The sequence below is a fragment of the Arvicanthis niloticus genome, chromosome 3 (assembly GCF_011762505.2).
Source record: "Arvicanthis niloticus isolate mArvNil1 chromosome 3, mArvNil1.pat.X, whole genome shotgun sequence".
NCBI lineage: Eukaryota > Metazoa > Chordata > Mammalia > Rodentia > Muridae > Arvicanthis > Arvicanthis niloticus.
This window is the reverse complement of record NC_047660.1, coordinates 121,975,784-122,047,872: the sequence shown is the minus strand read 5'-3', so window position 1 is coordinate 122,047,872 and position 72,089 is coordinate 121,975,784. Positions and strand designations below refer to the sequence as shown.

At 40.6% G+C, this 72,089-nt stretch overlaps 1 protein-coding gene across 2 annotated transcripts; it reads left to right on the top strand.

Moving 5' to 3' along the window:
* The first annotated feature begins 27,996 nt into the window (after window positions 1–27,996).
* Cd28 (CD28 molecule) lies at window positions 27,997–62,678 on the top strand. Of its 2 annotated transcripts, XR_013109517.1 has the most exons (5): window positions 27,997–28,130; window positions 46,649–47,005; window positions 49,054–49,169; window positions 53,597–54,191; window positions 60,957–62,678. XR_013109517.1 is itself a non-coding variant. In XM_034499019.2 (4 exons), exons 1-4 carry the CDS (start codon window positions 28,076–28,078, stop codon window positions 53,723–53,725), a joined length of 657 nt encoding a protein of 218 aa, XP_034354910.1. In that variant the 5' UTR covers window positions 27,997–28,075; the 3' UTR covers window positions 53,726–57,289. The 2 variants fall into 2 exon arrangements, 1 of the variants encoding a protein (XP_034354910.1); XM_034499019.2 differs by lacking the exon at window positions 60,957–62,678 and having other exon boundaries at window positions 53,597–57,289.
* The last annotated feature ends 9,411 nt before the right edge of the window (window positions 62,679–72,089 follow it).

Sequence of the window (72,089 nt, the reverse complement as noted above, 5' to 3'; positions counted from 1 at the left end):
TGTTCCCTGAGCTGTTTGTTTATAGCACTTGCATTGTACATTTATTTAATGAGGAATCAGATAAACCAGTGAATAGAAAAGAAATGGGATTGCAGTTTCAACAAAAACCATGTTGAATACTTTGTAAAGAGTCAGTATGGAGAATAGCCAAAATGTTTTATATGCATGTTCTCAGCCACACTGAGAACCACATTTGAAGTCAAATATGGTTAGAATTTTTGATTTAGATAAGCTTGAGGATTCACCAGAGGATTATAAAAGAAGCAGAGAAAATAGAAGGAATTAAATGTATATACATATATACATATACACACATTGTACATGTATACATGCACAAATGCACATATGCATGTATTCACATATGTACACATATAACACACACATATATATACATATATACACATATAAACATACATATATAAACACATATGTACATATATATACACATATATAAACATATATACATATATAAACACACATGTATGCATACATACATACATACATATATATGGTAGTTGAGTATAGTGATGGCTATTGGCCCTTAAGTTTCAGTAACAAGAAAACTGTTAAAGATGTGAGAACCAAAAAATATAAGCTTGGTTAACTGAAGAGCATTGGGGTAACAGTAATCTGAGACATGGAGGGTTGCAGCTATGGACTGGAATTCTTGAAATTAAGATTATGAAGGTGGTCCAGTTAATGAAAATGACAAAGGGGTCTGTTTGCTTATTGCTTTGAGATGCCAACTCAAGAGGGTTGACACAAAGTACATAAGAGATAAAACTTTTTAAAGGATATTAAAGTCATGAAGAATTGCCTCAGCAAAAATGTGCTGGCTAGTTTTATGTCAACTTCACACAAGCTAGTGTCATCTGAGAAGATAGAACCTCGGTTGAGAAAAACACCTTCATGAGATTGGGCTGTAGGCAAGCCTGTAGGGCATTTTCTTATTTAGTGATAGACAGAGGAGGGCACAATCCACCATGGGTATTGCCTCCTCTGGCACAGTGGTCCTAGGTTCTATATATATGGAAGCAGGTTGAGTAAGCCATAAAGAGCAAGCTAGCAAGCAGCACCCCTGATGGCCTCTGCATCAGCTCCTGCCTCCAGGTTCCTACCTGTTTGATTTCCTGGCCTGGTTGTCTTTGAAAATGATGAATTGTGATCTGGAAGAATAGGCAGAATAAACCCTTCCGTCTCTAAGTTGCCTTTAGTCATGGTGTTTTGTTACAGCAGTAGAACCCAAAGACAAAAGGGTTGGATGGAGACAATAGAATGGCTCAAAAAAAAATGCAGTTTACCAAGGGACAGAGCAGTGAGCAGCACAGTACTCTGAGGGCAGAGAATGTTCATTACATATGACCGTGATTGACAAGTGTGTGTGGGGGGACGGGTTGTGTTACACCTGACTGCGTGGGTCACAGCTGAGTATTGACACTGACAAGTCAGACTGGGGTAGAAGGACAGAACTGGGAACAGTGTTTCAGACTGTGGGTCACAGGGTGCACAACAGACAAACACTAGGAGGAAGCATGCTGTCCAGGAGTTCATGCTGTAGGGCAGCTGTAGGCTCTGAAGGTCTAGATGTTGAGCTGAGGGCGTTTTAATTATTTTGCCATTTACTATTTGTAGAGAAATAATTATCATTTGACTGCAGTCTTTAGAAATTTCTCCTTCCGGTCTGGGCCCAAGCACTGAGGAGATCCCAGGCCACAACTCTGCACCCAATCACAAAAACCAAGAGGAAGCAGGGCTCCCAGGAGCTCTAACCCGGGCAGTATCTTAGGTAAGGAGACTGCAACAACTGCCCCAAACAGGGAGTAACTGGGACCCACTGGGACCCAGAAATTTACTCCTGGCACGGAGCACTGGTTCCTTATCATCTGGGCCTGAGCACTGAGCAGATCTTGGGCCTCAGCTCTAACCCCAGTAGTAACGCCCACCCCACACAGTTCTGATACAACCAAGATAATAGGAAAGACAGGCTCCAGTCAGAGACAGGACAGGTAGCACTAAAGAGATCCATATGGTGAAAGGCAAGTGCAAGAACATAAGCATCAGCAACCCAGGGTACTTGGCATCATTAGAACCTACTTCTCCCAAACAAAAAAGTTCTGAATTCCCCACATCACCAGGAAAGCAAGATTCAGATTTAAAATCACTTCTAATAATGATGATAGAGGACTTTAAGAAGGACATAAATAACACTCTCAAAAAATTTGAGAACACAGGTAAACAGGTGGAAACACAAAAATCCCTTAAATAATTACAAGAGAACACAACCAAACAGATGAAGGAATTGAACAAAACCATGAAGGACATAAAAATGAAAGTAGAAACAATAAAGAAATCAAAAGGGAGACTACCCTGGAGATAGAAAACCTAGGAAAGAAATCAGGAATTATAGATGCAAACATCACCAACAGAATTCAAGAGACAGAAGAGAGAATCTCAGGTGCAGAAGATACCATAGAAAATATTGAGACAACTGTCAAAGAAAACGCAAAATGCAAAAAGTTCTTAACACAAAACATCCAGGAAATCCAGGACACAATGAGAAGACCAAACCTAAGGGTAATAGGTATAGAAGAGAGTGGAGATTCCCAACTTAAAGGGCTAACAAAATTATAGAAGAAAACTTCTCTAACCTAAAGAATGAGATGCCCATAAACATACAAGAAGCCTTCTGAGTGCTAAATAGACTAGACCAGAAAAGAAATACCCCCTGTTACATAATAATCAAACCACCAAATGCACAAAACAAAGAAAGAATATTAAATGCAGTAGGAGAAAAAGGCCAAGTAACATATAAAGGCAGGCCTATCAGAATTACACCAGACTTCTCACCAGATATTATAAAAGTGAAAAGATCCTGGACATATGTCATACAGACCCTAAGAGAACACAAATGCCAGCCCAGGATACTATACCCGGCAAAACTCTCAATTACCATAGATGGAGAAACCAAGATATTCCACGACAAAACCAAATTTACACAATATCTTTCCACAAACCCAGCACTATAAAAGATAATAGTGGGAAAGCTCCAAAAAAAAACCCAAGAACAGCAACAACAACGACAACAACAACAACAACAACAACAACAACAACAACAACAACAAAACAACCAGAAATTATACCCTAGAAAGAGCAAGAAAGTAATCCTCTTTCAACAAATCCAAAAAAAGATAGCCACACAAATAATTCCATTGCTAATAACAAAAATAACAGGAAGCAATGATCTCCTCTCCTTAGTATCTTTTAATATCAATGGACTCAATTCCCCAATAAAAAGACATAGGCTAATGGACTGGATACATAAACAGGACCCAGCATTTTGCTGCATACAGGAAACCCACCTCAGTGACAAAGACAGACACTACATTAGAGTAAAAGGCTGGAAAACAATTTTTCAAGCAAATGGTCCTAAGAAACAAGCTGGAGTAGCCATTCTAAAATCTCCAGCCTGAGAACACAAAGGGAGGGACTCATGGCTCCACCTGTATAGGTAGTTGAGGGTGGCCTTGTCAGGCATCAGTGGAAGTGGAGGGCCTTGGTCCCTGAAAGTTAGGATTCTCTAGTGTTGGGGAATTCGAGAGCAGGGAGGCAGGAATGGGAGGATGGTGGGAGCACACCCTCATAGTAATAGGAGGAGGGGGGATAGGGTAAGGGGTTATGGGGGGAAGGGGAGAGGAGACAACATTGAAAGGTAAATAAATAAAATATCCAATTTTAAAAAACAGATAATGGGTCTGGCAATTGTAGTTGAGCAGTTGAGACTTTTTGTCAACAATTTATTATGGGTATTACATATAATCCTCAAGGACAAGGTACTGTAGAAGAGGCCCTTGGAACTTTAAAAAGATTGGTGTGACATACTGTTGCTGAGACAAAGAATGATGCAGACCTGTGAGCTTGCTGAGTGCCCTGACAAGGGTGACTAGGGAGCTGTATTGGACATATGTTCCTGACCCACCTTTGCTTGACTATACCCCAGATGAGACAAGCCACTTTGCCTCAAGTTTTTAGACCTTGTGGGATAGAGAATCAAAAAGAGAAACTATGTCTCTTGTATTCTTCTTAAAGGTGACCAGCTATTAGGACTCAATCATGTACTGGTCTAGAAATCAATCCAATATGGGAAATAACAGTCTACTTTTGGAAGACTGGATCTGGACTTTGTCAGGAACATATTTGGAAGCTACCTGTAGCTTGCTATAATATTAGGATAGCAAGAGATAATGTTGGGACAGGATCTGGATTTCAAACAAGGGTTAGTGCATGTTTTAAGACTCTTTTAATTGTCAAGCTAAAATTGGTTTTGTCTCTTCTATAGCATTTGTTGTAAGTTGCATTGACTGTATAATTTCCAATTATGTTAGTGTGTTAAAACCTGGCATGTCCGTTATGGGGATCTATCAACCAGCTTTTGTCTCACTGCCCTGAGTATTGGAAAACCTTTTCTGAAAAAAGCTTAAAAGTGCTGGAAGAAGTGAGTTAGGATTTAAGCAGAAGCAAGAGGGTATCAGGCTTGATTATTGGTGGTATAACAGCTTTAATTCTATTAATAGCTAGCACCACTGCTTCTGCAATAGCATCGACAGAAGGAGTTAAGACAAGTATTTTTGTTAACCATCTAGCAAAAAAATGTTACTAATGTATTGGGTATACAAAAGGATTCATATAAGTATCTGGAACAGCAAATGATGCTCTATAACCCATTCAAATTATCTGAAGGAGGTTCAGAGTTCAAGAGTTAGGAGTCATCCCAAGTGTCATGACAAATATCATTGGAGTAGTGTCACTTGTGAAATTCACAATGATTGTCATTACAATTAGAAAAAAAGTTTAAAGACACCTGTAGGATATTGGGCATAATCCTAACACCTCTCTGGGTGTGTTAACTTTGCATAGTGAGATTATGAATTTAAAGAATGCTGCTCTGTAGACCTTTGATGCTGCAGATAATGCCAATAAAATTATCCATGGCTTGAGCTCAGTATTTCTGAATTGGACAAACCTCAGGAATGGCATATATAGCTTGATCAAGCTAGCCCTTCTTGTCCTGGGAATACTTTTATTTCTGCCCATCATGTTAAAGCTTATCTTTAACAACATCAACATGTTGACAGCCAAAGTACATGGCTTAAATCTGAAAATCGACCCCCCAGAGTTATTAAATTAACAGGCTGGCAAGCCAAGGACAGGTAAGATTCTGAACAGAGCCTTACCAACCTAAGGCAGAAATGCATTGCCTTTGGAAATGCATATTCCATGACAGGTAAGGAAGGCTTTTTTTGTCAGAACAACCTAAGACAGGCTCAGTCTTGTTAACGAAATAAAACAGGGTGAGAGGTGGAGAGTCTTTGGGGCTGCTTGGCAAGAAGCTAGAATGGGCCAAGGACAAGGAAATGTGCTGCTTGCCAGGAATATGACATTGGCCAAGGACAAGGAAGTAGGCTTCAAGCAGGAATCTGAGACTAGACTAGAACAAAGAAGTAATTTCAGGTAGGAGTCTAAATTGTAGGCTACAACAAAGAAGTAGTTTCAGGAAGGAATCTAAATATTATGCCAGAACAAAGAAGTAATTTCAGACAGGATTCTAAATTTTAGACTAGAACAAGGAAGTAGGCTTCAGACATGAAAATGACCTTGGGCTAGGATAGGGAAGTAGGCTCAAATACTTTGGTCATCCTGATAAGACTTTAGAAATAGTGATCATGGGAGTGTTCACTTAACTGGGTTTAATGCCCTGGTTTTTCTTTGACTATCTGTGTTTATTATATTGCTTGTTCCTCAACTATTTGTGTCTATTGTATTGCTAGACCCTCAACCTAGAACTGACCTAAATATATGCATATAATCAAGATGGTATAAAAGCATAAAGGAAGAAGGGGTATTGGATAGGGGGTTCTAGGGAGGGGAAATGGGGAAAGGGGATGACATCTGTATTGTAAATAAATACAGTATCCAATTAAAAAAAAAAGAAATTTCTCAGTGGGCTTATCTTTACTAATGCTTACCCTTCTAGCAAGAATTCGTTCTTGGAGTTTTAGGCTATGAGAAATTTGTGCCCACATTTGTAAATATGGACAGTCAAACACATTAAAATATGAAGGGGAAGATGAAACTTGATAGAAAGTCAGAAAAGAGAAACAGAGTTTGTATCTATATTCACTTAGAGGTGATATTCTCGGAAGCTCGTGCCTTGCAAACTTCAGATCTTTTATCTCTGTGTGTTGATCTGAGTGCTCTCTACATTAGACTGTTATGTCTTCAAATGTGCAAATCCTTCCCCATTGAGCTAAAAATAAACAGTTAATTCTGTCACTTCTTCCCTCTGACTTTCCACTGCCTACCATGTTTTGATTTGAGAAGAGATATAGAACCATCACAAGCAAGTGAATGTAGGGGTGGTTTGCTCAGGGTCTCTCTCTTTAAGCAGAACAACACTGAAAGTCAAGCTGTCTGCAGGCTGCTACAGCAAGGTGTAATGAAAAGAAGGATCATGTTGTTCTGGATGAGACAGTATTCACTGGCATCGGACGAGGAAGGGCTCATGTCTCCCTCTCTACTCGTCTTCTTGTTATATTTGACCACTTATTTCAGTTAGCGTTCTAGCAGCCAAACGAGTTTTCCACAAAAGACTTTATTTTTAACTTAAATTTTGTTTTTTTTTTTCTCCTATGACCTGATATATATATAAAACCATGGCTGGCTTGAAACTCATTGTATAGATGAGGTTGACCCTGAATTTACAATGATCCTACTGCCCCCTGCCCATGTAACATTAGTATAGGCACGAGCCAACCACGCTCATCATCCTTAAAGAGATTTTAACAAAGGGATACTTTCCAGAAGTGTGAAGTGAGTAAATAGAAGTAACAAGGGTATTGGAGGACCAAGGAGACTAGGAATGTTGGGAAGCTGCTACTGCCTTTAGACTTGGGGGAACAGTGGGGACAAATGAAGAGAACCCAACAAGAGCTATGTCTAGAGAGAGGGCCATACAACCAGAGCAAGAGCTATGTAGAGGTTTGTTGTAATCTCCAAACCTAGTCAGGTCAGGGCAAGGGTAGACATGACAAATGCTTAGGGTCATCCCCACAGTGTCTCCTGTAATTGATGGAATCCAAACAGAAGGCGAAAGGTTCAAGAGACTCCAGCTCATATTGTCCAAAGTGGTCAGAACAGGCCAAACTTGGTCTCTTCAATTCTTCAGTCCTTCCAGGGTGTGCCTTTCAGTTTCTTCCATATGCAACTCAGGAAACTCAGAAAAAATTAGAAATCTGAATTTATTTTTTCAAGACCAGGATTTTGATACATAGTTCAGGTTGGTTTTGAACTTGTGGTTCTCCTGCCTCAATCCCCTTGCTGCTGGGATTGCAGGTGTGTGCTACCATCTGGATGCAAAAATAATTCTCCTTCTCCCCCTCCCCCTCTCCCTCCTCTTCCCCTCTCTGCTCTCCCACCCCTCTTCTGTTTAGAGTTTTAGAGGCACAATGAATGGGACATGTTGAGAAACAACACACTGGATGACAGATGGAAGTCAAACTATCCTGCTAATGATCAGTTTAGGTTGCAGGGAAGAGCTCAGTATGAAGACCTATGAACCTGCCAGCAGGACCTTGAATTCATCTTTCCCAGTGAGACCCAGAGACAGCACCAAAGCTTGTGGGAGTGGTAGCTCTTGAAGGATAGCAGAGAATGTTTTCTCCTCCCAAACTTAAATGTTTTGGGGGAGGAAAAGTGTGGGCCTGCTCACTAAGATGAAGCTAGAAATGTAGGGCTTGGGTTGTACCCTGTGAAGGCATCTCTAGCCTGAGAGGAAGATGGCTGGAGCTGAGCCACACATGCCTGGTTATTCTTCTTTAGAGTACCCAGCAAAGAAGTCCCACTAGTACCTTGTAGCAGACAGCTGAGAACATTTTCTTTCCTGCAATCAGTTTCTCCTGCCTTTGGGAGTCAAGCACACTAGGGATGAGAATACACAGATGAGCGATTTTAATTTAAGTGAGAATATTAACAGTTACTGAAGATGTTCTTTAAGGGTGGGAGTGGTTCTCATTACGAGGTTTGCACAAGTGACACTCTAATGACCCATTGTTAACTGGGCTTTGGAGATGCTAAAACAGAAGCTTGGAGAAGTTAAGAGACTTGCTCAGAGCCGCACAAACTGGCTGGTGGCAGATCTTTGATCCAAATGTAGATACTTTGGCTGCAGAGCTAGTGTTTTTAACTCCTTTTCATGTCCTAGAGACATGGCCTGCGAACAAATAATTACAGTGTAATGAATGAGGTAAGTGCTGGGGGGGGCTGTATGGAGCCGAGGAAGGAGTGACTGAGCTGATTTGAGAGTCAACCATTTGTACAAATACCCTTGCCTTGCCGGCTGCTAGAAATGAGCACAGTAGAGTCGTTTTAGGACTTGTGTTATTATTACATAGGCATAACCTATGGATATGGAGGTCAACTCATGCTGTCCTGCTGCCTGGCTCATACATAACAACACTTAAAAATAATTTCTTCCTGACACCGTGGATCCCTTCCAAGAGTTTTGTTCCAGTTTTCGGATAAGGCAGAAACAGGAAAAGGATGTGCTAATGTTTCCGACCAGGGACCTAGGTTGGAGTTTGGAATAGGTTTGTAAATTAAAATATCGTTAAGGTTTTATGGCATGTATATGCACTATCTGTATTTATATGCCTTAATAAATGCGTTGCATTAAAAAAAAAAAAAAGCAACCCATAAACACCAGGTGTGTGACTGGCTAAATCTTCCCATTTCTGTGGTTATAGGTCTATATTGAGTAAAGGTTGTTTGTTAATATTTCTTACCTCAATTTTTTTTTTTTGCCACAACAGTAATAATTTAGTTGCAGTAGATCATGCTTTCTGCTAATATCACAGAAACAAATTTATGTCCTTGTCTCATGCCTCTAGGAAGAACTTGTTTCAGTGTGGTTTCCAGTACTGCTTTGTCTCTCAGAGATCTTTGAACTATTGAGCATTCGTATATTTGGCCCTTAAATTACTTGATATTCGAGTATCATTAGTTTATTTGGCCACAGTGGACACTCTAAGCAGGTGCTGTTCACTGCGGCCAAGTGCAGCCTATTTATGCCAGGATGTTAAGCACATCCTGTAGTCTGGTGTAAACACCAGGTGGGATTCTAATCCACTCTGCAGAGAGTCTTCTCCCCTTCCTCCTTAGTGAATGAAAACTAGTGGGAAGTCCTAGTCAGGACTTCTCTGTACCTTTAGAAGTCAGCAAGTTTCACTTTAAAATGACACAAGAAGGGAACTGGCCCAGTCACTCTCAAGCCTCCTCTGTATATAGTCTCTTTCTTGGTCTGACCCCAGAAGAAGTTCCAAGCGGACATGTAAGTCCTCTCTTGGACTAGTTTACCTTCGGTTGAGGTTTGGAGACGTTCTCTTTCCTTTCCCATGTTGAAGTTGCCTGGTAGTCACCGCCCTGGCTCATTATTGGGTGATTCTCCTATTATGTATAGGGAAAGGAAACAAGGTGACCCTCACAGCCATAGGGTCAATAACTGAATATTGTGGTCAAGGTAGACTCCAGGGGTGAGAGGAAGCTTGCTTACCCATCTGGCCAGGTGTTATCACACAGCTGTGCACAAGGACTGAGGCCCGATCTTTAGGACCTTTCACTCCTCAGTATGTCAGTGTATCCAGCTAGCACAGGAGATCTAATGAGCAGAGTGATCTGGGAGGGATGGGTCCTACAACAGCTTTGTAAGACAAGAGGTTACATCTTCTGATCAACGCATCCATCATTAAATGAAACCATCGGAAAACTGACGAATGTGGCAGACTCCTGGCTGTCTCCTAGCATTGATTTCCTTTTTGCTCATCGTTATAGAATTCTGAGCATGCAAATGGGAACGACCATGAAGCAATATTGGTCATGTGACTAAGCTTTGGTCAATAGGAAATAAACAGAAATACAGCAATTTCTGGGTTGTGACCTAAAAGAGAAGGGTGTAGCTACTTGATGGAAGGTACATGAGTTCCTGACTCTCCAGTTGGCATTTTGAGTCTTGAGCTGCTCAGTTGCAGACCATTGAATGAGGTAGGAAAACACACCATTGTCTTTAGCTCCTATCAATTTGGGTGTTTACCAGGTAGTCCCGAAAGTTTTTTTTTTTTTTCATTTCATGTATGTATGTATGTATGTATGTATGTATTTTCCTGATCACTGCCCCTGCCTCCTCCCAATCCCCCTTTACAGAGGACCTCCCCCAGACCCCTTCCCTTTTCCTCTGAGTGGGTGGAGGCCCCCTGGGTATCCCCCAACCCTGGCACATCAAGTCTCTGCAGAGCTAAGCATATCCTCTCCCACTGAGGCCAGAAAAGGCAGCCCAGTTAGGGAAACGGGATCCAAAGACAGGCATCAGATTTAGGAACAGTTCCCCCACCCTTGTCTCTAGTTGCCCAATAGGCTTTTATACCAAGGGAGTGACTTAGAAGTTTAGTAGATTAGTGTCAGCTTCATGGTCTTATGGCCCCAGTGCTTCTTTTCTCTGCAGGAAGCCAGACTCCTCTCACAGTTTGCTCAGACTCCTCTAGATTGCTGTCTTTGGGAATTCTATAGTGAAAGAAAGGGACATGGTAGCAGGTCTCAGTTAGGGGTGGACATCTTGATCTTTCACCTAGACTCAGAAACTCAGTTTCAAGTCCTCACCCTTTTAAACATGACTGCATTTCTCTGGTGCGCCCTAGGATGGGTGTGTGCAAGAGCAGGGCTGAGTTCTCAGCCATGACTACCTTGTTTGAATCTGTTGCTAAGATGTCTGTTGAATTTCCAAATTCTATCTTAAAAAAGAAATATAATTTTTCTTTGATGCTACATTCTGCTTTAGGCAGAAATACAAGAAAACCACTGTCTGTGGTGGCATTTTGGCAGAACTCTCAAGTGTAGCCTGCATCTGGGAACCCACAATTCAAGACTAAGGCACCATTTACGTACGGAATTGTTGGATTTGGAAGGATACTTGGTTTAGTGTGCTCATGAAGCCACTGACTTACAGGGTCAAAGAGCTTATTTTTCAAGCAAGTATATTTTACTGTTTATGAGAGACTACCAAAATAATTATTTCCTGTGTGGGTCAGCAGGAGTGAGGTAATCTCAAGGAAAATGTTCCATTGTGCTTATTGGGCTGGGCGGGGAAGTGACTCCAGACATCTCTTAAAGGAACAGTCATTGTATTAAATGGTGAAGTCTGGTTCATATGTCTGTGGGAGAGAGGTTCATTTTCTTTTTCATATTTTCAGGATCCCATGAGGGACAACAAATTCGATTATATACATATGTTTGAACACTCATGAATTCTTCTGTGGTGCATTTATTAAGTAAGTTGATGTGCATAGTGTGTAGATGTCTTAGAAAGATAATTCTATATGAGACAGAATATAACATGTCCTGTTTCCGTTAATTTGGAAGGAGAAACTCCTTGTACTTGTCTGCCTTGAGTCACTTGAGATGTTTTATTTGACTTTATTTTCCCAGCCTATACTAAATGGTCAATCTCATTAACCACTTTTGGATGAGTGAGTGGCTTGCCAAGAAAGTAGATTCCAGTGAGGAGATTTCTACCTACATTTTGACTTGTCCTGGTACTGTGACTCTGGCTGAAAGGCTACTTTGCTATCCAGGACTAGAATTTGATTAAGTCAACAAACTTCATGATTCTAGAGATTAAGTAACAATATGCTTCATATAACCATCCTTCTAAGAATCTGGTTCAGAATTATCTACATCTTGTGAGATATTGGCAGAGCATGTGGAGTGATTGTGTCAGTTGGACCAACAGATAACAGACATTAAACCACATTACATAGGATTTCACTTCTGGTCCATATACTAGAGTGACAACTTTGGATATACACTGCCTGATATAATTTATTCTGCTTACCTTCCTCAATTGCTATGCTATAGAAGCTTAGAGTATGCATCACAGTCTGTAGGCTTCACATTATAATAGAGAATGTTCAATACTTACCAATTTTTGTTGAGTGTCTATTAGATGCAGGCATGTATTGGTGTTGGAATGCAGATGTGTACAGATCAGGCATGGTTCCTGTCTATAAGAAATTTAGCCTTTAGTAGAGGTCTAATAGACAAAACAAACAGACAAAAACCCACCCATAAAATAATTATAAATTGTATTCATTTGTGAAATATAAACTGTTATGTAAAGTAGGGAATAAATGAAAATTTACCAAGGGCTAGAAATGACTATCTAGGCAAGATGTGTCTACTAGTGCCGCAGTGGCATGACCAACTGGTTCTTGCTTAGATTTGAAGGTTGTTTTATAGGAGAGAATTAATGTCTGGTTCTGTAAACTTGGTTAAATGCCCATGGCTGGGAGGAGGTCTAGGGGCAACCTACAACTGTTAAGTGGATAATGGTGTCAAACTGTCTCTAAATTATTTCCTCCTCCTCCTCCTCCTCCTCCTCCTCCTCCTCCTCCTCCTCCTCCTCCTCCTCCTCCTCCTCCTCCTCCTCCTCCTCCTCCTTTTCTTCTTCTTCTTGATTTTATACAATGTATACAATGTTCTGCCTGCATGTAAATCTGCAGGCCAGAAGAGGGCGCCAGATCTCATTACAGATGGTTGTGAGCCACCATGTGGTTGCTGAGAATTGAACTCAGGATCTCTGGAAGAGCAGACTGTGCTCTTAACCTCTGAGCCATCTCTCCAGTCCCACTAAATATTTTCTTTATATCTATAGTTTGGTACTGCTCTCAGCCTTGGTCAGAGAAGCTTCTCCTTTCAGTGAACAATGATTAATGTAGAGACTCAAAACTGATTGAAGCACTGAGAGTAAGTGAGTGACCTTTGAGTGACTGTCTCTAGTGGGACATCTAGGCTACCTTCTCCAAGGATGAGGGAACATTGAAGAAGTGATGGGCAGGGGGTTAGAAAAAATGAAATACTGCTTGTATACACAGGATATGACATGGCCATGATACCCATGAATTAAGCAGCTACAGTTACTTTCATAAGACTCAAACAAGGTGAGGGCTTATCACATTATATCATGAGCCTTTTTCCCCCTTCCTGAGGAATGGTTGGCAGGCAATGATTGGTAGAAGAGGAAAACTCATCTTCTTCAGTGGTGTAGCCACTGTTAAGCCAATCATGCTCTCCATGCTCATGAAAGCAATCCTAATTAGACTCAACTAGTCATACCCTATACCCACTAAAACCAAGTAAATACGTAAAAATACAAGGCAGACTAGCTGACAAGAACAGTTCTGGGTTAACAATGTTGAAGATGGGCTGGTGACTCCAACCTTCCTCTGGGAATCCTGTCTATCTATGGGAGCTGGTCTCTTCAGGTTGTTCAGCTGTTCCATCTCCACACTGTTGGGTAATTTTGGCTAAGGCCACCTCAGTTGAGTCCTGGGAATCTCTCACATCTCAGGTCTCTGGAACTTTCTAGAGGTTCCTCCAACCCTCCACCCCCCAAAGCTGCTTATTTCCATTCATTCTCCTGGCTCACTGGGCTTCTCTCCTGTCTCCTCCCATAACTGAAAGAAATAATGGACAATAATGGAGCAGAGTGAAGGAAAGGCTGTCCAGTGACAGGTCCAGTTTGGGATCCATCCCATGGGCAGGCACCAAACCCTGACACTATTACTCATGCTATGCTGTGCTTGCTGGCAGTAGCCTAACATGGTTGTCCTCTGAGAGGCTCTACTAGCAGCTGACTGAGACAGATGCAGATACTTAGAGGCAACCATTGGACTGAGGCTGGGGACTCCTATGGAAGAGTTAGGGGAAGGATTGAAGGAGCTGAAGAAGATGGAAATTCCATAGAAAGACCAACAGTATTTACTAACCTGGACCCCTAGGAACTCTCAGAGACTGAGCCACCAATCCAAGAGCATACATGGGTTGATCCAAGGCTCCTGGCTCATATGTAGCAGAGAACTGACTTGTCTGGCCTCAGTAGAAGAGGATGCACCTAATCCTGTAGAGACTTGATACCCCAGAGAAGGGGGAGGGGGAAACACCCTCTCAGAGGCAAAGGGGAGGGAGAGTGGGATGAAGAACTATGGGAGGGGGGACCTGGGAGGGGGGCAACACTTGGAATAAAAATAAATAAAATAATTTAAAAAAACAGGTAGACTTGTTGGAAAGAAGAAATTCATCAGAAATGAGCAGGAGGTATGAGAGGCTATAATGGGTGAATGTGATTGTCCTGGCTTGTTTTCAGTTGCTGTAATAAAAACATGGTGGTAGTTTGAATAAAATTGGTCTCCGTAGTCCCACAGGGAGTGGCAATATTAGGAGGTGTGGCCTTGTTGGAATAGGCTTAGTTGGAGGAGGTTTGTCACTGGGAGTCTGCTTGAGGTCTCAGAAGCTCAAAACAGTTTGTTTCTGCTGCCTACAGATAGGATGTAGCACTCTCAGGTTTTTCTCCAGAACCATGTCAGCCTGTGTGTACACTGCCATGCTTCTCACCATGATGATAATGGACTGAACCTCTGAAACTGTAAGCCAGACCCAATTAAATGGTTCCTTTATAAGAGTTACCTTGGCCATGGTGTTTCTTCACAATAGACAAACCCCAACTAAGACAAACACCATGACCAAAACCAACTTCTGGAAAAAAAGGGTTTATTTCCTCTTACAGATAAACAGGGCCCTGAGGCAGGATTTGAGGCAGAGCCACAGTGATTGTGCTTTTGTTTACTGGTTTGTTCTTCATGACTTGCTCCTGGTTAGGAGTGGCACCACCCACAGTGGGCTGGGTCTTCCCGCATCAGCTATTAATCAAGAAACTGCTCCCTATAGACTTTCCTATAAACAACCTGATAGAAGCATTTTTCAAGTGAAGTTCTCTTTTCCCAGAAGACTCTAGCTAGTATCTAGCTGATTTAAAAAAAAAAAAAAAAAAGCTAGCCAGCACAGTAAAAAGGGCCAAAAATATTGTAAGCATGTATGAAATTGTCAAAGAATAAAATATTTTTTAAAAAATATGAAGTAAGTCTAAAAGAAGCAAAAGCTAAAAACATGAAAACAAAAGAAAACAAGAACAAAACTCAAAACAACAAACAAACAAACAAACAAAAACCCTCAAACCAAAAAACCCTGTCAGAAGACACATGCTTTGGGGAGAGTGAAAGACCAACATATCACAGAGTGGAAGGAACTCATATTAATGGCTAAAAAGAATTGTTGCTTTGAAGAGAAAGTAAAGGAAACACAATGTCAGGAGTCTCCTACGGTGTGGGGTATATGTTCTAACTGGCAGTGTGGGGTATATGTTCTAACTGGCAGTGTGGGGTATATGTTCTAACTGGCAGTGTGGGGTATATGTTCTAACTGGCAGTGTGGGGTATATGTTCTAACTGGCAGTGTGGGGTATATGTTCTAACTGGCAGAGTCCTCCAAAAATGTTTAGATCTAGTCCCAGGACACAATATGCAAAAGTATGTGTTGAATGTATTGAAGAAGTTGGGGCTTCATTACCATATCTAGAACAAGAATTGTTTGGACTGGAGAGATGGTTCAGTGGTTATAAAGAGCGATTGTCATCCTTACAGAGGACCTGAGTTTTGTTCCAGTACCCACATGGCATGGCTTACAGGATTCACAGGAAGTGGGTCACCTTTCTTCTAAAAGTCACTTTTGGTCATGGGGTTTATTATAGCAATTGAAGCCAAACCAGGACACTCACAAACACCTGTTACACCTTATACCTCCTGCCCATTTCTGCTGAATCTCCCTCTTCTTCCCAACCAACCTGACTCTTATTTTCATGCATTTTCTTGTTTTTTTGATGTGTCTTGTTGAGTCTAATTAGGATTGCTTTCATGAGCATGGGGTGGGTGTATTTACTAGAGCATGATTAACTTAACAGTGGCTATACCACTAAAGAATATGAGTATCCATCTTCTAGCAACTGTTGACTGCCACCCTAGTTCTAGTGGATCCAACACTCTCTTCTGGTCTCCATGTATGCTCCCCACACATGGTATACACACACATACACATAAAGATAAAAAAATAAACAAACAGACTAAAGAAAAGGACTCGGAGCTTTGGTGAGGTCCTTCAACCACGGACTTAAGGTCTCATCTCAGCTGAGTAACAGTGGTCAGAATGCAAAGTTGTACTTCATCTAAAATGCAAGAAAAAACAAATACTAGACAAGTGAACTGGTAGAGCTTGTGATTCTGGCCCAAGCATTGAAACTGTGGTGGAAGCCATCATCCACATTCAACCGGTATTTGGAACTGGAGGTTTCTGAGCAAACTGGGGCTGAAGTGTATAATGTTATTTACATTGTCTATTTCATGGTCTTTTAGAATAACAGCCATCTGGGAAGTGTCCTCACTTGTGATTTCATTAAGATGCATTCAGATTTCAGGTCTCAGATGATGCTGTGCTTAGCCTGTATGTGCGAGTTTGTGTTAATGATTCATGTGTAGGTAGATGAGGTGCTAATGGCTGTCAGATGTTCTGCCTTCTCCAGGGCTTTTTAGGGAGACATCTATATAAACTTGGTGAGGAAAATGACATCTTCTTTTTCACCATCCTTCCTAACTGAAATTTAATGCTGCAATGATATATTTAGGCAACGAACCACAGTGATTTTACTTTAACTCGTGGTTTTGTCATTAGTAGAAATCACGGATTATTTTCTTACCACAGTATGTTTGATACAAATATTCCTTTGGAAAAAAAAATTAAAGCCAAGTGTTGAAGTATACGCCTTCAATGGGAGGCCAAGGCAGGACTGGTGTGGATTCCAAACTAGATTGGGTTATACAGTGAAACCCTGTATCAGCAAACTCAAAAATGGCTCTGGTGACTGTAGCTCAATGTTAAGGTATATTCTTATGAATAAGGCCTGAAATTTGATCCCCCTCAACACACACATATACAGCCCCCCAAACCACCCCCACCACATTGACCCCTCCCTAGATTATTTGAAAACTGTGTTTTGTTTTGTTTGTTTGTTTGGTTGGTTTTTTCAAGGGTTTCTCTGTTTAGCCTGGCTGTCCTGGAACTCACTCTGTAGTTGAGGATAACCTTGAACTCATAGCCCAGCCTGTCTCTGCCTCCTGAATGCTAGGACTAAAGACGTGCCACCATGCTTGACTGATGAAAACTGTGTTCCAGTAGTGTAGATGAGTTTTTGATTTTGGAATTATATGTATTTATTTTATACATTTCAAAAATGTTGAGATAAAACTTTTCGGTGGGTAAAGGGGTTCTGGACACAAGAAAGGCTTAGTTACTGGGGTGTAATAGGAGTTCACACTTTTAACAAACCTCATTTTCATATCCACTCTCATATGATATTATTATTTCCATTTGGGTGGCAAAAAAGGCAAGAGTCAAGAGGTTCTGTGACCTCCTTGTCACATACACCATACACACTTTGTCCAGTTTGTAGACCAATTCAGAGACTGGATTACCAAGAATTAGAAAGAGTGGTAGATTGAGGGATTAGACAGATTTGAGAGAATGTGCCCATAATATTGGGTACAAATTGTACGTTTCCACAAATGTTCCCTAAACAGTGATCTGAAAAATAACAGACATCATTTGTTTTGAAGCTATGACCTCCAGGACTTGGGCATAGTCCAGCAGCCAGCCAGAGCCTTCCCAGTCCCTGTGGGCTGCAGCCTCAGAGTCCTTAGGGATCACATCTGAAGACATGGTGCAAATCATTACTCAGTCTGCCACTTCACACTGCTCAGCCACCTTACAGATGCTATTTTTGGAAGTCTGAATTTCTCAGCAGAGACAGCAACAGTAGCAAGCCTGAGAGGTTAGCCGAATATCTGAGGTGGCACCCCCGAGTTAAGCACCATGTTCTCACTCCCTCTGCTGAAATGAAAATGCTTCTATTTCTGCATTTTGGAGGGAGGGAGAAGAGATAGAAGCAATGTCTGGTTATATCATCAAAGACTAAAAACTGAATATAAAAATGCACAGAATATTCACCCATCACCCACCACAATGTATGAGCTATCTTGCCTGCCTTCCTTCCTTCCTTCCTTCCTTCCTTCCTTCCTTCCTTCCTTCCTTCCTTCCTTCCTTCCTTCCTTCCTTCCTTCTAGGTCTCATGCCACCTGGGCTGAACTTGAACTCATGATCTGCAGGAGTATAGTTTCTGATGCTTCTCCTGCCAGTTCACACAGCCTAGGGGTAGCTTATTCTGAATCTGTGATTTAGTGACAAAAAACAAGAAGTCAAGGCAACTATCCGCTTTCCCTAGATCACAGAGCTGAGAGAAGTGCGCCTGAGTCCTTTGTGGCTGTTTCCTGGGTCTTTCCATCAACAGCACAGACGATAACATGAGTGAACTGGAAAAGGGACTGATCAATGTTTGTCAGTCTGTAGCTTCTGATCCTAGACACTGAGAAACTGGCTTATGTTCTGGGTCACTTCCTCTGGTTTTTTTTTTTTTTTTCTCCAACCCTCCAGAGATCATCTGCTTCTCAGGCCTTCAGTTTACCTCCCTGTGATGCATTTTGTTGTGTATTTGAAATCTCACCTTTTCTCTTGACTTAAACAAGCCTTCCCCTGACGTCACATCTCCCCTGACCCTCTTGCATTTCATCCCCAGTTTTGGGACCAACCTTTTTTCTGTACCATGTGCTAGCTAGGAGTAAAGATTCTAACCTTGGAGGCAGTGCCTGTGCTTCCCCAGTGATGCCTGTGGCTGGTGGATAAATGTGCTGAATTCTGGGCTGCTTTCTGTGACTGCAGATCCCAGTAGTTTTCCTCAGTGACAGTTCTCTGCCCATCAGCCTGATGCCTTTGACTTTCTTAGTCTTTATTACTTGACTTAAAACTGAGTCAGCAAGTGGAAGACAGTAATTTATTATCCTTCTAAACCTCAACAATGGAAAAATGCCAAGATTTAAGGGACAGGTGGGAAGGACCAGTTTCCTGGCTTGTAACGGCCCTGAGCTGGGAGTCCCTTGAGTCCCCTTGCCTAAGGCCCACTTTCCTCTTCCCCTGCTTTGAGCGCAAAGCCATCCGGCTGGACACGGAGCTTAAGGAAACGGATAGCAATCATATGAAACTGACATGGGTGAGTAAACCTGTTTTAAACACTGGATCCATTATGCATATGCTTTTTAAATCCATGACAGCAAAGCAGGGCTGTGTGTTGTGCCTTACCGCAAGGCTTCACTAAGCTCAGTTCAGAGAATAAGGTCTAAGCATGGCCCAGAGACTCATGGTGACAAGCCTGCCACAGCCCAAGCCTTCCTTGGTGTGGGTCTCAAGCAGGCCAGGCAGCTTTAGGCTTTTATTGGTAGTATATACTGTGCCTGAAAAGCAAGTTCCCCTCCTGACAGTGGTCTGGACAATTTTGCCTGTTCTGTGAATCATAGTGACCCTGCTCACACATGCTTCTCCAGGTAGGTTAGGACTTTCTTCCTCCATGTTTCTTCAAGGCTTACATTTTTGGGGGAACATGGGAATTCCCTTAATCCTCCTTGGATATTCTCTGTACCAGTCTATTGGGCGGTATTTTTAAGGTGACTTCATATGACGTATACATTTCAAATCTTATTTGTTCTGTTTAGAGGTCAGCTGCACAACTGCAGCTTCCCCCAGAAGAGCCATAAAATAATTTGGCCCAGCAAACACGAGTAAATGTCCCACTGTGAGCAATAGCAGGAGAAATTAGCTCAGAGCCAACCCTCGAGGGGATACGTTTTTTCCCCATATTCCTAGTATCTGTCCCGAGTCTGTGATTGGGCAGAATGATGAGCTTGGTGGCAGGCACTCCCAGTCTGAGTGGCCTTGGATACCATAGAAGCTACAGTCTGTGAACACAAAAACAGTCTGTTTTCTCATGGCAGCATGTAAAAGACACCATATGTCCCGTTGGTGTTATGGGTGTTCTAGGTGCGTTCTTAGACAAATCCTAGATTCATCTGGTTTTAATGGTCTTTTCCTGCTCTTTCTTATGCATTCTTTTTGTTATAGGGTCTCATCATGTAGCTCAGGATGGCCATAAACTGATTATATATAGCCCAGGTGGACACTCAAAATTTTGATCTACCTGCCTTAGCTTCCAATAGCTTCTTTACTCCCACATCACCATTCAGCTCCCTCTCCCCTTCCCAAGTACCTCTCCTTCCTATCTCCAGAAGAAAGAGCATAATTTTAATTTCATCTTGTGTACTTATGGGAAGTTAATAAAGACATTTGTGTGTGTGTGTGTGTGTGTGTGTGTGTAAAGTTAACTAAGCATAGTCACTTAGGAAGAAAAGAATGCTACTTTTTCTAGAAAATTTAAGTCTTAAATCTTTGAAATGGTCCTACCTTTGTCTTACATAGCAAATGCTCAATAAACTGTAGCCATAAGTATAACCATTAATTATTAGTAATAAGATCCAATTTTTAAAAGCAGATTGCATTTATGTTAAAAATCAAAGCAAGTGTGGAGAGCACACTGTCCTGGCCCTCCATTCTTCATAGGAAGTAGAGACTGTATCTATTAGCTGGCGTTCATCCAAGCTGCTTTGGGGACAAACAGGATAACAGGTCAACAGCTGTTTCTCTTCTGTGACATTCTGCAAAGTGGACAGATGTGTTCAGATTGACCTTCCTTCTTCAGTGACTGTGGGAACTTGTGGGAAAGAGCAGAAGACAGGGAGGAACAGACTCCCAGTGGGTCAGTAACATGAGCGACCGCCGAGAGCAATGTTGACGTTAACAGCTTTATTTCCTGGGGGTGCTGCTTTAAGCAACACATTTGAAGGCCTGTAAAACTTGCAGCAGAGGGGGAGGAAGCCCAAGCATGACAGTTTTCCCAAGGCTTGGACAGGATTTCAGTTCCTGAAGAGGTCAGAGGTGGCCTGCTTACAATCCCACTGATTGCATGGTCAGGAATAGAAAAGGGTCACGTTAGGTTCAATACAGGATGCAGAGTGAAACACATTCCTTTCCTTGCTCTCCCACCCAGTCATAGTTAATTATCATTCTGGTCTCCAGAAGACATCCAAATATCCAAGGTGTTTTTTGTTTTGTTTTGTTTTTTAACAGCAAATCAGTCAGACACAGGATGCTTGTTGCCTCTGTGCCATGCCATCCAGGAGGTAGGCAGCTGTCTTCAGATCAACCTCAGTGAGACCATCACATTTTCAGAAATGCAGAATTTCAGGGATTGTCAACTATCTCACTGATAACTAGCTTCTTAGCAAACAATGTCAGGTATGTAAGTTTATTCTGTTGAAATGGCCTAGCTGGAGTCTGAGGGCAGCACACCTTCTCCATGTTCATGATGCCACACCCCCTTTGCTTTCTTCAGTTTGACAAATACATGAACCTTTGTCAGAGCCTGTTGTCTGGGCTCATGATACAGCCATCTTGCTGACTGTAATGCAAGTTCTTTGTCTGGTCAGGATAACTTCCTTTCAGATGATATCAAGGCTGTACAGGCTTTGCTCCCTCTTCTGGTGGGGTCTCCATAAGTATAAGGTCAACACGGTAGTGCTGAGAACCACACCGTCCTAATCGAAGAAGACCTTAGAGGAGCCGTTCTTAACCAGTGGGTCGTGTCCCCCTTGGAGAGGTCCCATATCAGACAGCCTGCATATCAGATTCTTACATTAGGATTCACGACAGTAGAAACACTACAGTTCTGAAGTAGCAACGAAATAATTTTATGGTTGGGGCCACCACAACATGAGAAACTGTATTAAAGAGTCAGAGCGTTAGGAAGGTTGAGAACCACTACCTTAGAGTCACATTTAGCAGAATGAGACAAACGAAGACAGTTGCTTAGAGTCACGTTGTGGGCCTATGGCTTAACCACTCTGAGCTCTTGTTTTCTTAACCATGAAATGGAGTTACTGATGCTCCCCACCTCCTGGGGTTGCAGTGAGGATTAAGTGAGATGAAGCATGCCTAGTTCTTTGCACAATGCACCTGAAAGCCTCGAATAAATTTTACCTACAGTTTTTATAACTCAGAGTGATAAGCTTACCTGCTAAGTGGCCAAAGTCCACTTAGGTCTTTTAGGTAATTGCTCTAAGAAAATTTTCACAATATTGTTTCATGTAATTCTTGATAAAAGCTTCCTAAGCTGTTCTTGGAAAAGTTTTAATACTTGCCTACTCAGTGGGGTAAGATGATCAGTGTAGCAACCTTTCCTTAGCTTTCCTTTCTTCTGGGTTTAGCATAATTTTCTACATAAGGCGTTGATTCTGCGTGTTTGGGGTAATACACATGACTTTTGTAACTTCATCATTGTCTATCATTTTAAATACATTCTTTAAAAAAATACTAGTGGCTGGTATAATACTATAAAGCTCAAAGACAGAATCACTCATTTAATTATTTTCCTACAACCATCCTGGGAGCATTGGAACCTCAGTAAGAAGGAGCCATGGGGAGAATTACGAATATAAATGAATACTAAGTGTCTAGCTAGAATCCAGATCAAAGACACTTTATGCTGCTTGGCTTGTTCTGTGTGCCAGTAGCCAGCTACAAGCCTTTTATTGATAACTTGCAGCTCAACAACTGTAACTCTCAGAAGGTTCCAATGCTACTTTGCAGTTAATACCTACATATATTCAAACTTCAAGAGTGTCCAGTAAGGAGAAACACAATGCTAATTTCCAAAGAAGCGTGCTAGAGGAACCCCCCCCCCCCACTCTGTGTAGTGAAGCGGATTCATCTAAATAGACCACAGGTACATTTGATGATCTGTTCTGATTGACACAACAAACATTTATTCAGCCTTTACAAGCAACGTGAAATGGAGATTAAATCTGTCTCTCTCTTAAGGGTGGAGGACATTCATACTGTGTGAAATAGGAGCAACATACTGAGTGAGATGTTTTCATCTCTGTTTTATGTAAGAGGAATTGAGGCTGTAGTTATCTCAGAGCAGGCAACCCCTAATTCTGTGAGGCCTCAAATCTGGTGCCTTTAGATAACAGAATTCCCAAGCTCAGTGTCTTTCCTTTTCTGTAACCAAATTGGCAAACCAAGTCTTAAGTATGTGTCCAGTGGAGGAAAGATCCCATTTTCCAAAATCATAAAGGATGCACAGAGGGAGTGGGAGAGACGGGAGGAGCAACTGAGTGTCTAGATGTGACTCTGGCTTTGGCTGTAAGACAAATGATTTATGAAGGAAACAGGTCTCTGAGATGCCTATTGGCTTAAAGCACATCACAGGAGTAGAGGAGCAGACAGGAATCTGGTGCGAAGGTCCTAGATAAGGCATATTTTGCACTGTTTCTTAGTGTCTGGTGTTTAAGAGTACAGTCAGGGTAAAGACTCTTCTGATCAAACTACCAGGCAGGGATGTCCACAATTGCAGTCATATTGACTGGAAGAGTGGGAGTTGTAGAGAGTTTCATGCCTTTTATGCCTTCATTCCAGTATTTTCTGAGCATTCACTGAGTGGTAGATGTAGGGGACACAGCTGTGAACAACAGAGATACGATTCTATCCTCATCCTTGCTGGTGCTGGAGAGGCCTTAGACAAATAGCACCATGCATGAATCTGTGGGCACTTGGTCTTTGTGGCATCATACAATGCTGCAAATAGTGAGACAGAGGTTATAGCAGGGAGATGATGGGGGTGTGTGCACACATGTGTGTGTGTGTGTGTGTGTGTGTGTGTGTGTGTGAGTGTGTGTTGTTTGGTTGGAGAAGCCAGTCACAGTAAATGGAGAAAGTTCAAATTCATTTTTACCCCCTTCACGGCCATGCCCATGCTTACTTCCTATTATGTTTCAAAGAGCATATAGAATCCAGTCATCTTTACACACACACACACACACACACACACACACACACTAGCAAAGTCTGTGCTTGAAATTTGAATACAATAGTTGATTGATTAAGGTACTTTATTTCGTTACTATATATATGTAACTAAGTGTTACTAAGTGTTAGAGGTCAACTGAATGATGTTATAAATTATGACTTTTTTTCATCCTGAAGAAACCTTCAATACCAGTATAGTATAGTGCTTTGGTTACATGATAGTAAGTAAAGTTAGAAATGTCTAGACTCAAGTCCTAGCCCCACTGTTTCTTGAGTTTTCTTCTTTTTTCTATTTATTTTTTATTGGATATTTTATTTATCTATATTTCAGATGCCATTCCTTTTCCCCATTTCCCCTTCCTAGAAAACCCCTATTTCATTCCCCCTCCTCCTTTTTGCTTTTATACCATTTTAATTACATGCAAGTATTAAGGTCAGTTCTAGGTTGAGGAACTGGCAATACAATAGATGCAAATAGTAAAACAAGCAAGATAATAAACACAAATAGTCAAAGAACAAGCAAGGCAATAAACAAAGTTCTGTGAACACTCCTGTTGATCACTGTTTCTACGGGGTTATCTGGGTGACCAAAATATCTGAGCCTACTTCCCTGTCCTAGCCCAAAGTCATTTTCGTATCTGAAGCCTACTTCCTTGTTCTAGTCTAATATTTAGATTCCTGCACAAAATTACTTCTCTGTTCTAGCCTAATGTCAGATAAAGTGCCTGAAGCCCACTTCCTTGTCCTTGGCCAATGTCATATTCCTGCCAAGCAGTCCATTTCTTTGTCCTTGGCCAATGTCAGCTTCTTGCCAAGCAGCCCCAAAAGCTCTCCACCTCTTCCCCTTTTTTATTTCATAAACAAGACTGAGCCTGTCTTAGGTTATTATGCCAAGAATGCCCTCCTTACCTGTCATGGAATATGCATTATCAAAAGCAATGTACTGCTGTGTTAGGTTGGTAAGGCTCTGTGCAGAATCTTACCTGTTCTTGGCTTGCCAGCCTGTTAATTCAATAACTCTGTCTGGGGGGGTCCATTTTCAGTTTTAAGCCATGTACTTGGGCTGCCAACATGTTGATGCTGTTAAAGACAAGCTTTAACATGATGGGCAGGAATAAAAGTATTCCCAGGACAAGAAGGGCTAGCATAGTCAAGTTATATATACCATTCTTGAAGCTTGACCAAAATAGAAATACTGACCTCAGGCTATGAGTAATTTTATCAGCAATATCTGCCACATCTACACTCAGCAGAGCAGCATTCTTTAAATTTATAAGCTCACTATGCAAAGTTAAAACGTCCAGAGATGTGTTAAAATTATGCCAAATACACTGCAAGTGTCTTTAAACTTTTTCCTACTTATAATGATTACCACTGTAAATTTTAGAAATAACATGAATCCAGTGGTATTTGGCATGACACTCAAGATGGCTCCTTACTCTTAAACTCTGAACCTCCTTCCAATAATTTGATAGGATAAGAAGCATCAATCAGTTGTTCCAAATGCCTATCTAAATCCTCTTGTATGTTCACCACATTAGTAGCATTTTTTTGCTAAATGATTAATAAAAGTAGCTGTCTTAACTTCTTGTGTCAAAGCAATTGCAGAAGCAGTAGTACTAGCAATTAATGTAATTAAAGCTGTTATACCAGCAATAATTAAGCCCACTACCCTCTTGCTTCTGCTTAAAGCCTGACCTACTTCTTCCAGTATTTGCAAGCTTTTTTCAGAAGACCAAGGTTCTGTGGTACTCAGGGCAATAAAACAAAAGCTGGTTGATAGACCTCCATAACTGACATGATAGAATTCAATACACTAACACAATTAGAAAGTATACAATTAATGCAACTTACATTAAATACTATAGAAGAAACAAAAGTATTTTTAATTTGATAATTAAAAGAGCCTTAATACATGTACTAACACTTGTTTAAAATCCAGATCCTGTTCCAACTTTATTTCTTGCTAACATAACATCATAGAGAACTGCAGCTAACTTCCAAATATGTCTCTGAAAATATCCAGAACCAGACTTCCAAATGAAGACTGTTATTTCCAATATTGGGTTGATTTCTAGACCTGTCCATGATTGTGTCCAAAAAACTGGTCACATTTAAGAAAAATACAAGAGTCATTATAACTTCTCCTTTTGATTCTCTGTTCCACGAGGTCTAAAAACTTGAGGCAAGGCAGCTTATCCCATCAGGGGTATAGGTAAGCAAAAGTTGGTTGGGAACATATGTCTAATACATCTTCCCAGTCACCATTGTCAGGGCACTCAGCAAGCTCACAGGTCAGCATCATTCTTTGTCCCAGCATCAGCATGTCTCACCCATCACTCTGGCAGCCACCATGCTCCTTCAGCATCCTGCAGAAAAAACACAAACATGCCCTCTTCTCCATATTACCTGATGGAATCATGCTATATGCCAGTAAGTGGATTCTTCTCTTTCACCTATGCATAAGTATGTCTAGTCATAGAGGCACTCAGCAAAAAGTTCCTAGGCATCTAAATTTTATTTAAAAAAAATTTAAAATAAAAAGAACATGATTTAAATAAATTTGTAGTGTTCAGGGATATACCTCCTCCTTTTTTATTTTATGAAGAAATTGTTTTAAAGTTCCAAGGGCCCCTTTCATAGTCCCTTGTCCTTGACAATTATAAGGAATCCCAGTAATATGTAATATTAAATTGCTGACAAAATTATCAAATGCTCAAGTGCGATAGCCAGTTCCATTATCTGTTTTTTTTTTGTATTTGTTTTTTTTTTAATTGGATACTTTATCTACATTTCAGATGTTATCCCTTTTCTCCATCTCCCCTCCCCCCAGAAGTCCCCTATCCCATTCTCACTCCTCCTATTTCTATGAGGGTATTCCCTTTCCCATCCACCCACTCCCACCTCCCTGCCCTTGAATTCCCCTTCACTGGGGCATCAAGCCTTCATAGGACCAAGGACTTCCTCTCCCACTGGTGCCTGACAAGGCCATCTTCCACTACATATACAGCTGGAGCCATGGGTCCCTCCATGTGTGCTCCTAGGCTAGTTGTTTAGACCCTGGGAACTCTGGTTGGTTGGTATTGTTGCTCTCCCCATGGGGCCACAAGCCCCTTCAACTCCTTCAGTCTTCTCTCTAACTTCTCCATTAGGGACCCTGTGATCAATTCAATGGTTAGCTGCTAGCATCTGCCTCTGTATATGTCAGGCTCTGGCAGAGCCTCTCTCAGGAGACAAGTATATCAGGCTCCTGTTAGCATGCACTTTCTGACAGCCACAACAGTGCATTTGGTGATTGCACCTGATGCGTATGAGATACATATAATCACAAACATGGATGTTTATAGCTTATATAAAAGCCAGACGATCAGGGAAGCTGCTGAGTACAGATGCTGACCAGGGGCATCAAGGAAGGCTCCAGAAGAGGAATGTGGAGCTGGCCATGTTGGTGCGCTAGCCCTGTCTACAAAAGGCCCAGAAGTTGAGGAGAGGTGTGGAGGGCTGGTTACAGAGGCCCTGGGATGTCCCTGTGGTGCATCTTCCAATGGTCTGATTTTTGAATGGTTCTTTGAGGGACACAGGGAACATGAGGTAGCAAGGGTGTTTTGTTTGCCTCCGTTTCCCTAAGAAAATATGGTGTTTTTATGACTTCCTCTTTGCTCTGGAAATTTCTGCAGCTGCTCAGATGCCTGGGTGCTTGCCAAGTGTGTACTTGGAAGCAGTTTTCAAAGTTGGTAGAAGTGAGTTGTACATACATTCCATAGGATTACCTTAAGATTACTAAAAACATTGATTTCATAACATTTATGTAGAATTTAAACATTTACGTAGAAATCTCAACTTCCCACATAGCCTTGTATTTAGGACTTGTCTGTAAGAGTTTGTCTCCCGTGAGAGGTGTTTCTTCTTTAAAATGCCTTGTTTGTCTGCTCTTCTTGTTGCTGGACCCTAAGCACCCACATTTCACAGTGCTGATTCTCATCAGCAAATAAGTCTCCTGGGCACATTATCTGATGGTTGACACTCTTTTCAGTGAAAAAAAAAAAAAAAAAGAAGAAGAAGAACTGGTCGCTAAAAGAAGTAAAAGTCAAGTCATCAAAAACAATGTAATATCCTGTGTGAAAGTCACGAAGCCTTGTGGTTTGAGTCCCTTGATCATGTGCCCTGTAAAGTGGCCCTGGATGGCAGAGAGTCATAGACCTTGGCAGGTGCGACTTCAGTTCACACCACACTCTGCCTTGCTCACAGAGGAGGGGCTGCAGCCCTAACCCTCATCAGGACAATGACACTCAGGCTGCTGTTCTTGGCTCTCAACTTCTTCTCATCAGTTCAAACAGGTAAACAATTTTGATATTACTTCTTCCCTAAGTTTTTTTTATTTGTGTTCTTGTGACCAGCATGGTATATATTAAAACTGTAATGACCTGTGAAATTTGAACACATTTAAAGTTTTACACTAATAGGACAAGCTACTATTTAGAAACTAGCTAATTATCATAATGCAGTAAATAGAACTTTAACAAAAGTCCTTTGGGAAGAAATAACATTTCATTTAACAACTAGTCCTAAGAACTTTTATATTCGGAATTTTATTTATTTATTGTTTTGGTTTTTTGAGATAGAGTTTCTCTGTGTAGCCTTGGCTGTCCTAGAACTCAGTTTGTAGACCAGGCTGTTCTCAAATTCAGAGACTCACCTGCTTCTGCCTCATGAGTGCCAGGATTGAAAGAGTGTAACGACATTGTCCAGGTCAGGATTTTACTTTTTACATCCTAGAATACCGTGATAAGTAAGAATTTACCGTAAGTAGGTAAATTCTGAAGGTTTTGTATTAGCTTGTCTGGATGCATATCTCAGTTCTTCCTAGTAGAGTTTGGGCTAGTATTTAGATGACCTAAATCTCTGTAAAATGGGACCCTAAATGAGTATCACCTCAATTTCATTGTGAGGTAAAATGATCATTGTGAAGGTCTTAGTTCATGCTTGGCCAGTAAACATGGCATTCATGTAAGTACTATGTCTACCTGAATTCAGAGAGTGCCAAGAAGAATCCTGTAGTAAGCACAGAAGCTCGTACAGATACTAGTAAGTTTCCTTTTACTGTTGGATGAAATATGTTTATTTAGGTTAAAATCTTTAAAATTCTCAATAATAATGGCAAGGAGGCTATATATTTATTAACTAGAACTTTCTTATTCTGAACAGTCTTTGGTCCTCACAAGTAAGAGCTGTTTATTGTCATAAACTCCATTCCAAATGAAGAAACCATTGGAAGGAGGCCATCTATTGAAGAGAATGTTCAATAATTTCTCTAGAGGATACAGTTCCCCAGTATCTGGCAACAAATATTTACAGCTAAAGAGTCTTTAAAACTTATTTTTAAAAGGTTTCTGCACATCATGTTTAAGGGATCTTAACTTTTTTTTTAAGGAATACTTAAGACATCTTAATTTACTAGATAGTAAGGCCTTACCCATATTTCAACACTGGTGATTTTACACAAAATGCTTTTCTGTTGCCCCCTGTGGACACCCATTTGTCACAAACTCATGTATTTTCTTTGGAAACATTTTGGGTTGGACTCAAGGCTTTGTACTTTTCCCCTTTGAGAACCTTTACAGGGGGATAGCTAAAAGAGAAGTTGTCAAGTTCGTGCACATGTGGATCATTGGTTTTATTAACCTTAAGATAGGTTTTGCTTCACAGACACCAATTCATTTTCCTACGAACTCTTAGGATTTGATGCCAAGTGGTCACTGATGAAGTGGGATGAGGTACAGGTAGAACGCTAAGAGAAGGAAGTTAAAAGAAAAGGAAGATAATTGCAAATGCAAAGATGTGTGACCCATGGAAAAGGATGTGAAGCCTTTTGTGTGCTTTTCATTTCTTTCTTCATGTCTACTACCTTGAACAAGGAAATTCCCTGGTCAAATGTTATTGTCTGGGGCTGGGGATGTAGTACAGTTGGCAGAGTACTTGTCTAGCATACATGAAACCCTGGGTTTGATCCCAGCACAGAATAAACGAGGCATGGTAGCACATTCCTCTAATCCAATGGAGGCAAGAGGATCAGAATGATCAAAGTCATCCTTGGCTACATAACACATATGAGGCTAACCTGGACTGTATGAGACTTGTAAGAGAATTAAAATGTGCCGGTGTGTTAGGGGCAGGTCTTTGTATTCATTAATTGAATAATTTTGACTAATTGGCTCACAGCATACATTAATATACTTACTTGATGATACTTAAGTGTAACCTGATTCTCGTGGCTTGAATGATACAGCAGAAAGATCATTATGGCTCAATTATAGAAGTATGATACAGGAAGGGTTAGGAAGCCGTACCTTAGATGTTTCCTCTACTAAAGTTATGTGTTTTGTATGCATATTGGATAATAGTTCTCCTGAGATCTGAAAAGACAGGATGCTGTTGGGTTTTGGAGTGTGAGTCCAGCTCATAGCTGCAAGTTCCTGAGAGCATAATCATTTGTGGTTGATAGTAGGAGTGTGTAGGTAACTTACATCATTGGTTCTATCTATCTGTCTGTCTATCTATCCTAGCCTTTTGCTACTTTTTGACCTTGTAGTCTAAAGACTAAACTCAGGAAATACCTGTTTACTTTTCGATGAGAGCATTTCTTTTCATGTCTCCCCAAATCTTAGTGGATGGAGCATGTCAAAGTGGCTGGGTTGAACATGATTGATTTCTCCAATGATTCTCTATTCCCCCTTAGAACTCCTTTTCCGTAGAGAGGCATAGTAAAATGATTGACATTTAATAAAAGTCATATCTACAAAGCAGAGTAATTAAAAACTTTATTCTTGCTCGGCCTTTGGCAAATGACTTCCTCTGTAGTAGACGCACAGAGAGAAATAATTGGCTTCTCACGGCTAAGTGTGGCTCTGAGGCTGGGCTCGCAGAGTAAGATAAGAAGAGATGAGTATGGAGGAATGTAATGTAATCAGCAGACTGCAGCTTTTGCACTGATTCTGATGCACTGCGGCCAGCTCTTCTGACTGTTAAAATCTGACCAGGCCTTCTGTCATTTGAAGTACATTTGATAGCTACTTCCAAAATATGGCATTTGCTAAGAATTTGGTTCACTACCATGCTCTTAATTAATACACTATCATTTCAGCTGCCTCTCAACTACCCTCTTTTAAAGGCAACCCAGCTAGCAGAGACTTCAATAGCAAGGACTTTTAAAATTAATATTGATTTATCAATTCCAAGAAGTAGAATGAGTCATTGCCACAGGCAGATCAGAAGAAACGAATCTGTGATCGTTACTGTGAAGAGCAGGCGTGCAAACATTTGCTGTGGGGGAAGGGCTCTCTTGCCTCCCTTCCTTAGGTATGGACTCTTCTTTTAAATGTTCCTCCCCTTTCTATTTTCATGAGTGAAGAAATTCCCTGTGATTCCTGTGATTGTCTTGTGTGGATATCTTCCTACAAGTATTTCTTGTAGACAGTGTGCTGACCTCGACAAAGTGAAAAAAAAAAATTATGCCACTAAGATCCCAGAAGCAAATTTCATTTGTGGTTTATCATCTGAGGCCATTGTTCTTCTTGTTCACCTGCACAGACGTTAGTGGGGACACACTAACTTGTCTGAGACTAGAAGGCATGGACCTCACAGAAATCACAATTACCTCATGGCAGGAGGTTGACAGGGATAAATCCTTTTCTCCTCTCCTCTCCTCTCCTCTCCTCTCCTCTCCTCTCCTCTCCTCTCCTCTCCTCTCCTCTCCTCTCCTCTCCTCTCCTCTCCTCTCCTCTCCTCTCCTCTCCTCCCCTCCCCTCCCCTCCCCTCCCCTCCCCTCCCCTCCCCTCCCCTCCCCTCCCCTCCCCTCCCCTCCTCTTAGTCAAACTTGGAGAGAAATGACCTGGGTGCTTTTGTGACTTACTGGAGGAGTGTCAGGTTCTCTAAGTCAGGAGAGGCTTTCTTTGGACTCTCCAGACAGCACCGCGGCCACCCACCAACACAACTAGTCAACTAGTTAACCAACTAAAGAGGACCAAAACAACAAATGCTCAACACACCCAGAGCTTTAGCAGGAATTTTGGGCGAGCAGGAATTAGTCCCTGAAGCTGGGGGAGCAGGTGCTGGCGGCAGGGGATGGGGTGGGGTGGGGGGAATTAAGGCCTCAGGGGTGGGGGAAAGCATGCACAAAGTGGGTTCTCTCTCTCTCTCTCTCTCTCTCTCTCTCTCTCTCTCTCTCTTTTGTGACTCTAAGTTTGACTGCCCTAAGCTGTAGAAGAGAGGTTTGCTCAGTGGGATCAAGAAGTCCCCAGTTTCTTGGCAGAGACTCAGGAAGGGAGTGTTTTCTCTGCCCTTAGTGATTCATTGCTAATGTCATGGTTTTGTCTTTGTATCATTATGCAAATTGTATTTGTATTCTTCTTCATGGTGGTGCAGAGTCTTTTGCTTAACTTCGAGCTCCTTTATCTCCACATCATGGTTACCGTCATCTCCTTGCCACAATCATCGTTATCTCTCATGCTGGTTGGCAAGGTAACCAGGTTAACGATGTCATTCAGAATTACTTACAGTTCACATTAGTCTCTAATCTAATCATGAAATCCTTTCCACAGCTTCTGAATCATGTTGCTGGCTCATAATCAACCATATAATGTATAATCAAAACATTTAAGTCTCTCCATTGCCCACCAGTTCATTTAGACATCTTATTTATTGACATGTCCCTCATTCTAACAATGACACTGGTTCTTTTATTGAGAACTTAGGTGGGTGTTGGAATTTTCAACCATTCATTTTTGGATTATGTTGTGTGTTTGTGTATTTACAGGTACATGTGAGTGGAAGTGGAGGGCAATCTCAGATTCCATTTTTCTGGTACTCACCACCATTTCTTTTTTGTTTGTTTTTTGTTTTTGGACTCTCTGTTTTGGGTCTCTCCCTGGCCCAGACCTTGCCAAGCAGACCTCACTGGCAGCCCAGTAAGCACTAGAGATGTGCTTGTCTCTGCCTCCCTGGCACTGGGATTATAGGTGTATGCCATCACACCTAGCTTTTTAATATGACTGCTGGTTATTGAACTTGGCTCTTCATGCTTGCAAGGCAAATACTTTACCAACTGACCTATCTCTCCAGAGTCAACATTTTAATTTTTAAATCAGTGATCAAGTAGAAGGTTGTGGTTTTCTTGGCTTGGGGGTACTTTGCAGAGGAGGAAAACCCAGAACGTCACTTAGATGTATTTGCAGTTTGTTTGGGACCTGGTAACTGTCTTTGCTATTGAGTGGTACTAATACATAATTGGAGATCAGCAGGGATCTACCTGAAACACACTGATTCTATCCTCAGGGTGTAAGTGTGAAATGGCACATAGGAAAAAAATGTTTTCTTCTATTGTGACACTCCAGGGACCCCAAAACAGAATGCTAGCAAGGGTCTGTTTTTTAAAGTGCTGGCTCCTCCATGTGCTTTGGTGAGCTAAGTTCTCATTCGTGCACTCCTTCAGCAGGTATTTATTGAAAATCTTCTATGCGCAACATACTAGTCTAGTTCCTGTGACAGATTAAAACAAAAACACTTTAAGATGTGATAAAGTAAAAGGGAGAATTATAAAATCTTAGGGTTTTTTTTTTTTTTTGCAGTCTTATGTCAATTATGAATAGCATCCTATCCACACTAATTTATTGTTGTAGAAAACAATTATAAACCACAGGTGTTTATATGAGAGGAAACAGGTATTTTACAATTTGCAGAGAAGAAACCTGTGTTGATGGTCACTAGATATTGAGAGAGAGAGAGAGAGAGATTACATTGTCAAGCATCTTGAGATTGTGTTGGATGCCTTTGGGCTGCTCTTATCTTAGTTTATCCAAGCTAATTTCTTCTGTGCCCTATAAAAGGCTCTTAACTCCAACATCCTCCACTGTGTCACACACCAGCACCCGCCCTTCTTGACCTTATCAAGGGTGTATTCATCTTGTGGTTCCTTCTGTCCATCTCTGTTGTTTCTAATCTACTGTTTTTTACACTTTTTTTGGGGGGGGGTGTGAAAGTTCACCTCCTTGAGGAAAAGTCTGCCTTTATTGTAAGAGGTGGTCCTATGAAAATGTAGCTCACTTTAGCAAATATTTATTAGACCTCTCATATCTTAATCCTTCACAACACTGAGGAAACAGAGGGAAAGGACAAGAAGCACAAGGGCACAGCACACAAGACCTATTTGGATCATAAGTTGAGTTCTCTAGCTTTAATGGGCTCTGCAATTTTGTTGAGAAGCTTTGTAATAGGACACAACATCTGGAAACAGCTACATGATGACAGTTGGGCATTCTTCTACCTTACCTCATGTTGCTATACGATGCTTTAATGGCTTTGCATGTACTATCCTTATAGTCTGGGATACCCCTTCTACCTATCACTTGAAGATCTTCTTTGAGACCCTGAATATCAAAACATGGGGCTTCTGTTTTCTTCAGAGTTCCCAAAATTGTTATTGAGAATTGATAACATCTGTTTTGTATCCCGTCTATTATTAGCTCCTTGGGAAGAGGCTCTTGTCTCATTTGCTCATTTAAATTTGGTGTTGGGCATAAATGCTGGAAGCACGTGGAGTTAATCAAATATTTGTTGAAAAAGAAAATGAACTTGCAATGTGTCAGAAATAGAGACACATCAAATGAGCACTCTGTCAAAATTAATGTAGGAGCTGGGCGTTGAGCTCATGCTGTAGTCTTAAATCCCAGTACTCAGAAATTAGAGGCAGGAGGATTACCAGAAGCTGTGGGCTAGTCCGGGTTATTCAGTAAATTTTATGCCAGCCTGGCTATAGTGTGACACCTTGCCTCAACTCCCCACTCCCAACAACAAATTATTGAAGGATCGTAAGTTTTTATGAAGAGTTGGGAATTGAAATGGATGCTGTAGGTAGGTAGGATGCTAACAGGTGATGCTATTGATGAAAATTGCTAGTTAACATTTAGTTTGCACTTACGTTGTAGACATTGTTCTACTTGCTTTCCCATTGTTTAAGGCATTCAGTCTCCCACTAAAGCCCATTAAGAAATTATAATAATTATAACATAATTCATAGATGGGAAAATAGAAATACCAAGCAGGTCCAACTAGCCACATACTTTTACATATTTCCTAGCATCCCACAGCTAGGAAATATGTAAAACCCAGTGCGTTGCTTCAGGGTTCATGTTCTGACCAAGGTTATGTTACCTGAGAAGGAAGGAAATTAGTAAAAAAAACAAAATTAGAGATATGGTTCCATGTTCTTGGCAGTCAGACTTGGAAGTCTAGGGAGGTGGGAGATGACCAGGTTAAAATAAAGGGCTGAATTCTGATAACAACGCTGGAGTTGGATTTTCAGGGTGTCACGAAGCAGTGGAAGAGACTCAGAAGAAAGCACTTAGCAACGCTTACCTGTGGAAGCAGAAGGCATGGGAATGGCAGACTGGTTAAACGGATCAAGAAAACTGAGTTGAACAGAATCTGGGAACTTTCTCTGGTTAGGAGGCAGCTGGAGTGAGCACTGGGACAGAGCACAGGCTTCAGAGGGAGGGCGGGAGAGACCTAAAGAAACATTATTGAAATCAAAGGATGAAGGGCTTCCTGAGAAGACTGGAGAAGGGAGGAGAAATGAGTGATGCTCACAAGGGGGCCAGTCAGACTTCTGAGTTTAGGGAGAGCTTTGGGGATGGAAGAGAAAACTTCTCAAGATGAAGAGAAAGCTGAGTAGGACAAAACAGTAGTGCAAAAAAGAGTGAGTGGATAGACAAGGCAAGCCGATCAGGAACCGGATCTCCTGTTGTGTGTGTGTGTGTGTGTGTTTTTTAACAAAACAACAATGCAATAAATGGTGCAATTAAATGACTTAGCCATGTCTGATATGTGAAGGAAGAGCTGGATGTGTGTGGGTGCATGCATGTGTGTATGTGTATATGTGTATGTGTGTGTGTGCTTCTGAGGGACTAGAGGTGAGAAAATATTCTTAGGAGGAATAGGAAAGGAGGGGGAAAAAGAGGGGGAAGGAAGGTTGGGAAGTTTTCTCAAGAGATGTGAAAATTAGAGAGAGGACAAATCTCTAAGTGCACAGTGTGTGTGGGCTTGACCTCAGCTCCTGGCTAAGATAACAGGGGCACAAGGTTCAAATCAATGGGAAGCTTCCAGTTTTCAGTCAGGGATGTTAATCTTAGCATCTCTCTATGGGTTTTGTTTTGTTTTGTTTTTGGAATAAGGATGTAGCTGCTTGATCTCTGGAAGACCAAGACTGATTTACTTTTTTTTTTTTTTTTAACTTTCTATTTCACCCCCAACTCTAAATGTAAATCTAAGGATTTCTCAAGATGGGGAGATGTGATTAGGAATTTTAGTTTGTCACATCATGACTTACATTATCTGGGTATCAATTTACTCATCTGGTACAAGAAGGGATTGGATTAGAGAATGTGTTTTATACATACATACATACATACATACATACATACATACACATATATCCATGCACACATATACACACACATATATACACATAGTTACATACATACATCTCTATCTCTATCTCTATCTCTATCTCTATCTCTATCTATCTCTATCTCTATCTCTATCTATCTCTATCTCTGCAGAGAATTGCAAGCCAGTTATCTCTGAAATCTCTTAGATCTGTTGTTTAGAATCTTAGATGTTATGTATTTCTAAATGGCTGCAAGGTTTGGGGAAGCAATTTTGCCTTTGTTGACTCTTATTTTCCACTGTAAAGTTCAGGTCTAAAACAGTCATTATTTCCAAAATTCCAGGCTCTGACACCTACCCAGAGGAGTCTGTGTATGTCAGCCCTGAGCAGCCTCTTCAAATGTTTAATATTCACAGAAAGCAGAACAGATAAGAGAAATGTTTTGCTGACTTCTTTACATGTTTTGAGTGAGAGCTCAGAAGATGAAGACTCAGGAGCCCCAAGATCTGGTCATTAGATTAAAATGAACATGTAGAAGACAATATATCAGGGTAGCCAGATTGAAGGAGTCACTGTAACTTAATTTAGTTGTGTAATCTTATTTGTGAGTTTATACAACAAAGTTATTAAAAGTATTATACTCATGTAAATAAGTTTTTTATAACTGTGTTTTCCATATTTGAAAAATTGAATTATGGTCATAATATTTGTGTTGAAAGATAATAAAGGTACCTATTCTTTGGGTCCTAGAATAATACAGTTTGACTTTTTTGAACGGTTCAGTGGTATTTGCTATGATACCACTTCCATTTAATCAAATTGCTCTATCATGGCATCCTTCTAGTTCTAGAAAACAAGAGGACAGTTGTTGTCCTATGAATGGTAGGTGGTGTTGTTCTCAGGATTATGGGGTTCTGTGTTTAGGAGTTTCAGTTCCACAGTGGTATCCTTGAGAGGTGGGGCTAGATTACACAGGAGTAGGTAATAGCTTTCTAGACATCTTAAAGTTACCATTCACCCTCAACACAAGTGACCTAAATATACTCCAGTCTCCATTGGCTTCCTAAAAGTCTAGCCTGTCCTTTTGTGTTTTTCGTGATCTTCCCTGTAGGGCCTTATTCACCCCTTAAGTCTAACATTTCTGAAACAATCCATCAGTTTCTTTTCTCCAAACAGATATCATTTATTAATTACATTGTCAATGGTGACTCTATTCTTGCTGTCAGCCGGCACTGGGACTCGGGTGAGTTTCCACTCATGGGCACTGGCTGTGAGTCCAGCACTGATGCTTTGCTCATTCTTTTGTAGCTCAGGTCTTGCCAGCTCACATCTGTTATGGCAACAGTCTCACTGCTCTAAATTGTCCTTAACCTTTCTTCCTTCGTACTACCACACTAACTCTACCTGTGGGGAGTGGGGGGGAGGTGGGGCTCCATTCTTACCTTAAATGTAAAGAGTCCTGGAAAAATCCACATGCCTTTTCTTGGCATCAAAGGCCTCTAGAGAACTGATGTAAACATCTTACCTATTCCTTCCTTAAATAAATAAAATTCCTTTCTACTTTCTGATAAACCCCTGCAATAAGATAATTTCTTTAATCTTACCTTATCTCAATTTGCTGTAGACTACATGGTCCAGCTAAAGGCTGTTCTGTATAGAAGCCTCCAGAGTCATTCCATCTGTGACGTTTGTTCTTGCAACTGTCAATGACTCTATAGAGTCTGTGCACCATCCGTGGGTTTGGAGTATAGCTGTGTACCTAGCAGGGTTTCTTTTACATCTTTCCATCTCCAAAGAACCAAATACACTGGAGTTCATTATTTACTTGCTGAATTAATGACTTTGTCATGGAAGAATTTAGAGTATCAGAGAATAACCTTCTAACTAATCAAGCTTTGTTTTCAGAGTGTATACATTAATTATTCTGATAAACTTTCTCTCCTAGAAACAAATGCTTTATGTCTCAGTACTCAGATGGGATATTTTTTATTTATTTGTTTTTTTTTTTTTTTTTTTTTTTTTTTTTTTTTTTTCAACCAAGCTGTTTGACCTCTGAGTTACTTTCTGACAGTTGCATATAGGACAATAATATTTTAAAGAGACAAAGACAAGTGTTGTCTACATTATTGTGCATGCATATTGTACTGTTCAAAGCCATTTTTTGGGGGGGGGGAGAGACTTTATTTCTGCCATGATTTCTTATAAAAATGAGAAATGCATAAAAGCAGTTAATGGAAAATGACCATAATTTTTTTTTGAAATTTTAACTTACATTTAAATTTTTTAATATGATTTTCAGAGTCTGTGGTCATACAAAGTACTGTAGGTCATAATATAGATCAGAGTTAAGGGTATGGCCTAGACTAGTAATGATCCAAAGTAACTCATTTAGTAAATTTATTCTGTTTTCATTGGCATCTATAATCAATGTGTAATTGTTTGAGTTGAATGATATTTAAGCTTTGTTTTAAAATCTTATATTTTATTAATAAGATTTAGTGGGCTTGATACAGTTGATAGGTATGGCATACAGTCTTGGACAAGGTTAGCCAGTTGGCTTGTTTCTTTTATCAACAGTCGTCATGCTTTGTCACAGTGGCCTCTGCTACACTTGTGTTTCCCTCTTGATCTGGCAATTCCTGTCTTCAGATCTAACAGTGGTCACAGCTGTGCTGCTACATGCCACAGGTGTCCCCTGCTCTGGCTGGGCTCTACTTTCTCACCACTTAAATGGTGCATCTTTCATAAACAATCCTGTCTACTGCCGCCAGTGATGGAATAGGCCATGTATTTTCAGTTGGAATCCTGAAAGAGTCGACATACATGCCTGCATATCATACTGTTCAAATTCTTTTTTAAAAAAATACTTTACTTATACCATGCTTTCTTTTAAAAAATGAGGAGAATTTCAAGAAAACAGTCAATGGAAAATAAGAGAAAATGACCATAGTTACTTTGAAACTAGTTACCTGAGCCACAGGATGTTGAGCCTCTAGTTTGACTTACAGGCTCCAGAACAAACACTAGATTGGCTCATCAGAGAGCTTGTATCTTACAGAGTCTGAAAGGAAGCAAGCGGTCAGGGGGCTGGGAGGTGAAGGATATCCTAGTCCTTAACAGGAAATACACTGGGAGGAAAGTTATAGTAACTTAATCAGATCTGTGGTCAGGACCCAGGCATTCTTTGCCAAGGCAACCAATGATGCCTCCACAACTGACTACATACACAAGAGTCCAATAGGGCCAAACATAGCTCTGCCTCTGTCCCCCTACCTAACATGTTACTAACACATCAAATTCTGTTCACTTGGAATTTTCAAAAGAAAATACCAGAATTAGGAAGCTATAACTTCATTTTTTTTCCAAATGTATAGAAATGTTGCAATGGGAATAAATGGAATCCATTAGAATTTCTAGAAGAAAAATCAATTTCTAATTAAGTATGTATTATATCGTTCTAATATCTTCTTTAGCATGTCAGTATATGCTTCAGTCTTGAGTCACACCAGCCTTGGTGGGCCATTTTATTTCACTGTGATGCTTATGATATAAAAAAAGGAAAGATAGACTATTATAAGTTTAAACATGATTAAAATGTATTTTTTAGTTAAGGATTCACCTGTTAAAATTTGGATTGAAAAGCAAATTCATGAGCTGACTGACATCTTTGTTTTGTACATGGCACTAAACTGAAATGGAAGAGGTACAATGGATAACCACTACTTGTGAAATAGAAATTCTTTATGAGAGAATTTGTATGATAATATTGTCTGTAGGTTACATTGAGATTCATCTATGATATAGAAGGTCTCTCAAATTGTGAGTAAACTCTTTGTGTATAGTTATCCCTCGTTATCCATGGAGAACATGTTCCAAGACCCTCTGTAGACACTTGAAACCCTGGATAGCAAAACTCTGTAAATGAATGTCTTTCCCATCTTTGCCAAGCTGGTCATGCACTGTGGCTGCAACCTCTGCAGTCAGAGGTTTAGCAGCAAACTGGTATGACTGTCCCTCCTTAGCGTGCATCCTAAGTACCTCAGCATTTGATTTTTTTCTTTTTTTTATTAAGTAGAGAAGTTTTGCCAGAATCACTATTCTTACAATGCAGGCCATTATTAAGTAAAACAAAGGTCATTTGAACAATACCAGTGAGATACCTCAGTGGTTGATCTGATAGCTCAGGGAGTGATTTCATGACTACCTGGTGATTGTGGCAGTAGCACATGTGTTGTAGAACCACCGAATAAAGGGATAGTTCACATCTTAGGTGAGTAACATTAGACCCCACCATCCTACTCACAGTGATGCCAATTCAAAATTTATGAATTGTTTATGAAATTTCCCATTAAGTGGTTTGGATCTGTAGTTGACTGTAGGTAATGGAGACGACCGCCGAAAGGAAAATCACAGGCAAGGAAGAGCTAGTCGAAAACATACTTCCTTTAAACATAACTACAAAACCAACTTAATCTTGTTGAGTGAACAAAGTTGTTCTCTTTTTCCTTCTGTTCATTCATGATTGAAAACATCAGTCTTTACACCTACACAAATAAATTGCACATCAGCTCTTTAGTATTTAGGGTCACCTGGTTTGGGAAAAAAAGTCATTAATTGTTTTTGTTTTCAGTAGCCTCATCTATAAAACAAGGGATTGGCTTTTGCTAATCTTCAAGTTCCTTCTATCTGAGTTTTCTTTGTTTCTTTCTTTGTTTATTTTCTTTCTTTGTTTATTTTCTTTCCTTGTTTTTTTTCTTTGTTTGTTTCTTTTCTTTCTTTCTTTCTTTCTTTCTTTCTTCCTTCCTTCCTTTCTTTCTTTCTTTCTTTCTTTCATACAGTACTCCACTAAAATGGTGGAGAAATGAAGTTTGCTTTGGTCCAGTCCTCTTACCATTCAACTTACCTACTACTAAATCATAGTCTTCTTAACCATCACTTGAAACTCCTAGTACCAGCTCTTTGATCAAGTCCAGCCTCTAGAGGACCTGAAACCAGCCACTGAAATTGTGTTAGCATGTTGATGCAGTGTGCCAGAGGGAAAGGAGTGATAGACCAATATCTGTTGGAAGGCTTGAGTTCAAGTCTCAAAGGCCGTTTATTTGTCCTGAAGTTGGACTCATGATTCTAAGCCATATGTTCCCTACATTGTATTTTATGCTTCATATTCTTTGTAAATACACTATTTAGCTTAACTGGGAGAGATGTATGTGTATACATCCTTTTAAGGTCAAAGTTCTTTGATGTTAGGAGCTACACCTTAGAGGTGATTTTCCATTGCACCTGTACAGAGGTTGGTCTGGTTCCTAAATGTAGTAATTGACCCACTTAGAATTGATGAGAAGGAAAGAAGTTGTTTCTGTAAGAATTCCATTCCCTTGGAAACACAATCAGTTTTCAACCTTCCAGAAGCCAGTACTAGCACAAGTTTCACAGACTATCGGTGGGAAATCTGGCTCTCACAGCCTGGCATGGGCTGCAGATAAGTGCCTTCTCACCTCTGATCTTAGTCTTTATGTCGTCTGTTGTAGAGCAGACTTGTGAGGGAAAGAGTCTTGAGGTTACTGCTTCCTGTCTCCACAGCTTTAGTTTGTTTAGCTGCTAGGAAAGGCTTTGAAAAGCAAAGCACAAATTCATCATCAAAACAACCTGCTGATTAGTAGATAGATGCCAGCCAAGGTAGATTTTACTGTGCTGAGCGAATGCAGTTGGGAGACCAACGATGTTTCTTCAGGGTGTAACCTAGGTAAACCACTCAAGAGAAGGAAAATAGAATCAAATATTTGCAGAAGTAAAGAAAGGTCATTCCTAGCATGATTTAGAAAACAACACATCTTCAAACAGGAGCCTGTATAGGAAAGCTAAATGTATCTCTAGTTCCTTCCAAGCCAGTGGTTCTCAACCTTGCTAATGTTGTGACCCTTTAATACAGTTCCTCGTGTTGTGGTGACACTCAGTCATCAAATTATTTTGTTGCGACTTCATAACTGTAATTTTGCTACGGTTATGAATTGTAAATATCTGAGATGCAGGATATGTGATATTTGACCCTCAAGGTGGTCATAACCCACAGGTTGAGAACCACTGTTCTAAGTCTAGGTATGTCCTTAAATTTTATAGTATTCCCTTGAATTGTTTGAAATAACACAGATTACAAGAAATTCAACACACACACACACACACACACACACACACACACACACTACACACACACAAATGAAAAACAAAATACACAGCCAAGCTGCCCATTGTCATGTGCTTTGGTTTATCTGTGTCTTGTACTGTACTGCTGTAGGGTGGTGGTGTGTCTCCTCACACATGCTCCATTTTTAAGGGAAATTAAAAGAAGCTAGAAGTATCATATGCACTAGGAACAACAGTGACCACACATAGTCAATATCATTTAGGATAATTGTAATCTATCTTTCATACCATAAATAAACCTATTTTATTTAATGTGTCTCCAGAGGAGATGTAGATTCTCAGGTCCTGTCAGGTAGTTTCTCATGTGCAATCAATTAAAGAAATCTAGAAATTGTGTTAACATTTAAAAAGAGGGTTTATCAAGTTGAATCCTAAGCTAGGGAAGCTTTTAGCTACACACAAGCACAAAGCAAGAAACTACCTTGACTACAGCATCTCTCTTTAAGCATCAGCTAATCTAAAAATTATCTGTCAACACAGAAGAGAGAAATGTGAACATCAACAGATAAATTGCCCATTTCTTTTTCATAGTTTTCAAATTCTTCCCAACAAAATTTGACACAGTCACAAAATGAAGTATTCCCTCCCCCCTGCACCCCCCCACACACCTTTTTTTTTTCTCTGTGGTTGGTTGCGTCTCCAGCACAATGACAGCTAACAGACAGCCTTGACAAGGGGCTGTGGAGTTCTCATTGAGAACACGCTTGGTTAATGCTGAGGTCAAATGGGCTCAGGAGAAATCAGACAATCTCAGCCATGCTGAGGCTTGAACTCAGAGTCCCCATGATGGGAAGAAGAAAAGCTATCTTTGACTTATTATATTACTCCTTGCAAAGAAAAACCGTTTCAGAGAATGACTGCAGTCTCTTCCTCTGAAAGTTTCCATCCTGTGTCATGAACCCTGATGCTGAAAACATGTCTTCTTTATACCCAGATGTCCAAACTTGACTTAGTTTTTGGATCTGTCTATTCTGGTAATGAAGTAGAAATGAGTAAAAAGAAAATATCTACTTGTTTCTGTTTGGCTGAGGGTGTCATTTTAAACGCTTCCTTTTCTCTTTAACCACACCTAAATCACTGTCAAGTTGGGTAAGCATTAGCCTGTAAACATTTCTCACTTCATCCAGTACTTCTAAGCCAGTTTAGTCTCTCTCACCTCTGACCCAGAAGACAGATAAATCTTGCCCACGCTCCATGCCCTTACTCTGGTATTGTCCGAGGTACTGCTTCCACTTTGGTTAGAGTGATCTACACAAATGAAAGGCTGTGCACATCTGCCTTTTGTCTTAAAAGCCTTCACTAGGTCTCAATCACTGACAGATCTTGGTAAACATTTGTCAATCAGCGTAGGCATCACCCTTTATCTCACAGACCAGCAGTCTTCATGTCTAGGAAGTCAACTGATCCCAGAACCTGCAGACTGTTGTCTACTGGATCAAAACTAGCTATTTATATATGTTTCTTCCTTATCAGACTGGGAACTGTCGAAGGAATTCATGTTTAGGAAATCAGTTTTATTTCTCATGTGTGAGTCTTGGGAAGATGTCATCTTCTGAATCAGACAATAATTACTAAATGAACATTAGAGTTTGGATGCTGGAGCTTGTCCTTTCCCCTCTGGCTCCTCCTTCTCTATCCCTACACAGATATTGATAGTAGCCCTGTTAGACAAAAAAATGTACTATAGCTACACAGTAGAATAGTCATAAACTGGGGTTCTGATACTTTATTGCAACACAGATAAAACTTGACAATTGCTATGTGAAAGATGCCAAGTGCAAAACGACACATACTGTGATTTCAAGCATATGAAATATCCTGAATGGGCAAATAGAGACAAGAAGTAGAGAAGAGGCTGCCGGGGGCTGGAGGGAGAGAATGTTGGGAAATGGTGGCCAATGAGCAAGAAGTCTCCTTTTCGTGTAATGAAAACATTTTACAGATAGTTGTGGTCTATTCACAACTCCCATTGTTTTTTTAAATCCCTTAATCATATTTTTAAAAAGAACTTTGTGATATGTTACTTACATCTCAGTAAAGTTATTCTAATCCAAATATCAACACTAACCACATCTTAACTTATACCAAATACATTGGAATTTCTGGGAGTAAGAGGTTGTGGATGAATGTTTTCTTTTTAAGTTCTATGTATACAGAAATACTGATAATTATATAGATGACAAAAGCTATTAGAGATTTAAATGTGTACTTACCTTCTACCCAAAGCAAAAGAAAGAAAGAAAGGAAGGAAGAAAGAAAGAAAGAGAAAGAGAGAAAGAATGAAAGAAAGACAAACATCAAACAACCAAAAACCAAAAACAAAACACCTGTGTGCATGGATTCAACCCCAGGTTAAATGCTAAATTTCATTTTTAACAACTTCTGAGTCTAAGTGGCTCTTGGGTATGGGTACAAATAACCTTTTAAAAATTAGAAATAGCAGGCTGAAGAGATTGCTTCACAGTTAAAGGAGAGCCTCACAACAGCAAAAACTATAAATAGGTAGTTATTAGCATGGGCCCCCAGCAAAAACCGATTTTAATTTTAATTTTTTAAAATTTCTTCACAGACAGCAATTTGTTTACTTCTGAAAATTTGAAGTCATGTCTCAGGAAGAGAATGCCTACATCCTATACAGCTTTGATCTGTAGAGTTGACTCTCCATGCCTAAGTGGTCAGCTATTTAGGTGCTGTGGCCCTTCAGTGTTAGTTCTGATTTTGTTCACCATTCGTTCAATGACTGTAGATGAAGCATTCATGTTTTGAGACCTCATTCAATCACTTTATTTATCTCTTTAAACACATATACAGGAATGGTGTCCCACACTTTTAATCCCAGCACTCAGGAGGCAAAGGCAGGTGAATTAGTGAGTTCTAGGCCAGCCTGGTCTATGTAGCATGTCCTAAGACAGCAAGGGCTACATAGTGAATCCCTGGTTTCTGTTTCTGTTTTGTTTGTTTAGAAAAATATAGAGCCAAAGACATGGTAAGCACCTGTTGCTAAGCCTGGTCTGTGGATGGAGGGAGAGAACCAACTCCTGCAACTTGACCTCTGACCTCTACTTGCATGTTGTGGTACACATGCACACACACAAACACACACACACACTTAAAATGTGATACTTTCGTTTTAAAAAAGAATATATTTCTGGAAATGGGGATGCACTGGAAACAGTATGAGCATTGTCTCCCCTCCCCCAATGGAAGTGAGAATGTAGTTTCATTTTCTTTGCCTTTACGGGGAATTAGATGGTACCCAGAGCTTTGATTGTTTGCTGGATAAAGATACAACTCTTCTTGATTTAAGAGAGTGAGCAAGCGAGTTTCTTGGGGGCTCTTATCTGAATTTGCTCTAGGAGAGAAATTTAAGCCAGCACTTGGAGCTACAAATATGCTGCCTCTTCCCTCACCCCTTTCTCCTGCTTGGGCTGGTCAATGAGCAAAGCCAGGATGTCTTGAAACTTCGAAATACTTCTCACAAAAACCTGTTGCAGAATTTAAAAAAAATCATTTGGACATCTGTGTCCGGCTTTCAAGCCACCTCCAAACTGATCACTTGTTCAGTAAGTCAACCCAAGGCCTGATTAACTACAGAGGCAGGTTAGAACGGCAGCCCGGCTAAGGACAATGGGGCACTTCATTTATCTGTGGCTTCTGGAAAGCATGTGGATTCCATTCATCTGCCCTGGCTGCAGAGACCAACAGTCCAAGTGACTGCAAACAAAGAGAAAATTACTCCCCCCCCCAGTTGTAGAAGCTGGAAAAGCAAGATGAAGGTGGCATCTGAGGTGGTTTCTTCTGAGGCCTCTACTTCCTGTTAGGTGCAGTTTCTCCCTGAGTCCTGATGTGATCCACTCTGCCTCCCAGCATGCAAATAAATGTCCACTGTATGAAGTTACCACAAATACAAAGAGGAAAAAAAAAATTCCTAGTGCCTAGCTGCGGTTCTCAATGCTCATGGAAGGTTACATTTTGCTGTCCAGGGGGAAGCATGCTCCCATCTTCCCATTCAGAAAAGGATACCAATATTATTGAAATATAAACTTGAAAACTTTGGGAGTAGTCATCATTCCAAGAAGAACTATTAATATATCTTTATCTGCCAAGGGACTAACTTTGTTGGAGATCTGTTCAGCTGGCTAATTAATTCACTTTGATTTCAGGGCAAGGGAATTACTATTCTTATGCTCCTAACTAAATGTTTTTCTCCCTCAGAAAACAAGATTTTGGTGAAGCAGTCCCCGCTGCTTGTGGTAGACAGCCACGAAGTCAGCCTCAGCTGCAGGTATTCCTACAACCTTCTTGCAAAGGAGTTCCGGGCATCCCTTTATAAAGGCGTGAACAGTGACGTGGAAGTCTGTGTCGGGAATGGGAATTTTACCTATCAGGCCCAGTTTCGCCCAAATGTGGGGTTCAACTGTGATGGGGATTTCGACAATGAAACCGTGACGTTCCGTCTCTGGAATCTGCATGTTAATCACACAGATATTTACTTCTGCAAAATTGAGGTCATGTATCCTCCGCCTTACCTAGACAATGAGAAGAGCAATGGAACTATTATTCACATAAAAGGTAACACGCCATCGTACTCCGGTAACCTAAAGGACGGTTGTGCAATGCTGAAAGGAGGGTTGGGATAGGTGAAGGTGGGGCGCTCGCAGGTGATCTGAGACTCTCATAAACCTGTTTCCTTTCACTTCAGCAATGACTCCAGCTTATTTGGAATGCCTTTACATTTCCTCACTGACGTTATATGGAAGGATGAGAGAAGAGTCTCTGGGAATAGAACCTATGAGACTATTCTGGATTCAAGTACATCATGCCCAGAATAAGTTTGCCATTAAAATTTGACTATATATTTTTTTTGACCTTTTGGTTAAGATCAAGTATAAAATTGAGCAGAGAGTCAGTCCTAAAATTGAGCATAGAGTCAGTCCTCTACAGTGAAACACAGTCTGATGGAGCAGGACTCAGGAAGAATGGGTTGGATACCAAACTCATTCTCTGTTTTTGTGATCCATGTTCTTCCACTACTAAGTTTCTTTCCATTTTCCAAGACATAAAAAAGGATGTTGGACTAGAAATTTAGGGGACATACAATTTGTGATCTTGGGTAAGTTATCCAACTTTTTAATAACCCCAAACTCAATATAATTAAGCAGTACTCATGAATCAACAGTAATAAGCACATTATGTTTACATTGAGATTATGTTCTGTGTAAACATTGGGAAGAAAAATAATAGGGTTCTCGAACTCAAATATAGCTATTGGCATTAACATAAAAAACTGAGGGAGGATGAACAAATTTTTGTGTATATGTGAATGATAGATAAGAAAATATATGTTCCGTTTTATATTCAATTTTAGCACAATTACAATAAATGCATTTTCACTTATGCCATAACAAAGGTGTACTTGAGAAAACTCAAATACCAAACAAGAAAAGAATTATTATATTAATATGACAGAGTAGCTTTTCTGTTCTGGCAAAGAAAACAAACCCAGAGGCAATTAATACACAAATTAATATTTCTAATATCAATAATTCCCAGGCAAAATATTTTGATTTGGATTAAGTTGAAGGATAAAAAAGATATATCATTTTGGAAGCCAAGAGTAAAACATTTCTTCATATAAATGATACATTACCTTAGGCTAGTATATTGTGTGTATGCATACAACACACACACACACACACACACACACACACACACACACACACACGCACACACGCACACACATTTAGGAGAACTGGAAAAGATGTCAGGAATTCTGACCTTGGCAGCTTTCAACCCTGTTTGTATTTGTATATTATAAACCTAAGTAGGTAAATTGGGAAATGCCTGTGCTCAACTTTGAGCTTCTGACTTAATTAATAAGGATTGAGGAAGGGTTAGATAATGGTTTTCACACTCTGTCAGATAATTCTAATGTGCAGCCAGGATTAAAACTTCATGGACTAGAGAGTTGTTGATATTCTTTTTATTTATGTATTTTATTACAAGTTTATTATAAATAACTTAGAAATAGAAAATTTCATGTATCCAAATTAATCAGACCCAATGTCTATACACCTCAATGAACTATGAAGTATTCTGCCTAGTTATAATTTTCCACTAGTTTCAATAGAACTGCATGGAGTTTTTTTCCCATCTCCTTTCTCATGCCAAATATATAACCTCACTCATTCGGTATCAGATAATCTGTTGGAGTTAGAGCCATATATTTATCTTTTTAAATTTTTTCCAGGCTAGTTTTCTGACTGCCAAATTAAGTGGATCATTTTTCTTAGGGTTTGAAAAAAATCAGCTTTTGATGTGGGAGAAGGGGCTAGGGATCAGGTTAGAGTCACTGAAAGTCACCATTAGCAAAGCTAGGAAGGTCCACTGACTGTCACCAGTGTAGCACTATAAAGCAGTGTTTGTAACCTTAGTCTTGAATACAGACAAAGTTTGATCAGCAGTGGGGTTGAGTGAATCCCAGAGGGCAAGACTCAATCATCTCAGCTGGTGGTATTCTGTATGTCTTAGTACTTTCAAATTCTTCTCTGATGTGCGGGATAGAAATGTACCCAACTGCTGTTTCTGTGTCCTTTAACCCACTCTGTTATGTTTTTCAGAGAAACATCTTTGTCATGCTCAGACATCTCCTAAGCTGTTTTGGGCACTGGTCGTGGTTGCTGGAGTCCTGCTTTTTTATGGCTTGGTAGTGACAGTGGCTCTTTGTATCACCTGGGTAAGAGGAGCAACATTGCTTTTATGTAACTTCTCTGCACCTGCACTCTGACTATATAAAGAATCTGGCCTGTATTTTTTCTATTGCAACGTTAAAGCAGGTGATGTTTTTCAGTCTGTCCAACTTATATGTAGTAATGATCTGATGTGAGTTCTGTTTTCCAGAAGACATCAAGTAGTCAGGCAAAATTAGAACTAAATGGAAAGATTGGAGTGGGCAATTATAGAGAATTAACTTTCTTATTGTTAATTTTGCAACATAATAAAATTGCATATAAAACAGCTTAAATGCATACATAAAATATAAAATCTAAGCCTCATCAGGACTGGGCAACTAAGCCAGTGCTTTGATTTGGGATCAAAACTCAGGAGAAAGTAGGCTGCTAAAATTGTGCATTCAAACCAGAAGAACACAGGTTTGTTTATGTCTGTCCTATTTTCTGTCTTTTCTGAAGCAGCTGCATTGTTCGAGGTCAACTTCGATGCTGTCATTATGAAAGCATAAGGGGAGAGAGACTGTGCAGAGCTCTCCCGACTGAACAGAGATTACTAGTCTCTGCAGATGTTTCTGCAATAAGTTTAATATATATTTTTTCACCTTTCTCAATGTTGACTTTTGATCTAAGCTTGAACACTTTTTTTTTTTTTTTTCTGAGACAATGTCTCACCATGTGGACCAAGTTGGCCTGGAACTTACTATGCAATCTGACCTTGACTCATATAAATCCTCCTGCTTCATCCTCTTGAGGGCTGAAATTATAGGTGTGTACCACCATGTCTGGCTTTCGAACATATTTAAAAAATTTTTTTTATTTTAATTTATGCAGGTATTTTGCCTGTGTGTATGTCTGTGTACCACTTATGTGTCTGGTACCCACTGGAAGCCAGAAGAGGGAATCAGATTTTCTGAAATTGGATTTACAGATATTTATGAGCTACCTTGTAGGTGCTGGGAATTGAACCCGTTTTCCCAGGAGAACCACTAAGCTATCTTTCCTATGCTCTTTTGAACACATTTTGATGAACACAGTCACTGTTAAGACTTTAGCAAGGATCCTTTTCTTAGAAACCTCTTTGTGTATGAGGAACAGAACGCCTTATGTATTGATTCCACACGCCTCTCATTTTTTTCCCAGAAGTTGGGTGAATATATAAGTAATTTCTTCAATGAGAAATGTATGCTGTACAAGAGGAAAAGACCCCTTTTCTTGCTAGTCTCAACCCATCTACTATTAAATACACTTAGGACTTAGTGAATGCTTATTGTGTTGTTAAATAGGTAACCACCATACAAACCAAATAAGGACCTAACTAAGCCTGTTTGAAATATGATACCAATTTGAAGGCATAATCCTTATATTTAAAGAGATAATGTATAGTCAGGTATTTCTGGAACTCATGCCATGTAATGCCATCTTATTTACTGCAGCACTGGTGAGGGGACAGGACAGTTCTAGCTCTAAGTCATGAAATTGTATCTTCTTGCTGTAGATTTAAATTGTTTATTTTCTTATCCAAAGTTGCCTATTATTCCCCACACATTCTTGTAGTTCATAGGCCATGGAGCAGGTAGACATTTGTCAGGCTACCTTTTGAGAAATCTATGACTTTTACACAGTGAGGAACATGGTGTTAGCTTGTTCATGGAAATTTTTTGTTTCATCTTGGGAATTCCGAAAGTTATCCAATCAGGGTATACTGAGAGAGACTCTAGTATAGAAAGTATTGCTCAAGTTCTGGCTCTGATATTAGTTGATAACTTTCATCCTTCTGGACTTTGAAGTCTGCACTCTGGCTGTCTTCCGGCTCTACAGGGGCTGCCACTGATTTTAGAATCCTTAAGTTTGGCTTGGTTTTTTTCTAATCCTCAACCACTGACTTTTCTTGCTTCCCAAGTCTCTAAGCGAGGACTTGAATTTCCTAATCTGAAGAGCCGGTGCAGCAGCCCTCTAGGTACCTTCCAAGATAGATTGTCATATACTGACCGAGGTCAAAGGCATTTACTAGCTTCGTGGGAAGTACTTTTGGAAACTGCTTTGGCTTTCAGTGGTCCCACGGGCAATGCTTTAAAACTTATGGTAAATATATATCAAGGAAGTCAGCTAGCTTCTGAGATGAGGCACCAATGTGCCGAGTGACTGAAACCGCCCCCAAAGCAGCCTCTCACTTTCAGTGAGTTAAAACAATTCACCTTTCAACTCATGTATCGGAGATGTTTTGTGCTTTTCTTTGGCAGCCCCACAATTTCTGGTAAGATTGACTTCTCAGCCTTGGGAAAACTGTTTCTGACTTATCTCACATGCTCATTGTGACTATACAGCCTTACATCTATGGCGCTTGGGAGTCAGACCAGGTTATCTAACAAGAATGTTACTTATTTGGATCTCAAACCCAGGTCTTGTGCTCTCTGACCAAATGGGGGTTATAAAAATAATTTGCATCTCACAGAACAATGTAGCACCTTTAGTCTTAGTCTTAGTGAGCTAGGCATTTAGGGATCCCTAGGGCTTAACTACTTTTGGGGATCCTATTTTTGGCTAGTCAGCAGTGTGCCCTTGGTGAAAGGTTTCCAGAGCCTCCCAAGAATCCATGCCATGCTGCTGTAGGTAGTTCCAGGCTGTGTGGGTTTCTGTCTCTGTGCTTGACCTGATGTTGGCATTTGAGTAAAGAAAAGGATTTTCTTGGTCAGGTTGCTGCAGACTATGACCTGTCATTCTTCATTCTTTGCTCACTCAGCTAAACTGTGACACTGGTTCCCTTTTCTAGCTTAGAGGAGGGTTGTTTTAGTTTGTTTTTGTTTTGTTTTTAACATGCTTTTTGCCAGTATGTACCACAATGCGTAGATAATGTGTATTTAGGTAGCATCTGCCTTTTAAGTCTACTACATTCTTGGTCACTTCAGAACATTGCTTGTGCATACCCTGTGTGTTGCTGCTTTGTCTAGGAAGCAAGGCAGAGGCAAAAGGAAGGGCAAAGGGTAGAGTGGCCTTGAAGCCACACATCTTTAACAGGCATTGGTTGGTGAGGGACACAGATACATAGACACAGGAGATGGGTGCTCTATGCATATACGTTGTGAGTGTACATGAGCACTGTGGATTCTGGACTGGATTCCCAGCTATTTCCATCACACTGGTTAAGAGTCAGCTAAACCTACTGTCTGATATTAGTGTTGGGGTAAACATGGGAGCTGATTTTCTTTATCTTTGTGTGTAACTTGGAGAACCTCATCATCACAACAGCCTTCTTATTGAGGCCTTTCTTTAAACTATAATTTCATCGATATATCCACAGGCAAGGGTTAGCATTTAGGGGTTGGCAAAGGAGACCCTAAAGGTTAGCATCAGTACTGAAAATGCTTGCCTGGGTAGCATCACCAGCCATCTTTGCTTACTTTGAGGCCTCAGGCACGTGGGTGTAGAAAGGAGGCCGAGCCTGTCATCCTCCATCATTATCTATTCAGCAGCACCTGTCCCTCATACCTAGTGTACATACTTAGCAAGCACATCAGGCTTTTCTGCTTAGAAGTTGGCATTGCTTTTTCATGTCAGAGCATTCCAACTCTACAATCCACATGACTTTCTGCTTTTGACAATTATACAAACTTTACCATCACATTGACCTGGCAACAATGCCTCTGGACCACAGTCAAAAACAAAAACAAAAACAAAAACAAAACAAAACAAAACAAAAAAAACGTGGTCAAGATGCAAAGTGAGTTTAACTCTAGTTCCAGGTTCAGTGTCATTCCTCTTTCTCTGCTCCTGGTAGAATTTCTTTCAGAGGTTGCTCAGTCTGGGAAAACAGTGGTGGGTGACATTATTGTTTTTGCAGAAATATATGCATATAGGAAATAGGGATATAGGTGTTTGAACTATAAACCTTCATTCATTTGGATTCTGATAAACTAAATTACATTTGATCTTAGCCAAAAGGCTGAGAAACAATTGCTAGCCTAAATTTATAATTATCATTTTAGATCCTGAAAGACCTGAAAGGTTTCTTTATTGGTGTTTTTCTGTTTGTTTGTTTTGTTTTTTTGTTGTTGTTTAACTACAGAAAAATAGCTTACTTAATGAATGATAAAAGTGGAAATGGCCAAAGTCGAAGGGCTTTCCAATGCATTTAAATATCAATAGTGAATATGTTCTAACGTACGCTCTTGGGCTTTGGATTAGATGACAGACGTTGAGAGTAATGGACACATTTCTATAAAACAGTTTCCTTTAGATTTTTAGTAGAGCTGGTGGTAGTCAGGCTTTGATTAGTCATTATCCTAGTCCAGGGCACCGAAAAACACTGCTCCTCTGGGTCATTTGACAACTGATGATCTGAATAATTATCCCCAAAGTCTTAGAACCCCTCCAACAATACCTCCTCTAAGTCCTTCCATATTGACCTTTTTCTTTTTTCTTTTTTTCCTCCCAGACAAATAGCAGAAGGAACAGACTCCTTCAAAGTGACTACATGAACATGACGCCCCGAAGGCTTGGGCCCACTCGAAAGCATTACCAGCCCTATGCCCCTGCGAGAGACTTTGCAGCATACCGCCCCTGACAGGGACCCCTATCCAGAAGCCCGCCGGCTGGTACTCGTCTACCTACTCACCATCACTGCTCTGGATAGGAAAGGACAGCCTCATCTTCAGCCGGCCACTTTGGACCTCTATTGGGCCACCAATGCCAACTATTTTAGAGTGTCTAGATCTAACATCACCATCATCTTGAGACTCTGGAATGACTGAAAGAAGCTTCTTGGCAGGATTAATTCTGTGTGGCTTGACCCAAACTCAAGCTTAATATACTTATTCACTTGATTGGGGAAGTTAGAGTAGAGAAATCAAAAAGTGAGAGAATTCATTCAACCTCGGGAAAATCAATTTGCAGGCTCCTGGATAAGCCCCGCCCCTTTCTCTCTTACCAGCACATTTCAGTCACGTGTTGTGATAGCCAATGATGTTTTGGACGGAGAAGAAAGGATAGCAAAACCTTCTCTTTGGCTTAATTGATGTTTTGGAGTGGGGGTAGGTAAGAGTATAGTACTTAACTATTTGAAAAATAATTAGAACACTTTTTTCACTCATGAAATGAGCCACTTAGCTCCTAAACAGTGTTTTCCTGTTAGTTTAGAAAGATGTGGACATATTTCTAATGATTTCTGACCATTTTTAATCACACTGACCCATGGAATGGCCTCAAAGCACCCCTAGGGCTTGTTTCCTCATTCCCTGTCATGGGAATTCAGTATTATTAATAGTCACAACATGATTTCAGAGCTAAATAGCCCTCCCACACCAAGAAGAATGTGAGAGGAAGTAAGATCACTTTGTGTAAAACACACACACATATATGTGTACGCACACATATGTACACACACATATGTATATGTGAATGCTATGAAGAATTATCTGTTTAGTAGCCTGTTATAGTCAAAACATTTAAGTTTCAGCTTTCCACAGTTGGGTCACTTGTTGTCCTTTGTGGATATCTGTAATTGTGTCTATATGGCACTAGTCATGATACTGTGAACAAAAAGTGTAGTGTTAGGATTTCTTAGGGTGACAAGGATGCATTTCAGGGAACTTCCTCTGAGGAAGGGAATGAGGTCATTCTTGCCATGTACAAAAGAGGTGGATATTTTCCAGAAGGCACCATAGGGAGCCCCAGTATAAGTTCCTTTGGACTCTAAAGTTGAGAGGGATTTGATATGTTCTTGGGCTCAGGACTCCAGAACTTTCTGTGCTCAGCTGCTTCATACCATGGGGATTCATTGACAAGAACAATTACTTTGGAGTGTGTCTTTAGGGATGACATCAAAGTTCTCAAGAACCTACAAGGCCAGTTACTGGAATGAAGGTGGACTTTTTTTTTTGACTTCCAGTTTGGGTCAACTGGAATGTATCTGGGGACCTTGAAGAATGACCGTACAGCTGTCTTCACCATTTGTATAGTGCTTTGAATTATTCCGAGGTTTTAAAGGCAGGAAGACCTGGTAAACATTCTCATTACTAGTTAAAAGGCATCCTGCAAGTCACTGTTCATCCAAGACAATGATTCCTCAACTGTAAAATGGACATAATGAAGCTTGCTGTGGTCCTCTGGCCTCTGCCTCCCAAGTGTTGGGATTACAGGAGTGCACAATCATGACCAGCTTGTAATATCAATTTAACTCATGAGAATTTCTCAGCTTCAATAATTTTCCAGCTAATTGGAATAGTTTATCTTGTAATCAAACACAAGGCATTTCCCCTCCTCCACTGTTTTGGTATATAAAGAGGTCTTTAATTTTTTTTTTAATATGAGGGGTGGGAAGAGATAGGAATCTTTTAATTCTAGACAGAAGATATTGTGCTCTGGTAGACTTTTTTTTTTTTTTTTTTAAATTGGCTTCTATTCTGTGCCTTTAATTAAACCAGAGAAGGCCAAGATCAGCCCCACTTGTGTGACAAAAGTGTGACTTGTGCTGGCCCTGGCACTTGTGACTGCAGCCAGCTTCTTGACATGTAGAGTTCTTGAATCTGTGTTATAAAATTATATTTGGAAGTGACAGAGCTGGAGAATTTATAGAAAGGGCAATAGCAAATAACAAACCCTTTTTTAAATGGAAAGATTTGGTCTTTGGCAACTGATAGCTTTGTTTTCTAACTGGAAAAGGAGGTTTACTGGAGATGAATCACACCTGAGAGTTTTCATAACCCCTCTGAACAGAACCAAAGCATAGGTGTGAAAAGCCTTTTGCTATTGCTATGAACCAACAGACGGTTTAAAACACTGGTTCAGAGTAAAGCTTTTGCAGTTTCAGATGTAGTGTGTATGAAGAAAACTATGTCATTTGCTGCTATTATTGTAAGAGTCTTAGAATTAAGGTGTGCCTGTAATTTTCAATTGTGAGCTCACCTATTTGGGACTGAGCGTGCCAATTTTAAAGAGATCCGGTGTACCTTATAGCTACATCCAATGATACAATTACCACACTAGCATGTGCCTGTTTTAAAACTCCTGCTTTAATGTTTTCCTTAGGACAGGTATGCTCCCCCTGCGCAGTGAATCGGGAGAGATTTTGCTATTTGAAAAAGTGTATGACATTTTTATACATTTGGGTTCTCCTCTCTGTGTGTCTCTGTGTGTTTCTGTGTCTCTCTGTCTCTCTTTCTCTGTCTCTCTCTGTTTCTCTTTCCTGTACATGTGTCTCCCCCTGCCCCATTTCTCTGTCTCTTTTCGTCTTCTCTCTCTGTCTCTCTCTGTATCTCTGACTCTGTGTATCCCTCTGTCTCTGTCTCTCAGCAGATTTTCAAACGTTGTTTTTCTTTGGAAGAAATACAAGCTGTGGTTGGTTTGCTAGGCTTCAGTAGCAGTATATCAGTAGGCCAATGTTTTATCTCTTGGAAATTTCTGTCTGGGTTTACCCAATGTGCTCTCTGTGATGTGACTGCTGGGGGACAGATAGGACTGGATTGAGTCTTCAGTCGTTTAGATCTTCAGTCATTTAGTCAACTAAGTGAGTCACTAATCTGCACGACTATTTTAATAGGCATACTGATGGTCAAATGGATGTCTGAGCTCTCATCTCAGCTTTCTGTACTGACATATGGGAACTATACATGACTTGTATGCTCACCTGAATCTGTTAAATTCAACAACGTGAGATGGACCAGAAATCACAATGTTCATGTCCATATAGCCACCGTTAACCCACAGTAGTGTGGGACTTGTGAATGAGGTTATGCCATCTACAAGGCCAATTGAAGCTTAAATCTCTCTTGCACTGTTATGTTTATACAAATATCAAAAGCTTGTTCCTGTACCGGGGACTTAGCACATGCTATTCATACTATTCTCTCTGTCTACAATGTTATCCTTTAGGTATCTACTTGGTTTGCTCTTACTTTCTTGACATATTTGCCCAAATGTCACCTTCAGCTATAGTTAATTACCTCTACAACCAGTCACCTTGCCTTGTTTTATTTTCTCTATAACTCTGTTACTAGATGTTTTTCTTATTTATTGGTTTATTGTCTGGTTTTTTTCCCATAGGGAAAGAGCTCCATTTACTTTGATTTTACTGTTGTAACCCCAATGCCTAGAACAATGCTTAGCATGCAATAAATATTTATTCACCGAATAGATGGATTCCACATGGCTTTATGGGTTAATGACGAATCTAAATGATCTGATCACACCCCAAGAAGAAAAGCAGAATCACTTCTGTTTTCCACTTCTTATCAGAGACACAAGAGGTAAAGCAGACACAGAGAAATCTGGTAGAAGGACATGTAATTTATACAAGTTCATTTACGGTTTAAAAGTTTCTTGTGCATCTTGAAAGATGAATACAGTTAGAACCATTCTAAATATGTTTTTCTAAAAACAACCAATTAGGAGTAAGTTGATTTTCCATTTAAAGTATTTAAATTCTCTCTTAATAGATTGTTGGCATCCTTTTTGTTTTTATTTTTTGGATCATTTTAAAAAAAATTGTTATTGGGACTGGAGAGATGGTTCAGTGGCTAAGAGCATGACATGAGCTATTCTTCCTGAGGTCCCAGGTTTGTTTTCCAGCACCCACATTTGATGCTCAATTTGGGTCTCCATTGACATACATTTAGGCAAAACATATACACACATAAAATAAAAATAATGTATTTGTTGATAATTTCATGTATATGTTCGATGAATCTTGATAATACCCATACCCAGCTCCTGGCCACCATGTCCCCTGGACAGTCCCCAACACATGTATGCCTCTCATTTTCATGCCCCCCCCTTTCTTTTTTTTTCTTTTCTTTTTGGTAACCCATAGGATCCAGTTAGTGCCACTTGCTGGAATGTGTACCAGTCTTGGTGGCTTGCCCTTGTACAGGTCTTGTACAGGTGTCCACAGCTCCTGTAAGTTCATAGTGCCATGCCTGTGACATGTCTAGAAGATGGCACTTCACAGCACCCCACGCTCTGACTCTTACATTCTTTCAGTTCCCTCTTCCATGATGTTCCCTGAGTCTTGTGGGAAAGGTTGCTTACTATAGACTTCCCATTTGGTGTTGAACACACAAAAGTCACTTTTGACCAGTTTCTGCCTACTGCAGAAAAGAGGCTTATTTGGCCAAGGCTGAGAGCAGCATTTACCTATGGATATAAAAAGAAATATTTCATAGAAAGACTTACCTGTCTATTCAGTAAAACAATAGTAGTGGCTTCCCTATTATGACCTATGAACCATAAACCACGGACTTTTGACCAGGTTCACAGTATCAGGCAACAATTCCCTCCTATGAAGTAGAGCTCAAATCTAATCAGAAGGTGGCTGGTCACCCCATAACCTTCCTGTCGACATTGCATCTGTGGGCACATCTTCTCTGTCAGGTTGATATTGTAGCCTCCAGGGTCTGGTTCTAGGTGACTCCATTTATATCCTACCCCACCCCTCAGTGGCCTAAAAAGCACCCCTCAGCACTATAAAAGCACCCCTCAGCACTATAAAAGCACCCCTCAGCACTATAAAAGCACCCCTCAGCAGGAAAGAAATTCTCAGGTCAGTTCTACCTTGACTTCTCTGTCTTATAATCAAAGTCTGTTGTATCCTCAGCAGTAAGGCTTTACCATGTGGTTAAGGTGGGGATCCAGGAACAACAGCTTTGCAGCCTTGTGGGCCTCAGCAGTCACCCTGACTAATCTGTAGGGACATATCCCCTGCCTGGCACTGAGATTTTTTCATTTAAAACCCATGTTTTCTGAGGGAAGCATTTTGCTAATGCTTTAAACCTATTTTTAGCTTATGGTTTCTGAAACTATGGCTTTTGTAGTTAAAAACTCACCCTACAGCTGAATTGCTGCTCTTTTCTGTAGAGTGATTTTGTCCCAGTGAATGAAGCTTTGTTGGCTCTGTTCCAAAAAGATCTCCAACAATGGTCAGGACAGAAAACATCAGTCTCTCTACCTGTCTTGCTCTCATAAGTGGGTGCTTGGAAAGTTTGCAACAGCTTCAGTGTAAGAGAAGAAAAAACAAATAAAACTAGTGGCATTTGGAGCAAGCTGAAAATTTATATCAGATTAGTATTTAACACACATATCAGCAGAAAGAGGGGGATGGGGTAGCAAGAGAATCTTGTACATGAAGTAGGCCTTGAACCACAGACACAAGAGCTTGTCTGATACTTGACAACCCATGTAGCTGTTTCTATTTGGCCTCAAGTTTTCCTTTGAAGATGACCTGGAGTAAAAAGGGTGCATGATGAATTCATTTCTAAACAGACTCTTTGTTTTGTTGAAATGAGACTTGTTAAGTTAAGTAGATGTAATGAAAGCTTGAAAAAGATGAGCTCACATCCAGGGTACTACTCAAGTAAGTCTGGAATCAACTAGTCTCCTGGATGTTTCGACAGAGAAATCAGATCAACTGGAAAGGTACCAGATTGATAGATATGAAAACCTCTACACAGATCTCAGTAAGGATGTATTTATTGTACTAATGGGAAATTGTATAACCCATTAAAAAGTTCAAGTACCTTCAAACTCATCCTCCAGGTGAAACACAAGGCAAATTTTATGGCATCACCAGACAGACCCCTCTATCATTCCTTAACCACACAAATGTGTGAATTTACAATCAATAAACAGCAGCCCGTAGTGCACTTTGTTGGAGATTCAGTACAGGGCTTCATATAGGCAAGAACACAAACAACTGAGCTGCATCCCCAGCCCAGGTTAGTTTCCTTTTCAGTGGGGAGATAAATGTGTGTATATATCTTTGTGTATGTGCGTGTGTGTGTGCGCATGTGTGCGTGCATGCATGCGTGCATGTGTGTGTGTGTGTGTGCATAAGCACATGTATGTGCATGTACAAGCTGATGTCGGATATTTTCTGTATCATTCTGAACTGTACTTTTTGAGACAGGCTTTCTCACTGAATGTAGAACTCATACCAGTGAGCTGCAATAAGCTCCTGCCTCCACCTTCCCAGTCCTAGTATATCAGGCAAGTCCCACAAAGCCTGACTCCTTAGGTGAGTGCTTGGGATAAATCCAAACTTAGATCCTTGTGCTTGTGAGGAAAGTCTCTTACTGGCTGAGCCACCTCCCTATGTTCACATCCCTATGTAAGCAGTATCTTTTGTCATCTCTCATTGTATCTGGAACAGAAATGATAGATGGTTGAGACAAATCAAAGTAACTCCTGGGTTCATTTCAACAAAGATCTGACCCCCACAGTAAAAGGCAGCTACAGATGGTCTGGGAAACACCTCAGAAGCGTGCTCTGTGTTCTCTACCACTGAGGCTTCATTGATGTGCTGGAAGTGGTACTGAGGATTTTGAGTCTTCAGGAATACATCTGAGGGACTGGACCTCCTTACTTTTTCCCATCTGGCATTCTGAAAGTAGGTTGTGTGTGGGTTTTTTTTTTTTTTTTTTTATTTATAGAATCATAGGTTTATGGTTCTTAAAACTGTAGACTATTGTCCAGAGCTGAATGTGAAACACTATCTTAAGTGCCTTTTGCTCATTTCAGGGTTGACATTAGACCAATGCTTGAAACCACTTGCATTGAAAGTCTGTGTATCCAAGAATATGTCAAACTTTCTGAGCTGACCTCATTCTTGGGGCAAACTCATAGATCAGAATATGTGCTTCCCAAAGGCCATGCCCTGTTTCATTTGCCCATTTAAACTCTGTGAAAGAATTGGAAGGGCTACAAACTCAAGGGGGATAAAAAGTTGTAAAGGGTAGCTTGGATTTCACTTATACTTCATTATGCAAAGGTATATCAATGACAGATAATCTCCTTTGTCTCCAAAGGGCAAGCTGTGAGCTGGGTGGAAATGTCAGTTGAGACAGAAGAGCAGCAAACAGCTCTGTTTTCCTATAGTTGTGGTTTTACATGGTGACGATGACACATGAAGATGAGAATCTGCAGCATGAACTCCAGTCACTATCTGAGTGAGCATCTCTACTAACGCTGAAGGATATGTGTGGGTGTCACCTGCAAGTAGAGAGAGGGGGGAGGGACAGAGAGGGAGGGAAGGATGGAGAGAGAGAGAGAGGGAGAGAGAGAGAGATGAACAAGTGAGGTTTATTTATGAAGTTCATATGTGATTTCCTTTCCCTTGATAATTTCTACACCTGAGTTTAGTGTCTAGACTAAATTGATGTACATTTGGTGACTGAAGAAGAGGGTCAGAAAGGTGGGTTTGAATTAGCAGCAGCGTAGTTAATCAGATTCATAGAGACATTTTCTTTTCAATCTCTTGTGTATACACTGAGCATTTCATACGTTGGCCTCCAAAGTGAGGGTTTTTGCTAATGTCTAGGAACCACTGATATAGATTATATGAAGCAAGACTAGCTGGAGGTTGTCATGGAGATGTGTTTTTATTCCAAACAGGCTGCAACTTGTGTTTTATTTGCTTTGTGCTTCTGTCTTCTGTCTTTGTCTTCATTCATCCAACAACATTGTGATGATCATCTTCCCAGCTCTGAAAAGTGGACTGAGTACAGGAGAAATGATAGAGCAACACTTACCAATCAGAGTACATTTTACAATCCTTCACCTCCATCCCCTATTCACCTTAGGGCAGCTACTAGTTAGTCCTGACTGTAGGACTTAGACATTGTATATCTACTGTTAGTCTTTAGTTTCCTGCTTTGCCTGAAATTTATTTCTCTGAGATGTTCTTGCTTAATTTCTCTAACATCTTTATGTTCTTAGACTAGAAATTGAACTTATTATTATTTTTTGTAAAGGGACATGTAGTACATATATCAGGGTTGGTGACTGTGTAGTTTCTTGTAACTACTGCAATCTGTGTCACTGTAGACATAAATAAGTGAGATTAGTTGTATTTCAGCAAACTTTTATTTATGGATATTGGTATTTGGTTCTCCTTTAATTTTCTTGTCAGACATTATGATTCCTCTGATTGCTGTACCTTCACCCTAGCCATATGTGCACGTAAAATCCATTCTTAAGCTCATGGCCTGTAGGCTGCAGTTTGCTGACCTCCATGATAGAACCTATACCCCATTTTTAAGCTTTGAGCTTGTCTTTGAATGCCAGCTATCACCTAAAAGAGATCAGTCTGGGTGCATGTAAAGACTTCTTGGGAGTGTGACTGTTCAAGTAAGTTTAGAAAAAACTTAGGAAGAAACAGGGAACTAAAAGCAAAGGGGATAAGAATTTCTTTCAAGATGACAGAGTCCTCTGGAAATTAGTGCTAAAAGCCCAGTGATTACTGTTACATTTTCTTTGCTCTTTTCCCTCTCATCCAACCACCAAATCCTTGCAATCTCCAAGGAAACAAAATAAATTTTTATTCACAGTAGACGAGGGGTGGGGAAAGTATGGCCTGTGTCCAAGGTAATGAAAAAGATTGATTGCCCTGCGAGTCCTTCCACAGGGACCACACCCCGCTTCAGTGTGGAGTGGGTGGGGCAAAGACCAGAAGCAGCTGTCTCAGGACTGGGCTCCTACCACTTTCCATAACTTTTTCAATCTAAATTTAGCTACTATTTATAGGTGACCAGGAGAGTACACCCCCCACCCCCCACCCCCCACCCCCACCCCCACCCCTACAGGAAGTGCAAACTAAAGCTTAGTGTTTCACAGGTAGACGTTAACGTCAGTTTTACACAGATCAGAAAGACATTGACCCGACCTTTGTCATCCCTTATCACCACTCCACCCTTTTTGTCTACAGCTGCTGGCTACACCCAAGGTACAAATAGTTCTTTCTGGAAACAGTGCACACAGCCTATGGGGGCACTCGGAGCCACACACCCATTCATACCATCTGGGCATTTTAAAAATAGGGTCAAATGTAAGATTTAGCTTCATTTGTGCAGCCAAGAATAGGAAATTGTTGCCAAAAGGTCAGATGCCTAAGATTTAAAATGCCAACAGCCTATAATATTAGGAGTAGACATACCTCTCTCAGAATGGTGTGTCCTGGCTCTCACATGTATTCAAGTTAGAGTCAAGTTAGGTGAACAGCCTCAGGACCTCCCAGCCTTTTCTTATATAGCATGTAGGGCTGCTATGTAGGGTATTCACTTGGTTCCTTCCCAAGGGCCTCTAAAGAGGGCGTAAGAAAGACTGATGTCTGCTTAGCCTCTTCTTAGGAAGCTATGACAGGAGAGTACTTATCTTCATGTGGGGCCTACTGCGATCTTTCTGCCATTTGGTTACTGAGTTTTATAGGGAGAGGCACAGTCTTATTCTCAAAAGGAAATGACTTAAGATGAAAACCGCTGAGAACAAAACAGGAAGAGAGGTCCTGACTAGTATAAGTACCTCTCCTGGTCTTTTGTTTGTTTGTTTGTTTTAATCTTCTCTGCCCCTCAACTCTGCCCTCTTTCAGTGGGTTGTTTGTCATGTGTGGTAAGATTAGTAATGCAAGAATAAACTTTCAGGTTTAGAGCTCAGGAGGAAATTGTGAGTTATTGTGCCCCATAGAATTCTAAGTTGGCCCTTGAACCTTCTGGTGGGACAACGGCAGAACATCTCTTGTTTTTACTTACTACTATATGAAAGGATTAGATGAAGGGACTTCTGTGCAGATGCCTCATACTTTTTGTATCCCACATTGCAACCATTTTATTTTTTCATATTATAACTCTTTTATTATATACACATGTATATTTTTGAGATTTTTCTGTTGAGATTATTTGAATAAGCCTACAATTTCTTGTGTACATTATCTTCACTAGTTAAAAATTATGAGTCACTTTTTCTTAAATAAATAGTGAATTACTTGTGGATTTAGCTTAGAAATATTTATGTGAGTTTTCTGGTATGGATTTAATTTGAAAATCACCTCCACATTATGATAACATAAAAAGCAATCTCATTCTTTTTAAAAGTTCAATATTTCTCTAATAATAATTGATAGTATAAACCTAGTGATTACTGAATTCTTGTGTTGTAGTAATTTGGTTAAACTTAAAAATTAACTGCCCCAGGATACATCCCGGGAGGAGCACATTCCTTAGTCTGAGGACACCTGCTGGATTACCCTGCTGGATTAACATTCAGAGGAAGAAGGGAGAGGCTGATTAACATTCCTCAGACCACGAGGGAAGGGAACCCACCTGCAGGTGGGGAAGGCCCAGATCGAGTAGACAGAGTAGACACATTCCACAAGACGGACCAACCCTTGACCCTTACAGACAAGGGAGGTCCTTGCCACCTCATTCCCCAAAGACCAATCAGTTTAAAAGTCACACTGTTCTACCAATCATATTGTGTCTAGTCACTGTCCACCCCTTAAACTGTATAAAAACTGCTCTTTGATTTAGCTTGGGGTTCCTCTTGCCTGCATTCGAGGGAACCCCAGTGCGCTGGTTATTATCATTAAACCTCATGTTTTTGCAGCAAATCCCTTGTCTGTGTGTGTTTCTGTGGGAGTGTGTCCCCTGGTTTGGATCTTAGAGTCCAACAGTGTCTTGAGCATAATACATAGGTGCTCAAAACCTCTTATCTGAGTGAACAAACAGGTAGATAAATGAATGTACAACCTTTTATATGAAAAACACACAAAAGCTGTTTTGTCTTTTGATAAATTAGATGAACTAGGTATTATGAAAAGGCTTGGGAAATTTGAAAACTGATAAAATTTACAAGCTTTTAAAATGTGAAAGTGTATTTTATTACTATACCTCTTAGGACACTGCTCAGACACTCAAATCGGAAACTGTGTCTTCTAACTTGGCAACAAACAGAACTCTGGTTGTATTATTTTCCCACTTATGCTTTCCAGGAAATCTGAAGAGTGGATAATGGTAGGTGTAGGCTAGAGAGATGGTAACTCTCTCATCCATGATTGGCTGACACCAGCATAGACACATGACAATTCTAACCAATAAGATGGTGAGTGTGCACCAAGGGCCTCTGGGAAAGTTTCTCTTTGTTCTTAAAAGAGACTTGGAAATAAAGAATGTCTTTTTTTTTTTTTTTTAAATCTTAGATTGTTATGTCTTCAAGGGCCTTCTGGACTATGAGCAGACTTGACCTGATGATAAGAGCAGGCTGAGGCCAGGCCAGGATGTCAGGGAAAGCAGCTGCACCTTGAAGAAACTGAGCTGAAGGCTAGAGCAACCCTGAAAGTACCTTTCTTCAGCTTCTTGACATGGCTGACAACAAATAGGTTTGTAATTTAAGGCATTTCAGTTGGATTTTCTTATTACATGAAGAAGCTTAATCCTCCTAATTAGCTTCTTCATATTGACTGATGATATATATATATCATATGTGTGTGATATCATATATTATATATGATAATATATATTATATATTATCTTAATTAGCTTTTTCATGTTGACTACATATAAATTATACAATATATTATATATAATCTATGAATATATGTTCATAAATTACACATTGTTTGGAGAAATTAAGAACTCAACAGTACCTTACTCTCTTGACATGCTCAGTTATTGGTCTCTGACAACCTGAGGAACTAGATCAGTATATTGGTGACAATGTTCTTATCTCAGAACAGATGACATTAGGTTACTGGCTTCTTTGAAACATTGGCTGCTAAGGTTCTACAAGTTAGAGAAGAGTAGAAGATTCAAGCAATCATTCAGACTTTCTCCTTTTAAAACCTACCACCACCCCTACTTTTCTAAATCAGCATAATCCCTACCTGTCTTCTAATATATTTAGAATATATATACCTCTCATCAAAGAAACTGCTTTTTGCAACAGAAAAACCACAACCAATTAAAAGGCAGAGTTGTGGAGTCAGGTACCAACTGACACATCTGCAATACATCTCCTCCACCTGAGGCTCAGGGATCAGGGGCTAAGCCGAAGAGGGGCTGGAAAGATTTAAGAGCCAGAGGACCAAGAGAGTTTGCTGTGTGGTTGTGTCTCTTAAGAACGCCAGAGGCTACACCCACAATGTTTCACCAACCTGAGTGCCTAAAACTGAGCTGAACAAGGACAACACCAAAAGGCATGCTGATGTGGATGGGGGTGGTGCAAAGAGCCCATGAGACCTCAACCATACACAAAGACCTCCAGACAGCTAAGGAATGATGAGAGCGGGAGAAATAGTCTTCCTCAGTGAGGAATGTATCAGCTGGTTTTCCAATACCAAATGGTCAGCCCTGAAAGCATATACATACAAGTGATATTATACAGACTGAGCAGGTTGTATTTATGTATTTAGGAACAAACACACACACACACACACACACACACACACACACACACACACACACACACACACAGACGTAACAGTAATTAATGAAGAAAGAGGCCATGTATTTGAAAGGGAGTAAGGAGGAATATATGTGAGGGTTTGGATGGAGAAAATGGAGGGGGGAAATGCTGTAAATATATTATAAATTTAAAAAATAATTAAATAAAAATACTTTCTTCTCTTTCTCTTTTTGTATGAATCAGTGATGAGAATGTTCTAGAAGAAATTTGGGAGAAGTAGAGTTTTATTTGATATCAACAAGGGATTTAAAAAATTGGACTATTACACTACTTCCCAGAGTCCTCCTCTTAAAACACAAAGCACAGAATCAGGCTGCCAGTGGTCTCTTTTCCCTGCTACATTACTTAATCCAAAATACTCTTAATATAGTACATTTAAAATTTCAAAATATACTTACATTAAAAAATATACTTAAAATGCTATTACACGTTTAGATCAGTGGCTTATTTCTTTATGCATGGTACCACATCTTGTCATTTTAAGAATTTTTATTTATTATTGTTGTGTGAGGGGTTCGTGTGTGTCATGGTACATATGTAGATGTCAGAGGACAACTTTGCTGGGCTGATTCTCTTTTTCCACCTTTACGTGGATTTCAGGTTTTGAACTCAGGTCATCAGGCTTCATGGCAAAGACTTTTAGCCCACTGAGCCATCTCTTCTGTGCCCTGTTTTATTTCTAATGAAATTCTATCAGAAGACTATTGCTGAACAGGTCCACTTCCCCCATATCTTGATAACTTCTCCACTACCTCTGCTGGGTGGTGGCTAGAGGAGAGGCTGAACCCTTATTAAAGTAGGTTGAAAAAAAAATATGTCTGCAGGAGCAGCAGTTCTTTGGGGGCAAACTTGATCTTCTTGGGCAGCAGTTCAGTCACATAGCAAACACCAAATATAATTCAGCAGCTGCAGACCAGTCCTCTAGACAGGCAGCTACAGTCCAGTTCTTTCAGCAGGCAGACAGCAGGCAGCTGTAGTTCAATCCTGAAGAAACCACCAGGCTCACCAGCCAGCCTGAGGTGAGCTGTAGAAGTGGCAAGCTGCTGCAGGAACCTCACTGACAGCTCTTGGGTGAGTTTCTCTCAATGGTGGCATTATCACAAGTTGAGCTCAACAATGCTACGTAAAGCAAACCAATACATGAGTGTCTTTCGCAAAGAATAGCAAGGTGGAACAAACTAAACCAAGGCTCAGTCTCCCACTGTCTGTAGAGTCCTATTTATAGTCTTTCACCAAGCGTCCTTTCATGTGTCTGCTATATCCAAACATCCTCTCACCTGGGTCTGTTTCGGGAAAACAGTCTTCCATATGTTTGCTTTAGCAAGACATCCTTTTACCTGTGTGCCCCAGCAAAACTTCATTTGGCATAACTAACTCTCCAAAGAACTAGAAGTTTCCTCTTCAAAAGTACCTATTTAATATTTGTGCTAAATGACCAGCTTAGAGTTCTCAGTCACACTACAATCTTTGCTGGTCATTATCACAACTGGGAGCCAGCATCATGCTGTGGTTGGGTAGCTTGGTGTTCTTGTGGGACTCCTAACAATGGAAGTGTCTCTGACTCTTGCCTGGCATGGCGCCCTTTTAACCATCCTGGGTTCCCTCTTCTGATGGGTTTGTGTCTTTTTATCATTGCTTCTTGTTATGCTGTGTCCAGTTGATATCACGGAGAGGCCTGCTCTCTTCTGAAGGGAAATGGAACAACAGTGGATCTAGAGGTGAATGGAGGTATGTGTGGGGAAACTGAGAAGAGGGGAGAAAAGGGATGTTGCAGTTGGGGTGTATTGTATAAGGGAAGAATAAAGAAAATAAAAGATGCTGATGATGCAAGCCAGCAGCACCAACCCTCACCATCGTGGACTCAGAAACAAAAGGACCCAAGTGTACAATGGGTGTGTCTGGCATACAACTGCAGGATGAAGATACTGATGGTATACATAATGAAGGACCTGGCAGATGAACTTGATATCTTGGAAGACAAATTGAAGGGTAAGATGATGAATCACTAACCTGGTAGCCTTTCCCTTAGAATGCCAGAACACCCCCTAGAGCACCTGGCAAAGACTGTAGTGTGACTGAGAACTCTAAGCTGGTAATTACCACAGCTGGGGAGAGAGAGGGAGCTGGCTCTATTTGGTCCAGCAGAATGTGAGCTCCTTTAAGATCTGAAGTACTACCTGAACTGAAAGTTGCTTGTTGGGTCAAACTCATTGGATATCTTGACCTACACAGCTTGATTGTGAGCCTAGCCTTTAATGGCTAAGCCATCTCTCCAGCAACCTACACAGCTTGAAAGGCAAGTGGATTTCCTAAAACCAAGTTATCAGAAGTGGTTGCAATTTGGATTTAGCTCAGTTCCATCACCTGATGGGGGGAAAAGGATGGGAGTTCACCTGACAAACTGACATGGATGGAATTTATGGAGCATGGAGACTTTAGTGTGTTTGTGTGGAGTGACAAGAATGTTTCTACCAGAACAATTTAACCCAGAACTTGGCATTGACATAAATAAGGAGCAGTGGAAGAGGTTTGTAAACAGGTGGTTGGCAGAGTCTGTGAGGTGGTCAAATTGAAAGGGTAGAGGTGATGGCTAGTCTTGGTTGTTACCTTGACTACATCTGGGATGAACTAAAACCCATACATGGAGGGCACACCTGAGATTTATGCTTGGTTTGAATCAGGTGAATCCACTTCTAATCCAGACCTCTGAGGTAGGAAGACACAGGCTTTAGATCAAGATCTTGATTTAGGAAGACATGCATTTAATCTGGGCCGAACCTTCTGCTGGAAGTCTATACAAGGACATGAATGAAGGAACCTTTTATTCTTTGTCTGCTTTCTCTTGCCTTGCTAGCATATCCATGCCTTCACTGGCATTGGAGCCTGCTTCTTTGGGATTCTAGAATATACAGAAGACTAGCTGAAACCCCCAGCTTTGTGGGACTGAGCAACTACTAGATTCTTGGACTTTCCAGTCACAGCTAGCTATTGTTGGATTAGTTAGACTGTAGCCTGATACCTGATACCTGAGGAGGAGGTCAGCTTGAAGAAAAGTATAGATAGTGTAAGAAATCCAACCACAGTTCAGAATAGACCACTCGGGACCACGAGGTTCCAAGGGAGAGGAGGTTTATTCAGGGGAAAGGGCAAAGGTGGGGAAATGAAGGTGGAAGAGATAAGAGAGAGGAAGTAGAGGCCGGCCATGACCACGTGGAGAGAGAGGATGGTGGGGGAGGGGACAGAGAGGCAAGAGGGTAAGAGAGAGAGAGTAAGAGAGTAAGAGAATAAGAAAGCAAGAGAGAGAGGAGGGGGCAAGCAGCCCCTTTTATAGTGGATCGGTCTACCTGGCAGTTGCCAGGTAACTGTGGGGAGGAGCATACCTGGCTGTTGCCAGGTAACTGGGGAGGTGGAGTTTAGATAGAATACTAACATTCCTCCCTTTTTGGTTTAATTAAAAAAGAAAAATTAGAAAGAGGTGACGGTGAAGCAGGAATAGGGACGTTGTGATATCTGGCTACTTCCTGCTGGCATTGGGGGCAATGTGTCTCTAGAGGGAACATAGAAGAATGGGTATGGGGGTGTTTGTCCGGTCATAGGAGAATTGGCTGTTTCCTGCTGTCCAGGGTCTATGGAGCCATCTGAGGACAGGTCAGAAGGAGCAGGTCCAGTAGAAGCAGCTGTGTATGTGCCAGGAGATGGAGCATCTAGAGGTTGCTTCTCTGGAGTTGTTCTGGATGTGCCTGGACTTGACAAGATGTAGGGAATAAGATTAAGTACATTTGGGGGAAAGAAAATTTTTCTAAGATGTACATTTGAAACCCAGAGGGATCCCACCCATTGGAATAGGTAAGTGGGAACTTTAGGCAGATATACTTATCCAGATGGCATCTATTTGGTCCATGAAAGGTAGATCTGAGTGGGTTTCCTGTAGCTTATAAGTTTACAAAAGAGATAATGTAGAGTGAAAAATTATAAAGGCCATTTTATGAAATATGTGTAGATTTTTCCGCCTTACAGAACTCGGAACTGAAAATAAGATTTCAGGCCTTCACATTCCAGGTGAAGGACACTTGCTGGATTACATTCCCCAAGCCTCACCCAAGGCAGGAAGGCATTCCTGACTACAGATAAAGATGTTATCACCTAGGTGGGGCCATAGCCCTATAGCCGGAAAAAGTGACTCTAGATCATTTGGGCTAGATTCTCTGAAATGTTCCACTGTTCTTGGTTTTTGGGTTTGGGGGTTCATCCCTTGGTACCTCCCTTGGTCTTCCCAGTGCTATGTTCAAAATTTGTAAAACAACCAATCATGTGTAAGCGCGCGAAAATGCCTTCCTCCCCCCACCCCATGCTATAAAAGACCCTTTATCCCACCACACGTGGCCAAAAACCCCGCTCTTGGAGCTAAAGAGCTTGTCGTTTTTGACCACCGGCTCCTCCCCTAATAAACCTCTGCTGATTGCATCCAGGTATGGTTTCTTGTGATTTTTGGGTGGTCGTGATCCGGAGGCTTGAGGAAGGGTCTCCCGAGTATGGGGGGTCTTTATTTGGGGGCTCGTCCGGGATATGCGACCACCTTAATCCAAGAACCACGCTGGGAGGTAAAGGGACACCGCGGTTTTTTCTGTCTGGTTGTTGTGTGACCTTTTGTATAAATTGCCTGGTTTTTCATGTACTGATTTCTGTTTTTTCATGTGCGGGCTTGCCTAAATCGTCTGATTTCTCGTGTGCTAGGGTTGCCTAAATCGTGTGCTGTTTTGTCTAGGTTTGTTTAAGTTATTTGGTTTCTAAGTTGTTTGTGCCCGTCTGTCTGAATTATTTGGTTTCTGAAAAGTGCACTTCGGTTTGGACTGGCAGCTGTTTCTGTCTCGTGAGGGGCAGTAAACCATTTTTGTTTCGAGAGGAGACAAATGAGTGATTAGCAGATGTGCTGGAGAGTCACTAGCTGCTGCACCCCCAGAGACGTTTGGGGGTTCATCTAGGTGCCGGGGAGGACATGGAATCCCTCTAGGCTGGCACAGGTTTGCATCTAGGTGCCGGAGAGGACGTGGAATCCCTCTTGGCTGGCACTGGCGATTGAGACGGGTTTTTTGTTAGTCTTTTTGTGTGTTAACAATGAAACTAGAGAGAAAAGGTCAGAAATGGCCACCGTGGTTGTTATGCTCTCATGGCAGTGTGTCTATTTTTGGGTTGTTCATTGCTGGCGTGTTAGAAATCTGGTAGACTTGGTCCAGCATAGGCTGACCAAGTTGTCTGAATCTGTTAAATCTTAATCTGTGAAGACTGACCGCGTTGTCTGGTTATTGGAGTCTTACTTGGAAGGCAAGAGGCCTTCCAGAAGGTCAGGGGATCTGACCGTCAGGTTTCAAGAGCCTGAGCGCTCCTACTTGGGGAGAAGACACGGAATCCTTCTCCATCTGGGGTCCTAACCAAATGTGGTTAAGTGTTATTTGTGCCACCCGTGGCAGGGGTGAGCTATCTGTGTTTTATGTACCACCCGTGAGAGGGGTGAGCTATTTGTGTTGTTTTTTTATATGTGTGTGTCTTTTCTTGGCAAATCATCTGTGTGTTAGCTGTTAATCTACTGTGTTAAACATCTTGAGTTAAAAATAGGTAACATGATTGCCGGCAGAGAGAGAAATGAAGCTGCCGGTACAAGAATACAGCTGCAGAAAGGCGGGCAGGTCCTTTAATAAGGGGCAGCT

Excerpts from the sequence above, each read along its gene's own strand:
- Cd28 (XM_034499019.2), top strand. The coding sequence starts at position 28,076 with ATGACACTCAGGCTGCTGTTCTTGGCTCTCAACTTCTTCTCATCAGTT. Across the intron at positions 28,131-46,648 it reads CTTCTCATCAGTTCAAACAG|AAAACAAGATTTTGGTGAAG; the intron begins GTAAACAATTTT and ends TTTCTCCCTCAG. Across the intron at positions 47,006-49,053 it reads AACTATTATTCACATAAAAG|AGAAACATCTTTGTCATGCT; the intron begins GTAACACGCCAT and ends TATGTTTTTCAG.